This window comes from Leuciscus leuciscus (assembly GCF_965113295.1).
Source record: "Leuciscus leuciscus genome assembly, chromosome: 16".
In the NCBI taxonomy this organism is placed as follows: Eukaryota; Metazoa; Chordata; class Actinopteri; order Cypriniformes; family Leuciscidae; genus Leuciscus; species Leuciscus leuciscus.
This window is the reverse complement of record NC_138740.1, coordinates 2,913,688-2,966,187: the sequence shown is the minus strand read 5'-3', so window position 1 is coordinate 2,966,187 and position 52,500 is coordinate 2,913,688. Positions and strand designations below refer to the sequence as shown.

Here is a 52,500-nt window from a genome sequence, read left to right as displayed (position 1 = left end):
CAATTCCCCACGGACAAAATCAAGCCCCGCCCACATTTGTTCTAGTTCCAGAAGCGTTTCACTCGGAGGACACAATAGAGAAGAAAATACTTTCGCAACCTCGAAATGGCAACTTTAAACATTAGGAAAGTATGCATTTAGTGTATACTTTATGGATATATCACAATAATTATAACATAAACACACTGGTTTGTAGCAGATACAAGATATTTTATTATATGATATGATTAATATCATATTTCTAAATATGATGGTTTCATTTTAAATATGGTGATTATCTCTAAGTTTTGATATGTGATATTTCCCATCTGAATAACCATGTCATGTCAACAAATGGAAAAGTCAGTCATCTGTTTATTATCATGTTAATTATTGCCCCAAACACCATACTTTTACATATTCTTCCATTATTGAAACATTTTGCTGTAATAACCTTGAACAAAACTGAAAATTATTAAGACGACATTTGTCTCAAAATATATTCAATAATTTTAGCCATTCTTATTTGCTACTTAAATATAAAAATAAAAAACACACACATCAAATATTAGATCAGTTTATCTCAGAATCAGCGTTGCGCTGCTGCGCACGATCATGTCAAGGATCAGATTAATTTCCACGTGCATCTTGAAAAGCGGTTGTTTATGAAAGTTTTTGTGCATCTTTGGTTTAGAGGAGAATAAAACCAAAGCCACGTTTTACCCCTGTGTGCCTTTAACCCCTAAAAACATTCGTGCTGGAAACATTAGTTATGTCCCATTACACAAGATAAACTGATCTTATAAAACTCACAGCAAACAATCAGCCTCATATTAGAAGTACATAGATGATTCGAGATGGCGAGTTTTAAGGGATACTTCAGCATTTAGCATTACGCTTCGTATCAGTAGAAACCTGGTAGTATTTTCGAGTGACCGTGCTTTCCTCCCTCATATCCCCCTGAGACAAAATCGTCATTTTGCGTCATCGGAGGAACTTTTGGCCAGAGGCGAGAGACTACAGCCAATAGTAGGAGCTGTTCCGCATGTGTTCAACCCGCCCATAGAGGGATCTCACTCACAGAATGTACACATAGTGTTAGCTATCTTTTTTTGGAAGCTAAGCTAGCAGGCTCTTGTTCTGTGGAGAAAGCTGAGTAGTAGGAGAAAGCTGAGTAGTAGGGGTTACCATCCTCTTTTTCCCGGACACGTCCGGCCGTCGAGATCGTCCAAAATGTCCGGGATTCGGCTTTTGCTTTCTGCAGTCGCCATTCATTGTTTACATGCACACCTTTTGTTTCAATCTAACTGAATTAATTCCGATTGGTGAATCTGAATGTAGTGTTTACATGAACGCTAAACAAGTGATCGGTTGATGTGCGTATTAACATTGCTAAGAAAATTCCCGCTCCTCCGTGAGAGATACGAGACCAGTGCGTCTCAGTAATCACGCCACCGGCCTCTCATCGTTCTCCCGCGCCCCTCAGCCTCGTCCTGCTCGCCACAGTAAACATAATGAATGGCGACTGTAGAACGCATAAGCCAAATCCCGGACATTTTGGGCGATCTCGAAATCCCGGGCAGACTCGTCATCACGGAGACTCACTAGTAGCCTAGCCTTGTTGTTTTCAACTGGTAGGCGTGGTTTGGGAGTGGCCTCCTAGGGCAGCGAAGCAAGTGCATTCTGGGAGTTGTTGTCTTTCATCCACATGAGCCAAAAATAAATTTTCTGGCTTTTCTCAGTCTAGAAAGCTCCAATTTCTAAAATAATTTCACATTTCTACTACATAAATGACCCATTTTAAATACACATTCATCTTTCCAGAGGTGAAGTATCCCTTTAAGGATCCGACTAGTCTATTAATGATCAGTTGTTAGCGTGTGTCAGCATATTCTGTTGGACTGGATCTTCTTCTCTTCCTGATATTTACACTGTAGGTAGCGAGCGAAGGCTTGGCGGTACGTCTTGTTGAAAAGGGTGTAGATCAGGGGATTCACTCCCGAGGACAAGTATCCCACCCAGACAAAGAAGTTAATGAGTTTATAGAGAACCTCACTGCAGTCGTCCCGACAGATCGCGATCAGCACGTTCGTGATGAAGAACGGAGTCCACATGACCAGGAAGAGGAAGAAGACGATCCCCAGGACTTTGGAGGCTCGTTGCTCGTTTTTTATTTTTTGCATCATGCCTTGATTGCTTTGCTTTCGTGGAGCTCTGAACACACGAAATGTGGACTTCTTAGAGGAGGACTCACTGTTGAGCAGACTCGTGTTTGTTATCTTAGCGGAAGAACATGTGGAGTGGCTCTTGCTCTCCAGCGGGAAAGATGAGCTGTGTTTCTGGAGATCCCGGAGAGTCAGGTAATAGCAGACCACCATGATGACCAGAGGAACGAAGAAGGCCACGGATGAGCCCACCAGGACGAAGCGAGGCTCGTTCAACACGCAGGAGCCGTTCACAAACACCTTCTGCTTATCCTGCAAACCTATTACTGGAATGGGCAGCGACAACACTGAAAGAGAAGAGGAAAACAACAACAAGAGTCAAGGATCACTTCAGAAAGCTTGTTTTAAAGGATTAGTTCACTTTCAAAAAAAAAGTTTCCATGTCTTTCTTTCTTCAGTGGAAAAGAAATGAAGGTTTTTGAGGAAAACATTCCAGGATTTTTCTACACAGAATGGACTTCAATGGCAACCAACTACACCAATGTTCAAAGAAGGTTAAAATGTCCGTCTCAATGCAGCTTCAAAGTCTCGACACGATCCCAGTCGAGAAATAAGAGTCTAATCCAGAGAAACGATCGATCATTTTCTAAAAATAAATAAATATATATATATATATATATATACTTTTTAACCACAAATGCTCGTCTTGTACCATCTCTGAGATGCGCCACGCATTGCGTCATCGAGTTGGAAAGGTCAGGTCCCCGTCTGGTTGTATGTGGTTGTGGTTCCTTCGAGTAATTCTCCTGTTTATTGGTTTGATTCTTGAATTAAAGATTTTTGATTATCTTTAATCTTATTTGTATGTTTGATTAGCTGTAAAATGTGCAGGTTGTTCTGTAAATTTGTTAATATTTTTACCACAGCTGCCAGTTTTTATTCTGTAAAAACAACAGATTTAAATTTTTTTTTTTTTTTTTACATTTTATTTTTGTTAATTTTGTAATGGTCTAAATGTTTAATTTATAGTTGCCTGATTTTCACTGTAGTTTCAGTTAAGCAACTGTGACTAAGAATAGATTTTTTTTTTTTTTTTTTTTTTTTTTTTTATTCTTTTAAAAAAGAGAGCATTTTGTTTCATTGGGCGATCCAGGGTGAAATACATATGACCGGCATAAACGATGCACACGGATGGACAACAGCAAATTAAAGTGCTTGAGATTGGGGTGGGATTAGCTATTATTACTATATTATAACAAAACCATAAGAGGAGCTGTGCAGAAATACCGAGCATTATGCGTCAGAAATGCTGAATACGACATGAATATCATTCCTCCTGTCAGCTCCTGTCAGTTCTTGTTAACAACCCCAGGGAGCCCGAAGAAACCGGGTCAGTCTGCTTGCCTGACTGCTTACATTATTGCATATATCCCATAGTGTCGGTCCAGATCCGGCCCACATCTGCTACACATGGACTCCACACATGCCAGATGTGAGCTGACCTTGTTGCTATTGTGCGAAAGGAGGTTTTTCAATGACAAAATGGATAAGTAACAAGTGAGATGTTCTGGCAAAAATCCCAGAGGAACTGGAACTGTTAAAAAGCAATTCCCTTTAAAGGAAAAGTCACACTTGACAAACAAAGCCTCGATTATCTGGAAATGTCTGAATCATTTTTCCAGTTATCCATGAATTACGTGGTGCTGAATCATTAAGGAAATACGCAAACCGTGGGTTACGAAATCACTCAAGATTCTTCTGTCAAAAAGAAATAGGGCTTTTAAAGAGGGGAATACGGTAGAGCATTATAGGCTAAAAAGAGGAATTAAGTGTGAAATTAAGAGGGAAGTCTATAAGGAAGATCTCCAGTTAAAAATGAAAATGGGAAATGTGGGTTCTGTTTGGGAGGGGGTGCATTTAATAACAGGCCAGGATAGTAGGAAAATAAATATTAGAATTAGTTTGAATGGATTCAGTTCAGATGCAGTTTTGTCACAGGATTTTAATCACTTTTATGTGAGATTTGATGCTTATGATTTTAATCAGGAAATTGAGGATGTCGGATAAACGGAGAGAATGATCTGTATATTATATTCAGTATATCTAGCTGTAAATTCTGTTCACAGTAATAGTTATCTGTATATTATATTCATAGGACAAATCTATCTGTAAATTTTTGTTTATAATAGTATTCAACTCTATATTTATTCAGTACATATCCATGTTCTGCACTTATGGAACCACTGTAAATCCTGCACTTGCTGCTATTGCACTTCTGGTTAGACCTAAACTGCATTTCGTTGCCTTGTACCTGTACTTGTGTAATGACAATAAAGTTGAATCTAATCTAATCTAATCTAAAAATGATTGTGTCCCTCTTGATGTGGGGGACAGTTTTTAAACAGTGTAAATTCAGGAAAGCTCCTGGGCCTGATAATACAGGGGGTCGATCACTTAAGGAATGTGCTGAGCCGTTAGGAGGACCGATTTTTTAGGAAATTTTGCGCAATTAAAAAAAGTACCTGTGCGGTGGAAGCAGTCAGCAGTGACTCCAGTGCCAAGAAAGCAGAATGCACAGATATTAGATGATTCTAGACCGGTGGCGCTCACATCTTTAGTTATGAAATGTTTAGAAAAACTAGTTAAGAGAGAAATTATGCAAAGGACTTTCCCCTTCAATTTGCATATAGGGCTAAACTAGAGGATGAAACCCTCTTACATTTAGTAGGGGTGACCGGGGACAGTTGCAACACTTTTCTCTCAGTTACTCAGAGACTATTTGGACTAGACCAACCAAATTTGTATATATTAAACTTGCATCTGTCTGCTAATTACTCATACCATTTAAAGATGATTACATATGACCTATCGTTCACAGTATTTAATTGAATGGAAGAAGCCAGATTGACCTAACTGTGCATGTGCAGTATGAGTGTCATCACTCTAGCTTGTTTCTGATTGGAGGAATAAGACTTGTTGCAACTGTCCCCGATCTCCCCTACTTCAGCATTTAGATAAGCCGAAATCATTTGTTAAATGACTTTTTATTGATTTTTCATCTGCTTTCAACACTATTCAGCCACATATTTTAGTTGAGAAACTCGTTGAAGAATTTGGGTTGGATTTTAATCTTGTAGGATGGATTTTGGATCTCCTTGTGCAGAGACCTCAGAGTGAAAGTAAATGACTGTTTTTCTGAATGGCTGGTGTCATCCACTGGGTCACCTCAAGGATGTGTCCTCTCTTTCTTTCTTTCTTTCTTTCTTTCTTACTTTCTTTCTTTCTTTCTTTCTTGTATTTAGCACAATTCATTGCAACTGCAGTTCCAGACAGTGTTGGCGTATATGCAGATAGTCCAAAATGCGGCCGCTAGGCTATTGAGAGGTACAAGAAAGCGTGAGCACATTACACCCACCAATTGTGCACTCACTCCAATGGTTGCCGATCCATTTCTGTATAGAATATAAACTTTTAATGTTTTTTTTATTTTTTTTTATGGTTTGGCACCTACATATCTTGATTCCTTAGTGATTCCAAATAGATCCCTGTGGTCTTCCGATCAGTCTGATATATTGTCCAAAAGACAGAGTCTTGAAAGTCCATGCACAGTTCTAATCTCCACAATGAATCCATTCGGCTTGCCAGTGTTATAGCAGTAATTTCCATTCGAGGGATAGACACTAGTTTCAAAGAAGCTACTCCAGCTTTCCCCATTACAAAGGCGACGTGCGCTTGTGAGTCAACATTATGCAAAAGCAGATAAGAAACTACTTCATAACCGTCTTCACTTGCGTCAGGAAAAGTGGTGCTCACCTCTCCGAGACCCACTGGTTTGAAGCATCTATCGATTTTGAAGCTTTCCAATTCATGCAATCCATCAAAGAACTTGATCCACTCCTGAGCATTCGAAGCAGGAATAATTCTGTCCCAGCCTAATTCTGCGGTTTAGTAAATATTACAGTAATATTTAACTTTATTAACTTAATAAAATCTCTGAATATCGTTTACTTGATTGTTTGAGTTAAACATACCAAAATAATTGACTAAAAATCCAACAGTTCATTTTGCCTAAAATTTACATTTATATTTAATTTTTTTTCACTAAAAGAATTTAGTATTTGACTAACCAATTATTTATTTATAATATAATACATTTGTGAAATTTATATCAAAATATTTGAGAATGGAGAATTAAACTGATCTGTTTCAAGAAACAAAAATATTACTTGATTCAAATCAATATTATTAATATTTTTAACACACTCTTAAGAAATTGAGTAAGTTTACTCATTAAAACAATGCACCCCTCCCCCGCCCCCTGACGTGACACACAACGGTTGAGTGAACTCTCTCCAGTCTCCAGAACAGTTCTCTCTTCTTTTCTCAGTGTCACAGAATCGTCTCTGCAACACGACTTCACTATCCAGCTAGACTCATCATCAATCACCCCATCAAGGTCGGTCAGAAATCTTGGAGTAACAGTTGATGACCAGCTGACCTTCACAGATCACATTTCAAAGACAGCTCGATCATGCAGGTTTGCACTGCACAACATCAGGAAAATCAGGCCTTTCCTAACTGAGCATGCAACACAACTTCTCGTCTAGGCCCTGGTCATCTCTAGGCTTGACTACTGCAATGCTCTTCTGGCTGGACTTCCATCATGTGCAACTAAACCTCTACAAATGATTCAGAATGCTGCAGCTCGTCTTGTCTTCAACGAGCCCAAGAGGGCCCACGTCACTCCTCTGTTCATCTCTCTGCACTGGCTACCTCTCTCTGCTCGCATCAAGTTCAAGGCACTGACGCTTGCTTACAGAACTATCACAGGCTCAGCTCCCTCCTACTTTCACTCACTCCTACAAGTCTACATCCCTACAAGAAGCCTTCGATCGGTCAACGAGCGACGTCTCGTGGTCCCATCACAGAGAGCCAAAAAATCACTTTCCAGAACATTCTCATTCACAGTTCCATGCTGGTGGAATGATCTCCCCACCGGCATCCGGAATGCAGAATCCATGACAACATTCAAAAAAGAGCTGAAAACTCTTCTCTTCCGTGAGCACTTAACCTCATAAAAAATTTTTTTATATATATATATATATATTCCTGTAAATTCTCGCTTATCGGGCTTATGCTACTCTGAATAATGCCTGAACTTCGTATTTTGAGCACTTCTTGCGTTGTTTTTTGCCTCTTCACGATGACTTGCTTAATTTAGTCCCAATTTGTAAGTCGCTTTGGACAAAAGCGTCTGCTAAATGACTAAATGTAAATGTAAGTAGAAATAAGTTGGTGAAGCAATATACCTGGATAAAGATATTAGATTCTGTTGTGACAGGAGCGAGATTGGATAGGTTATATATAAGTAAATCAGTGTAACTAATACTAATATATTTCAGACCATCATATGGTTACTTTAGATTATAATGTTGTGAAAATTTCAAGACCTAAATTTTTTTGGCATTTTAATGTGTAAAATTATTACAGGATACAGATTTTTTTGAGAAATTCTGTAGTTTTTGGGAAATTTGGAGACAGAGGACTCAATGGTGGGACGTGGGAAAAGCACAGATTAAAGTTTTTTGTCAACAATTTTCTTATAATACTTCTGCTACAGTGAAGAGAAATGTGAACATTTTGGAGATTGAGATTAATGAAATGGAAAAAAGAATGATTGATGTTGATAATGATGGTTCAGTGAATATTTAAAAAAAAGAAAAAATGGAGTTGAAGTCATTGTTGGAACAAAGAGTTAAAGGTGCACTAGTTTGAGCTAGAATTTCTTCAATTAAAGAAATGGATGCTCCAACTGCTTATTTTTTTGGACTTGACCGGAAGGAAGCACAGAAGAAATGTATGCTTCTTCTTAAAAGAAAAAATGGAACTATAGGCCTATGTCACGAAAAGAAGACCGGAAGTACGTCTTTTAGTAGGGATACGGCTCTTCCGGTTAGCTTTTTACAATGGCGGAGCCTGATAGATACCGCTGGACCGAATCTCTCCGCAACCTGCCTGAAGTCACATATGACGATGTAGTTCGGATGGTAAATGAAAACTCTCAAGTGGAAACGTCAAAACTGAGGAAAGGGTACAAGTTCGGGTGTAGCCTGCCATTGTTGTTATAGCTCTAGCCGTTCGCCAGTATAAGGTAAACGTTTCTATGGTAACAGCGAGTTAAGTTGCTGCTACGCTTAGGATTGTGGGTAGTGTAGTTTTTTTTCATAAGATCGCGGATAAAACATGTTTTTCTTAAAACAAGGTTGATTTCATACGAACTTATAGCTTCTACAGGAGCAAAAACCTTCGTTTCACAACCTCATAGCTCGTGGTCAGTCTACCTCGGATGGTTTAGACATTATGGCTGAAAATCTAAATCCTTATTGAGAAATACTGTTGACCGGAAGTTCTGAATCCCTACTCCGCGTTCCGGAAGCAGGAAGTGTGACATATTACTTCAGATCCAACAGAAATGAGAACAATGGGCATTGAATTTTATAAAGAACTGTTTGGTAATATGGGCTGTGATGTTGGATCTATGGACCAGTTCTTGCAGGATCTTCCTAAATTAAGGCCTGAGGATAAAAATGCATTGGACGTAATGATTTCTTTTGATGAACTTTAAAAGGCGGTCAAACCGCTCTCTAAAGGAAAGTCACCAGGAATTGATGGTTTACCAGCGGAGTTTTATAAAGCCTTTTGGGGTGTCTTAGGAGAAGATTTGTATAATGTATTTTGAGAATGTTTTAAAAGAGGTTGTCTACCAAACAGCTGTCAAAAGAGCTGTGTTATTATCACTCCTGCCAAAAAATGGAGAACTAGGCTTGTTGAAGAATTGGCGACCAGTGTCTTTAATGTGTCTAGATTATCAAATATTGTCTAAATGTTTAGCAAACAGACAAAAAAATATTTTGCATGTTGTGGTGGAAAGTGAACAAACTTACTGTATTCCTGGGCGGACAATAATGGACAATTTGTTTCTTATGAGAGATGTGATTGATTTATCTATTAGAAACAATCTTGATGTGGGGTTTTTTATCTATTGACCAAGAGAAAGCCTTTGACCGGGTAGGTCATGAATACCTTTTTACTGTGTTAAAAATGTAAGACTGAAAATACTGGTTGAGGTCTGATTTATGGGACAAAAGGGCCCTGCTGGCTAATTAACATTCGACCTCCCCCATACAACCTCACTTCCTCTCAGAAACTAGGAACTCACACAAGAACATGGTTTAATGTGAATATTTAACATTGACTGTTATGTTTTTGGTGTCATTTGAAATGTCTCAAAGTGAGTGGTACAGATATCTCATATCCAGATAGATAAAATAAAAGGAAATAAGGTTTAGAGAAGTTTAGATAAGGCATTTCATTGAATAGAAGCGATTTGAGGGTGGTCTCCCCCATCCCCCATGTCACCTGGTCAGGAGGATAAAGGGAGGTGTGCTCCCTCTCTCTGGGCTCTTCTTTGCTGGACACGAATTGAATAGGTTATTTCGCTCTCTTTCTCTATCTCTCTGTCTCTCTCTCTCTCTCTTTCTCTTTCTTTCCCTTTCTCTCTCTATCTCAGGTACAAGCTGGGTAAGATTCTTTGGTGTAACCAATGTATAACCATGTTCTAGATATTTGAATTGATTGTGGAATTGATCTCTGATATCTGAAATATTAAATTGTTACATGTCATTATTCTAACTGATTTTGACATTGTTCATTTAATGGTTAAAAGGAATAGTCAAACATTCGCTCACCTTTCGTTGCCTTGTACCTGTACTTGTGTAATGACAATAAAGTTGAATCTAATCTAATCTAATCTTTAGTGAGGCACAGATGTTATTAAAACCTTTCATTTATGGAGTCAACATATGATCAATGTATTACAAATTTAACCAACCAATACTTTGCATGAGTGAGGACAGAACACGTGATACCTTCCCCGTGTATTGGCGAACTGGCAATTGGACCAATATAGCGGGCCTTACAAAAACCTTTGGATTTGTGGAGAATATTATTTCTTGGATAAAAATACTTTATGAAGATGCTTCAGTTATGCTTAAGATAGGAGGCGGCCTGAGTTGTCCAATCCCTGTTAAAAGAGGAATCAGGCAGGGATGTCCTCTATCAGGACAACTTTTTAGTTTAGCCATAGAACCCTTACTGTGTCAGCTAAGAAGTGAGTTACAAGGTTTAATGATACCAGGAGATAATTCAGGGCTAAGGTATTCTGTGTTATGCGGATGATGTAAATATTTTTATTTCTGGTCAAAATGACATTCAGATACTTTGTACAAATTTAAACCTTTATGAAAAGTCGTCTTCAGCCAAGGTAAACTGGGCAAAGTGTGAAGGGTTTGCTGTGGGGTCTTAAGGGGCCACCTCAACTTCCCGAAGGACTGAAATGGGGAAAGGAAGGTTTTAAAGTTTTGGGGGTGTATCTGGGCACTGATAAGTATAAAGAAAAGAACTGGGAGGGTCTGCTTGGAAAGGTTGTTGCTAAGTTGTCTAAGTGGAACTGGCTATTACCCGAACTATCTTATAGAGGCAGAGTCCTAATAACAAAAAAACCTGACTGCCTCTATGTTATGGCACAAACTGAATGTGCTTGAGCCACCAGAGGACAGTATTAAGGAGATTCAGAGGAAACTGGTGGACTTTTTCTGGTCTGGTCAAAAATGGATTCCTCGGCAGGCACTTTATCTACCAGTGATTGAAGGAGGGCAAAGCCTAATAGATGTACGAAGCCACATAAATGCTTTTTCGATTGCAAGCAGCCCAGAGACTGTTGTACGAGGAGAATGTTGGGTGGATTAATGTTGCATGTGCTCTTCTGCGGAAAACATCTGGATTATTGTATGATAAACAGCTTTTTTTTACTGCACAAGTGATGAAGTGGATTTGAAAGAGTTGACACCTTTTTATAAGTCAATGATAACAGCTTGGAGAAAGACATTTATTATTCACAGAGACATTTTACAACCTGAGGACTGGATAATGGGAGATCCGCTGTTCCATAATCCATTAAAGGAGACATATCATGCTTTTAAATCGTTCCTTTTTATATAAATCATACATTTGTGGTCTATATAAAGCGGAACTGCAATGCTTGGGTCTGAATTCCTCATTATTATAGCTCCACAGGCCCCTTTTCTACCCCTTTTCTGATGTGCGCCTGAGAGCAACTCGTTTTGGTGCGGTCTCTTTAAATGCAAATGAGACACTTCATACCCCGCCCCCTCTCCAGGTTGCAGAGGCGACACTCGGTTCAACTCCACCCCGTTCGGCCATTTTTGTAGAAAATGAAGACGACGAACCTGCAGAACAACGTCTTCATATGGATGTATCGCAATGGTGTGTTACTGTATTTACACATGAAACTTTGGTCTTCCGACCTTTTACCACCGTGTCGATTTATTTTGATTAATATGTGCGAGGGAGAGAGAGCAAGACAGCGCCTAGTTTGGAGACGGTGAAGTCTTGTTTACACTTTCGCCTGGCTCCGAAGAGAGAGCGCGCGTGCGACCGGGTCTCTCTCTGCTCGTTCTTTCAGTTAAACATGCGCCCTGTCACAAGCGCAGCAGTTCATCTACATTAGACGGTGTAATGAAGCGTGTGGGTTACTACATCCAACAACCGAACATTTTAACTTACCCTCTCGTAACTTCTGCATCCTTTAGCTTGGACTACAAAATTGCAGCAAGAAATAAAAATGGTGGATTGCTGGAAGTGTTGGGCCGGAAGTCAATGTCCTTATTTGGCAGTTCCGCAGCAAATACTGTGACGTAATAGTTCAAAAAACGTCATAGATGACAGAAAAATCTGAACCGGTTGAAAAATATGACCAAAACAGAATATAAAGATATCAACGAAGCACCTGAAGAGAATAATTTCAACTTTGCTGTACTTCTAAACACTCCAAATATACAACAAAATGCATTTAAGGGCTAAAAAAGTGGATTTAGCATGATATGTCCCCTTTAATAAGAACAAGGATTTTGTCCTCTAAATCTGTGGAAAGCTGTTTTGTGAAGGCTGGGTATGTCAAGTTTGGGGATCTGAGAAGTGGTGATGACTGGAAGACAGCTGAGTCTGTGCAGAGTGTTACGGGGTTGAGATCTCTTGTGAGACGAGTAATGGAGGAGGTGTGGCCAGCTCTACCTGGGGCCTGCAGAGAGGCACTGTCACAGGACAGGAATGGGCACTATACATTTCCACCCATCAAAGTATCTGCTGCTGTGCAAGAGGAGATGGAGGAAACTGGACATTCGATTTGATCATTTGAGTAACCCGAGTTGGGGAGTTTTCAAGATATTAAGAAGAAGAAAGAACTCTATATAACATAACGTGTGTAAAAGTTACTCATCAGACAGTGCTAAGAGGAGTGAAGACTTAGAGGTGGTCAGACGTGTTTGGGACAAATTTTAAGGCATGTTGGAGGTCTCTATATAAGTTGCCTGTTGAGAAGTGCTGCAGACTTGCAGTGGAGACTGATGTTCGGGGCTATAGCTACGAACAGACACGTGTGGCACACCTCAATCCAGCAGTCCGAGTGTTTATTTTGTGGCTTAGAAGAAACGGTTAATCACTTATTTATTGATTGTTTCAGGTTGGAGGGAATGTTTAATTTTTTAACATAAGTTTTTTTTTAAGTTTGGGGAGAATTTTTCTTATCAGAATTTTATAAGTGGTCCAATTTATAATTTTCAAGAAAGGAGGAAAAAATGTTTATTGAATTTTCTGTTGGGATCAGCTAAGTTGTCCATGTGGAAAACTAGAAAAAATTAAATGTAAGGTATAGGTCCAGACAGTTAATGCTGGGATGGGACTAAAAGGGATGATAACTGCTAGAATCGAGATAGAGTTTACATATTATAAATTGGTCAGTGACATTGTAATGTTTTCTGAAATTTGGTCAGTGGGGGGAGTACTTTGTCAAATTGGAGAAAATGAAATGTTGTTTTTAAATGTGTAGAAATAGAAATTTATGAAATGAAATTTTTTGTAAGATAACTGTATTGAGGTAAAAGGACAAATGGTCTAATAAAGATATTGTTAAGCCTCTCTCTCTCTCTCTCTCTCCCTTTACCTCCTCTTTCCTCTTACTCTCTACTCTCTCTCTCTCTCCCTCTCTTTCTCTCTCTCTCTCTCTCTCTCCCTTTACCTCCTCTTTCCTCTTACTCTCTACACTCTCTCTCCCTCTCTCTCTCTCTCTCTCTCTCTACACTCTCTCTCCCTCTCTCTCTCTCTCTCTCTCTCTCTCTCCCTCTCTCTCTCTCTCTCTTTCTCTCCCTCTCTCTCTCTCTGGTAACATTTTACATGCTGGGTAAGATTAATGGTATAAGTTATCATCATCATCATCATCATCTCATACATCTATTTTGTAACTATTTTAAGTGTAACCATAACCATATTTTGTCATTAAACCTTTTCAATTACAAATAATGTGCTAACTAGTTTTGATTTGGTATTGACTTTGAAGTGCTACAAACTGCAATACAATATTGTCACTCTCTATAGCAACGCTCTCCCACATATTAAGCTATTGTAACTGTGTTTATTTCCGTCGCTGGTATAAGTGGCAGTGGGAGGACTTTTTTCTTTATTTCTTTTAACCCTGATGAGTGCTTGTGTGCTGAAATGTGTTTCTGAGACTGTTTTCTGTACAGTATAAACCATCATTAACCACAATCTTTTGAAACTCTGTGACACTGGATGCTTCATTCTCACCTATAGAAATGGTCCACACAGAGATTATTTTGAGCATGGTCTTGCGCAGTAAGTTGGTGCGGCCGTATTTGAACGGGTCACGGATGCCGATGTAGCGGTCCAGAGAGATGGCACACAGGTGCATGATGGAGGCTGTGGAGAACAGCACATCGAGGAAGATCCACATGGGACACAGTAGGTCAGGGAGAGGCCAGGTGTGATCTGCAAACAGACCACAGGAGGAGGATGTTTCACAAGATAAACCTAGCATTTTCATTAACATGTTTCTGCGTGCACTTTTTTTCAGGTGCTCTTCGTCATTTTTGAGCGAAAAATTTTACTTTTTTTTTTATTCAATGAAATGGTATGAAAATTGGTAAAGGTTTTGGCACTTGCTATGTGAACACAAAAATAAATCATGGACCTGATTCGAAAAGGTTAAATGGTCCTGTAAAAAATAGTCACACTTGTGCTCCTCGCGGTCAAAAATGAGCGCATTGGAAATGAATGGGAAACGAATTTCCTCTAGTGGAAGCGTTCGGTACTGCAGCCGAACTCACTCTCACTGAAAGATCATTTTTGGAGATATCATCCTCAAAGTTGGAACAGAACTTGTTTAGATTTATGGCTTTGATTGTCTTGCAGTTTTAGGGTAAAACGTGTTTTTGACAAAATAAAGATTTCATAAAAAAATTGTAAATAGTATTTTTGTGCACTTTTCATAACAATAAACGTAAAATTCTGTAACTTTTTTTTAAGTTCACTTTTTTTAAGTTCACTTTTTCAATTCAGCAATAACTTGCCAAGTGTCATCTCTGAAAAGAGATCAAACTTAAGTCTGTCCTTTAAAGCATTCGAGATTTACGGCAGTTTAAGTTGGAAATTTTCAGGTGTATGCTCAAATTGTGAATAACTGGATTATAACTACTGCGTAAATATAATGTAGTATAAAATCCCCTGAAAACAGAAAATATTACATAAAAAAACATTATCAAACTAAAATATAGTACATTCCTTTCAATGAAAAAAATATAAATAATTTTAGACCGCCATGCGAAGAGCACCAGAGGGTTAAATGTTAACTAATAGGTATCACCATACATGATTAATCACAGTATGTTAAGACACTTGTTTTAAATATGCACTCATTTGCATACTTTTCTGGAACAGAAATCTGAAGATTGGATAAAGCCAGGTCAGATTTTGTTGCCATGTTACAGTCGAAGGTTAAAGGTTTTAAAGAGAAGATTTATCTTCTTATCACTCTATAAATCAGATAAAATAAACTCTTAAATGTGTATTTTGAATGTTTCCTTTTTCAGTAGTGCGAAAGAAGACACGTTATGGAAGAAATAGCTTAAAATCGTCTCGGGTTACGACTGTAACCTTTGTTCGCTGTGTCTCAGGAACTCGAAAGGGAAATAAAAGTCAATACCTGAAAAAACAATGGTTTTGTCTTGCCTAAATATGCTATGACTAAGCATTCCTTAAGTAGATATAACAATAGCTATTATCTATAATACACTGATATTACAATTACTTCAAACTGTAATATTCAGGTGAATCTCACAAAGACATGTCTGGGCTATAATTCACCACAAGAAAAAAAAAAAAGAAGAAAAAGAAGAAAAAGTAAAGAAATTATTGGTAAAACTTTACAATACCGTTTCATTTGTCAACATTTGATGCATACATGAAATAATAAGGAAAAATACTTCGATATCTTCGTTAATAATTCAATCAAACATTTATTAATACATTAATAAAATCAAAAGTTGTATCTGTTAATATTATGTAATTGACCTGAACTCTCAGTGAACAGCTTTATTTTTATGAACTGACGTTAAAAAATGTATAAATACTGTAACAAATGTATTGCTCATTGTTAATGTTAGTTAAAGCATGAACAGGACCTTATTGTAAAGTGTTACCAATATATATCTGGCATAAAAACAATGAAGCCCATTCAAAAAAGGAAAATTAAAAATAATAATTTCATGACAGTAAAAAACTAACAAAAACATGTATTTTTAGAGAGACTCATTTGCTTTAAAAAATATTTTCAGACTATTTATGTTGTTTAAAAAAAGAAAGATAAAAGCGTAGTACTTACTGTAAAGAATACTAATAAGTGAGGCTGGCATAACCAGGAACCCCACCAGCATGTCCGCTACGGCCAGCGAGCACAAGAAGTAGTTGGTGGCATTGTGAAGCTTGCTTTCGATGGACACCGCCATGATCACCAGTATATTCCCCACAACAGTGAAAAATATAATGGCCAGAATGAACAGAGCTGCCCAGTTCTTCCCCATGGGTCGTGTGTCCTCTAATTCGGAGAAGTTGGATTTGAAATATCTGTCGTTGACGTCCAAAGAGACGTTCCAGGCGTTCAACAAAGCCATTGTGGGAAAGGTAGAACTGAAGTCTGATAAGGCTCTCAGCGACTGTCAAGTGTTGATTCTCTATGATATACTGTATGTGTGATCAGTTTCGGGTGTCAAATGTCTTCAGGCCGTCTTCGGTACGACTGCTTACTCTACTGGTTGTGAATCCCACACCTGAACACACAGTAGTACTGTTTAGATTAAGAGATAGACATGATTTCAAATATCATCATTTTCTGTAAAGCAACAATGTGCACTGTGCAAAGTGCTATATAAATAAATGTAACTTTAGATAGATTGATAGTTCCTGTGAAGAGGTTGTGCACATCCTATTCGTTTGAAATCATCATTATCAAATATTGACAGATGCAAATGTCTGTTTAAACTCAAGAGTGAAATGTCTTATCTAAATTCTTGTAGGAAAAAGATCAAAAGTGTTATGAGTTGAATAATTCAGCGCTGACTTCTGTTCTACGTTTTATCTGATAGCAAATAGTTTGATGATATTATCTAGAAGATATCGTCATACCTTGAGAACAACTGATGTGTTATGACTCAAAAATCTGTCAATTTGTTAAGGCTTGCTAAACATGCATAATAAAACAAAATATGGGGGTGGGTGCGGGGGGGTTACATCATATTACCTTGAATTTTTATGGTTAACTAGCATGTGCTAAAATCACTACACACTTGCATAAGTATAGTTGTACAGTTATACACCCCATCGCTGTCGTAATCACAGGCAAAACTGCAACATAACAGAAACTCCCATAAATCCAAACATAACAGAATATTAACCAGTAAACACCAACACATCTCTCACTATATCAATCTTGTGCAAAAACACACAAAATAACACTTAATTTCAGCATTTATTACCCCTAGTGAAAAAAAAGTATATTGTATGTGAAATATATTCCCATTCTCAATAGTACATTGCAAATATACTAACAAAAAATCGTACTATCTTTAAACATGTGAAAAGTGTTTTTACCTATTTTCACAATACAACTTTTAACACAGTTTAAGATAATTGTACTTTAGTATATTTTAGAAAAATATATTTTAGAAAAATATACTTGAAGTGAAAATTCTGTTCATTTTATAAAAGTGTATTTATTTGCACTTTTTATTAAAAAATATATTTTAGGTATATTTTAACTGTGTGCTGGAAATGGTCAATGCATTGAAAGTATACTTTCAAAATACGTTATAGTATACAACATTATTTTGTATAATAATACAAGTATAGCTAAGTGTTATCTGTCTATTAATGTACATTTGTTATTGAAGACAAAGTATGCAATTTAGTACACACAAGTACACTAAATACACTTAAAGTCATGCTTTACTGCAATTTAATTACAACTAAAATATACTTAGTACAAAATTAGTTGTTTTAAAATAGCACACTTCAAGTTAACACACTTGAAGTATCCTGATAATTAGTCTGGCTGCAAGTATACTTAGCATTTTTATTTTACACCAGGGATCCTCGTACACTCTGGTGCAAACCATGCTGCAACTCATTCAGTTTAAGTTCAGCTTAATACAATCAGATTTTGAGTTCACATAACTCTTTTCTATTAAATACAATGAACTTTTAGTAATACTTGAGTGAATATTTCAGTTGTCAGGTTTATGTTCTGTTTCTTTGGACTTTTAGTTGATTTTTCCCTGTTTTTGTGTTTCTGTTTCATTGGCTCCTATGTTCCCACTCTTTATTGGTTGCTATGGTTTTTGATTAGTGCTCTCACCTGTGTCTAGTTAATCATCTTGTTCAGTCTCTGTGTATTTAAACCCTCTGTTCAGTTTAGTTCGGTGTCTGGTGTCTTCAATGTTAAGGTTGGTTTGTGTTGCTCCTTTGTACTTCTCCTGTGCCTTCCTATTCCTTTTGCTTTGTGTATTTAGTTTAATAAAGTTAGACTGCTGCTAATGGATCCTCTACTTGCTTCATTGTTGAACCAACCTGTGACAAAACACCAGTCCTTTAAAAAAAGAATGGATCTTACAGCATTTCTTCCAGACAACCCGCTGTTGTCCCGATCCCAAAAAGGAGGAATATGTAATTAACCCCCTTTGGAGGAATATGTATGGAATTCTATGGACTTTGTACCAATGTTGAGTTTAAAGAAGTGCCGTTAATGGACTGTTTTCACGCTGGTTTGGATGAACCCCTGTATTCTCTGCACCCTGGAGCAATACATCCTCTATGCCCTTCTGCTCAAAAGGTCCATGCTCACCTCGGGCCCCATGCCTACATTTGACCCAGAGCCCAGACAGCCCTCAGACACACCCACTACAGACGATATGCCAAAGCCCACCACCATGAAGCCTGAGCCAGTGCTAATGCCAGAGGCCATCTTTGTCCCAGAGCCCGTGCCGAAACGCAGAGTCTGTCAAGGTGCAAGAGCCGGTACTGATGTCCGTCCCAGAGGGAGTTTTAGTGGAGTTCAAAGGTATGGACTGGAGCCCTGCCCATAATCCCACCACTTAAGGTGTGCTGTGGGAGGAACCCAAGGATTGGTATGACGAGCTGGATGATTTAATTCCTCAAAGCCTCCAATCCCAGTTGATCCCGCCCCTCTTCACATCTCCTTTGTCGTCGCTGGTCCCGCCCAGCCTCAAGTCTCCATCACCAGTGGTCCTGCCCCTGACAACACCATTCTGTTCCTCTGCCCCACCTCCATTGACTCCCTCTTAGCTCTACCTCGGCCCTCTGACCCATTGGCTCCACCTTGGTCCCTTGTCCCTCTGGCTTCACCTTAATCCTCGTCCCTTTGGCTCTACCTTGATCCCTCGTCCCTCTGGCTCCACCTCGGCCCTCTGACCCATTGGCTCCACCTTGGTCCCCTGTCCCTCTGGCTTCACCTTAATCCTTGTTCCTTTGGCGTCACCTTGATCCCTCGTCCCTCTGGCTCCACCTAGGCCCTCTGACCCATTGGCTCCACCTTGGTCCCTTGTCCCTATGGCTCCACCTTAATCCTCGTCCCTTTGGCGTCACCTTGATCCCTCATCCCTCTGGCTCCACCTCGGCCCTCTGACCCATTGGCTACACCTTGGTCCCTTGTCCCTCTGGCTCCACCTTAATCCTCGTCCTTTTGGCTTCACCTTGATACCTCGTCCCTCTGGCTCTACCTTGGTCCCTCGTCTCTCTGGCTTCATCTTGGTTCATCGTCACTCCGGCTACGCCTCGACCCTCCACCCCTCTGGTCCCACCGGGCTCCTCCTTACCTCCGGTTCAACCATTGTCCTCACTCCCACTGGTCTGCACTCCAGGCCTACAGTCGTCTTTAGGTGTGTTGGACATCGGCTGCGGCTGGATGAAACCGATCGGTGAGAGTTGCCGCGTACAGGTGAGGGGAGCTGAAAACTGAGATGTGAAGTCGCCTTCATCTTACGGGCTCTGCTCTGGGTCACTACCTTTGTCATCTTACTTTTTTTTTTTGTTTAATAAATTTAGACCACTGTTAACGGATGCACTACTTGCTTCATTGAGGACGGAACCCATGACATCAGTAATATTTGAGTATTTTTTTAAGTTAGTTTTTAAAGTTTAGTTTTATAGTGTGACCTGAACCTGTCTCTATTTTAACCACCTCAGAATGAGCACTGTAATATCATCATAAAGACAGTGCATGAGATGCATAGATATGGTTGTATTGTTTCAAATTTGGTCTTTTATTCACACAAAACTATCATATATGTTCATGCCGACACTAGTATACAAACAATATATTAATTATTTTTTTAAATCATACCCTCATTGTGGGCTGAGCCCCCCTAATACTGAAATCCTAGAATCGCCCCTGAACATTATCCTCTTTTGTATTTTCTATGAAAGAAATGAGGGTGAGTACACTGAGTAATGACAGCACTTTCATTTTGGGGTAAACAATTTCTGTGCATGTGATACTTTTTATTTTTCACACTTGAATAATGAGGAATGTAAACTTTATTAAACAAAGGCGACTCCACAGCCAATACCCCTCTGTCCTCCTTTTCTTCGCTAACCGAGGAAGAAGTATCTACACTTCTCCTCTCCAGTCACCCTACCACCTGCCCGCTTGACCCCATCCCCTCACACCTTCCCCTCACACCTTCTACAAGCCATCTCTCCCACACTTCTACCATCACTCACACACATCATCAACTCATCCCTCCATACTGGCACCTTCCCTACAGCATTCAAGCAGGCTCGGGTTACTCCACTGCTCAAAAAACCCACGCTAAACACATCATTTGTAGAGAATTACAGACCTATCTCTCTCCTACCATTCATTGCGAAGACACTTGAAAGAGCTGTCTTCAACCAACTAACATCCTTCTTGTCTCTAAACAACCAGCTGGATGTCAACCAATCTGGCTTCAAGAAAGGACATTCAACTGAGACTGCATTACTGTCAGTCACAGAAGCCCTACGGATCGCAAAAGCTGCTTCCAAATCTTCAGTCCTCATTCTCCTGGATCTGTCTGCTGCCTTCGACACGGTGAATCATCAGATCCTTATGTCCACCCTCTCATCACTGGGCATCACAGGAACTTCACTCCACTGGTTTGAGTCCTATCTCACAGGTAGGTCCTTCAAGGTCGCATGGAGAGGTGAGGTATCCAGAGCACATCAGCTGACCACAGGTGTTCCCCAGGGTTCAGTTCTTGGTCCCCTCCTCTTCTCCATCTACACCACATCACTGGGACACATCATACAGGCACACGGTTTTTCCTACCACTGCTATGCTGATGACACGCAGCTCTTCCTCTCCTTTCAACCAGATGATCCCACAGTAGCTGCACGGGTCTCAAGCTGTCTGGCGGACATCTCCACATGGATGAAGGAACATCACCTGCAGCTCAACCTGGCAAAGACTGAGCTTCTCGTCCTCCCTACCAATCCGTCTCTACAGCACGACTTCACCATCCAGCTAGAGTCATCATTAATCACCCCATCAAGATCGGTCAGAAATCTTGGAGTAACGTTTGATGACCAGCTGACCTTCACAGATCACATTTCAAAGACAGCTCGATCATGCAGGTTTGCACTGCACAACATCAGGAAAATCAGGCCTTTCCTAACTGAGCATGCAACACAACTTATCGTCCAGGCCCTGGTCATCTCTAGGCTTGACTACTGCAATGCTCTTCTGGCTGGACTTCCAGCATGTGCAACCAAACCCCTACAGATGATCCAGAATGCTGCAGCTCGTCTTGTCTTCAACGAGCCCAAGAGGGCCCACGTCACTCCTCTGTTCATCTCTCTGCACTGGCTACCTCTCGCTGCTCGCATCAAGTTCAAGGCACTGACGCTTGCTTACAGAACTATCACAGGCTCAGCTCCCTCCTACTTTCACTCACTCTTACGAGTCTACATCCCTACCAGACACCTACGATCGGTCAACGAGCGACGTCTCGTGGTTCCATCACAGAAAGCCACAAAATCACTTTCCAGAACATTCTCATTCACAGTTCCATGCTGGTGGAACGCTCTCCCCACCCTCATCCGGAATGCAGAATCCCTGACAACATTCAAAAGACAGCTGAAAACCAATCTCTTCCGTGAGCACTTAACCTTATATAAAAAAAAAATAAAAAAAAATAAAAAAAAATTTTCCTTTCCCTTTGAAACATCACTTATCAGGCTTATGCTACTCTGAATAATACCTGAACTTCGTATTTTGAGCACTTCTTGCGTTGTTGTTGCTTTTGCCTCTTTATGATGACTCGCTGAATTTTGTCCTAATTTTTAAGTCGCTTTGGACAAAGGCGTCTGCTAAATGACTAAATGTAATGTAAATGTAAAATGTAAACGAGCGTGACTTGACTTGATTTACATTGCTCACAGTAATTTGCATAAGATTACCAAGAAACTGCTGTCTTTCTTGATCTTTTTTGCCTTAGGCAAAAAATTACTCTTTATCATGTGGCGAAAACAGAATGATTGCAAAATGTTATGCTTATAAGAAATAAGGATGTGAAAGCGATTAATCATAGAACAGATTTAAAAGGAAAAATGTTTCATTTTGGGGGGGGGGGGGGGGGGGGGGTATCATACAAATGCATTTTAATTACACTTGTGCAAAAATGAATGATAGCAAGCAGATATTTCACTATATATTGTCCCGATAAAGGCATTATGACAATGCTTGTTTATGCAAATCTTACTAAACTGTTATCCTGCCGGCATTTAAGCATTCTGCCAAGAATGCAACTAGAGCAAGGAACAAGTTCAGCAGCATGTCAGTTCAGCACACAAAACAAAAAAGTTCATTAAACAAATATTTGAAAACAAACTTAAACTCATGATATTTTCCAAGTTAAACGTGGAGGAGGAAGAAAGTTGTATGAATTTATGAACTGACATGTGATGGGGGGAAAAGTAAGTGAAACTCTGTTACGACTCATTGAAGGAGTCAATAAAGGAAAGAGTTTGGAAGTGTGGGATGCAGGTGCATACAAAGCCTGGTTACTGATAAATCTGTTCTTCTTAAGAAAGATTGGTTGGTGTGAATCATACCTCCATCTTAAACGCTTTCACAGGATCTTAAAATTGCACTAGAGAGATGCAGGGCCCTATATTAACAATGTAAGCTCATGGTCTAAAGCGCACGCGGAAAGACTGAACGTTTCTCTAGTTCGGAAACGGATCTGCTCGTGCGCGAGGTTAAAGCAGACCATCTACGGGACAAAGTGTACGCGCGTTGTGGACCCGCCTATAGGCGCACATTACTAACGCGCTCTTTAAATAACAAAAAAAACCAACAACTTTATTTCAGTTCCTCAAAATAGCATCGCTCCAACAATGCGCCTGAACACACACCTGGTTCTGAGCCCAGCAGCCCATGTGTGCAAATGCATTTGCTATTTAAACAACGAGGCGCAGGATGTGAAAATGAAAAGTGCGTTGGGCTGAAACTAGCAAAACACACTTGTGTCGCGCCTGGCGCTGCATTGCACCGGGTATATGCTAGATAGGGTTGCCAACTGTCCTGTATTAGCCGGGACGTCCCGTATTTTGGGCCTAATTTATTTGTCCCGTGCGTGACCTCCCGTGTCCCGTTCTACTACGCTGATCTAACCACTGACTGATACAACAGCAACAGCAGCAGTGCTGATCACGACACTTGAGGATGATCACCGACACCTGTCATCATCCAATCACAGCTTTGTGAACATAATCCTGGCGGATAATAATGCCGGACTCGTCTCGCGCTAACGGTAGGCTAATTCCTTTTCACTGTCCACGTTTTGATCTCGGCAAATCAATTTTGGCGAATGCAAACAACGTGATTATTGTTCACGAGTCCAACATCCAGCCACGCAAGAAAACATGTAATCTACCTGAGGGAATAATACGCTCAAAAAACATTTCTGATTATTATTAATGTTTAAAAAAAAAAAATCCCCCCAGGATTCTTTGATGAATATACGGTTCATAAGAGATTTATCTGAAATAGAAAGCTTTTGTAACATTATAAATGTCTTTACTGTCAATTTGGATTAATGTAATGCATCCTTGCTGAATAAAAGTAGGCAATTACTTTCTTTAATTTCTTTCCACAAAAAATAATCTTACTAACCCCAAACTTTTGAACTGTAGGCCTAGTGTATAATGTTAAAAAAGCTTTCTATTTTAGATAAATGCTGTTATTTTGAACGAAGGCTTGTTTGTAATGTGACATTTTTTTATGTATGACATAAAAATTATTTTAAGAATTAAACTGTACATAAATAGGTTAAGCAATACAAATGTGTTTATGTCCGATAACCTTTTAAACACACACTTAACTGCAGACACTGACATGACGTACACTGTGTGATACAGAACAAATATTTTGAGTGTCCCTCATTTTCCTATAAAGAGCCACGATTGTCCTGCATTTTCTTTTTCTGAAGTTGGCAACCCTAATGCTAGAGCCCGCAAACTGCTGGAAAAGTCTACTAAAGCATCCACAGTATAAGTGTCTACAAATGCAGGAAACTCTGGATTGTTGCTACTCTGCGAGGAGAGGACATCTTTCACAGATCACTCTAAGAAACACAACACAACGGACAATCTGAGAAAGACTTTTACCACTTTATATACAAAAATATATTAATCTCTGACGCACGATCTCACACAAACGTCTGCACTCTCGTCAATACAACACGCATGCGTCGTGCCGCATTAAAGATTGATATTTTGTTAATAAAGTGGTAAATTATGTATTTTTGCCCAAACAAAGTACTCGCATCGCTTCATAAAACTGAGGTTAATCCACTGGAGTCGCATTGATTACTGTAATGATGTCTTTACCTTTCTAGGGCTTGAAAATGGTAGTTGCGTAGCCTGTCAACTAACCCTTTAAGCCAACTGAGATGATGTTGCATAACCTAAAGAGGACTGTGCTATCAAGAAAACACTTTTCCCCCGGGAATAGTCCATATTGGTCAAAATATGCTACGTAAAAAAAAAAATACTGTATATGGTAACAATAATGGTATTTTTTTGTAGTTTTTAAGGCTTGATTTCTTTAATGGAATCTACATATCATGTCAAATCTCCTCAAATATTTAGTCTATGACACAATGAATTTATTATTTTTAGTGAAATGTGCTTTTTTATTTGAACTTGACTCTCAAAAGTGTGAATGGAAAGACCTGTTTATATTTGACTTTGAGTTATGTTGCGCAATTAAAAGGCTGTGTGCTGCACAAGTCACAACATGCTTCATATTATTAGAACAAACATGCAGTTATTCATAACCTAACCATAAGAATTATGAAACATAAAATTAAGTATTCGTAATATTTTCTATACAACACTGAACCACAATTTTATTAATAAAATATACACACTATTTTTAATTATCACTTTTTTTTTAATTACAAGACCCATAATTATTTTTTTACAGTGGAGGTTTTGCTGCTGAAGGAGGATCTACAAATTACTAAATTCAAGGGTTCACTTACTTTCTTCACTCTGAATGATCAATGATTCAATAAAGATGTGAAAAGTACAATTGTTTATGTGTGTTATTATTTTAGTCCAACCCATTTTATATTTAGTGTCTTTAGTACTAAAATTTAAATAAACAATTTGATGCACTTATTATGTACATATACATGTTTTTACATTGTGCTTATATTTAAAAAAAATGTTTTTATGTAATTACAGGTATAATTAATTTCTGTAATCCATAAACACACTGTTGACCTTCACACACACACAACTCACCCTTAAACCTAAACCTGTCCCTAACTTGACCATATCTCACCTCAATAACAGCACAAGTGTTTCACAAAACAACATCAACACAATAATTACATTGTACAGAACTTATGATCTTCTATATAAAGTGCAGTCAGATCGCGTTTTCTGTAATTGTGACTTTTATGAGTAGCCTAATCAATACAGATATCTTATTTGTTTTGCCACTTTACAGTATTTTGTGTTTAATCTTGTGCTATAGAGCACCTTATTCACTTATTCAGTAGCACTCTTGACTTTACCTCAGGAACATCTCTAATCTTAGTTTCTGACTAACTCTCCATCCCATGTCTCTCCTGTTTTAAAAATCATTCTTAAGACTCCAGACTACTAATTCACCATAATCAAACGAATAGCCACTCAGGATCTTACCCTTGTATTGCTGCCCTGTGGTCATAGTGTGTGTGTGTGTGTGTGTGTGTGTGTGTGTGTTCGCTCCTCGCGCTGTTGCAGTGAAGTGCGCGTGCGTCCGCGAGTCTCATTTATCAGCGCAGGAAAGTGTTTCTGAATGAGGGCTGGACATTATATTACAAACAAGCTTTCAGTTTCATCTTGCAATAAGTGCAATAAGACGAGTGTTAGTGTGCATCACTATTAACTACTTTAGATGAGTGTATCATAATCATAATAGGGAAGCCCGTTGTGTTTTACGCTCTTAAACTTTAATATATTTTTTTCCCATATGAACAGTATACAAATTAAAGTTTTTCAAATCTACAAAAATGTGTAGGCTAAATTCATTTTAAGTAGTGCCTAAAATGACTTATTGTTATGTGTGTGTGTGTGTGTGTGTGTGTGTGTGTGAGAGAGAGAGAGAGAGAGAGTGAGTGAGTGAGAGTGAGAGTGTGTGTGTGTGTGTGTGTGTGTGTGAACTGATAAACCCTACGTTATGACGACAAAATGTCCCCACAAAGATGGCAGTATCTGAAATCCTTGTCTTGGGGACATTTTTTCATCCCCATGAGGAAAACAGGTTATAAATCACACTAAGCAATTATTATTATTTAGAAAATGTAAAAAAGGGGTTTGAATCTTCACTGGAAGGTTTGCCATTTTCCGAAGCATTTATCTTGAGCCCCTTTCCTTTTTTTCATATGTGTAGCTTGCAGTTTAAGGTTTTATTTTATTATTCATACCACAATAGTAAACAAGTGTCTTTATGGACATTTTATAATGTGTATATTATCTTGAAAAAGACAATTTAACAAATTGGCTGCAGGGCGGAGTTTCCACTAAACTGGTTTGACGTATTTGGACATGGGCGTGGCTTCTGACGTCACACTTGGATGCGGGCCTTGGAAGATTCCTTATAAAAACAAAAACATACAAATGCATTTTAATTACACTTGTGCAAGAATGAATGACAGCAAGCAGATATTTCACTATATTGTCTCTGAGCTCGTTAGAGTATTGGTCTATCATAACTACATAGAGAGAAGTTCATTCATATTATTTAGGCTGCTTGGATAATATGTAAATCACACGTTTTAGCGCATCAAGTTTAAAAGCAACCAAAACTTTCGAATGTGCACATAGCAACCATGTAGCAACCACCTAGCAACACTTGAGCAACAACCCATAACACCTGACTTCGTACCTGACCTAAGTCTACCTGGGTCTCGTCTACAATCGACGTTAGTTTCTCTGGGTCTGCTAACTCTAGCTCGCTGCGCAGCTCAATAATAATAGACAGACTTCAGCAAATGTCCTTTACATGCTTTAATCACGGCTGGGAGAGTTCTCCAGCATTTCTCAGCATCCCCCCCCCCCCCCCCCCCCCCTATAGGATAAAGACAGACACAACAATAAGATCATCATTACTAACTCATGACTTAACATGTCACCTTTATGGAAGTAGTAAAATAATGCCAAATGTTTTTGAAACGAAAAAACCTGTTGAATAAATAAAGGCATTGCATGCTTGCATTTTAATGCATTGTATTTTTAGGGCTTGCATTTTTCCCACTGATGCCTATTTGGAGAAATCCATTTAAAATCACTGCTAGTAAAAGTTGATGTAAGCTATGATTAGCGATGCTAGCGTTTAATAGGCGTTCCCTCTCGGGAGCAGGTAGAGTGTTGCGCATGTGCATTTTTTTAAAAAGTGGAGAGGGAGGTTCTTTTCTAAAATTGGGGAAAATCCTACGCTATACCTTTAAAGGGGTGATAAACTGAGAAATCAAAATTTCCTTGAGCTTTTGACATATAAGAGATCATCATACTATAATAATATCCTGTAAGTTTCAGAACTGAAAACGACCTTGTTAGTCCAATAAAAGCTTTTATAGACATCAGGCTCAGCAAACAACTCGTTTTTCAAAGTGGGGAACTATGACGTCAAAGAGGATAAAACACCGCCTCCACAAAAGAAGATCAACGCCTACTTCAACACGGCCTGTTTAGCCCCGCCCACCGATTCGCCCAAACATGCTAAATAACATAGGACGACATGATAATTGCTAAATCGGATCGAGCTACTTCCAAGCAATAAACATGCTGTTTACTAAATATTGTGCAGTGCCTGTTTGTGGAAGAAGACAGTCTGCATAAGCTTCCTTCGGATTCCAGCATGGTTAAACTTTATTAAATCAGTCAATCACAATTTCCCGACACGGATCTGCCAGCAACATGTAAGTAACCATGTGTATTCTAATGCCTGATCTGCGATCAGTGATTTCTGTGTAATTATTCAAGTTCAGATATTTCTCTTAAAATCGTTCAATACTGTTTATGCATCAGTGACTAAACGATCAACTTCACATAATTTCTCGTAGAATTATGAAAATAATATTTTTTAAACTGAAAGCGATCAAAGAACGATCCCTTTCCAATCGCCCAAGCTGTCAATCAAACAGCACAGCGCGAGCTGCGAGAGCTTATCTGGACACTTACCAAACTCGTGATGAAATAATGACACTGTTACACTACACAACGAAGCTCTTACTGTTCACATCGTGTTTGCATTGTGATTTGTTGTAAGCATTTGTGAGAGTGCAAAAATTGCGTTGCAATGATAAGATCTTTATTCACGCGATCAACAGACTGTCTGTCATCTGCTCATCAGTGCTCATCATGCTGCAACCTTTCATGTGATGGAATAGATTTAAATATAATGCTTTAAACGATACTTTTCACTATTTGTTAATCTCGATAGCTGTAATAGTAAAAACGTAGTAAAAGTTTTCAAGAGAGTTCATATAATACTAGCTATTTCATATGCAAGCATGTCAGCCAATCACAGCAGTGGGCGTTTGCACTGCAGTAACACAGCAGACACGCCCCTTAAAACAGAGCGTTCAAATCTGAGGCTGAAATCAGGCTTGGAAAAATGGCTTTTATTTATAAATTATGACAATTTTTGATGTAAAAATCATACTAACATTATAAGGGCACCCCAGGCAACATTATAAAATAATAAAACAATCCAGTTCATGACCCCTTTAAGTTCATATTCTGAGTCCATCTGCTTGCCTGCGAGTTTGGTGTTTTATATCACTGTATTAGTCCATTAAGCTACGGTAAGCGTTTATATGTCCAGCAGGGGAATCCTGAAGTATTGAGGGAAACCCTATAGCCTACTGCATGCAGCACATTGCCGCAATATAAAGTTAAGGCAACTAAACAACCAAGAGAAATATACAGTATGTCAACCTCAAATGTAACATTGGATCTGTCCATCCGCATCGGGGGAATAACATTATAATCTCGTTCACGGTAGAGAAAGATGCTTGTAGGCTACACAGAAAAAGTAACTAACTGAAGAATGTGAAGACACTGAATTTAACATAAACAGCTGTCATTATAAACACAAATACACTTATATTGCTGACATGAGTTTTTATGAATGAATGGCTTTGGTCTTCATCTACAACACGCGCTTTTGCACCTCCTGCTGGTGAGGTCGACTAACAGCAGATGGAGAGTATGCTCGTATTTTTGTTTACGAAAGGTGAATATGGATTATGGAATTTTTAATAATGAAAATGTGTTTGAAATATTTTGAATTGAAATTTTCACAGCTTAAATATTCAATCATGCTGAATTTCAGCCCATAAAAATGCAAGCCCTAAAAATACAATGCATTAAAATGCAAGCAGAATCAATGCAATACATATTTGCAGTGCAATTCAACAGGCTTTTTTTGTTTCAAAAACATTTCGCATTATTTTACTTCCATGCACCTTCTTTCAATATGATTGGTTCAATTTGTAAAAGCAAGCACAGCACCCAAGAAAAGATGGATCAAGCAAATCTAATAAGATCTGAAGAACCAGCGGCCTGACCCACAGCAGGCACGAGTAGTCGCCACAGACCGAAAAGCATGGAGACAAGTGATCGAACGAGTTGGAAATCCTGCGGCACCCACAGCAACACTGGCTGCGAGGTCGTCCTCCCCCAGATGACAGCTAAGGATCAAAGAAGAAGAAGACTGGCATTAGCAAAATTATCTCGAATCATCAGAAAAAACTAAGAAAAGGGTTAAGAGTTCAATTGATTACTCAATATGTCATGAGACATTTCTTGACAGTTTATTTTTGATATTGTCATGGTCAGCACTTCAGAATTTTCCATGGACACAATATTCAAAGAACAGAACATTTCAGTACATTTTGTTCAAAGTGTTGGGCCTAAAAGGGAAGTAAGGTTTAAAGGGATAGTTCACTTTGAAATTAATTTTTGGTATGTTTTAGCTTACCTCAAGGGCATCCAAGATGTAGGTGTCTTTTTTTCCGCAGTAGTTTCAATTTTTATATTTTTAGGTCAAACCGTTCTTGTCTGTCAGTCATATAATGCAGGTCTATGGTCACGGTCTCAAAACACATGCAAAGAGTCCAAATTAAAACAATTCCCCGTCGTCCAAATTAAACAATTCCCCATCGTAAGTACACATTGATGGCCTAAGACACGAAACGAGCGATTTGTGTGAGAAAACGAACAGTATTTATATCGTTTTTACCACTTATACGCAGACATGTCCGAATGATCTGATCTGACGTGTACGCAGACTGGTGCATAGATATATACACTAGATGTCGCCTTAAAGACATTCGTTCAATGAACTGCCGTAGACAAGGCGACATCTATTGTGTATATGTCTATGCACCAGTCTGCACACACGTCAGATCAGATCACTCGGACATGTCTGCGTATAAGTGGTAAAAACGATATAAATACTGTTCGTTTTCTCACACAAACCGCTCGTTTCGTGTCTTAGGCCATCAATGTGTACTTACGATGGGGAATTGTTTCATTTGGACGACGGGGAATTGTTTTAATTTGGACTCTTTGCATGTGTTTTGAGACCGTGACCATAGACCTGCATTATATGACTGACAGACAAGAACGGTTTGACCTAAAAATATAAAAATTTAAACTACTGCGGAAAAAAAGACACCTACATCTTGGATGTCCTTGAGGTAAGCTAAAACATACCAAAAATTTATTTCAAAGTGAACTATCCCTTTAAATGTTAACTAATAATTGTTGCAAACTGGTTCTACCAACAAAATATTAGTGCATTCCTGGAACTGGGCGTTGTTACACTACATCCTTATGCATTGCTTTCTGCCAGGACTTTTACGTGCTACAATACTTCGAACGTCAACAAGAAGTGACGTCACCCAACATCGCTAAGAGCACCTTTAAGTAACTTCAGTGATGGTTCATTTTTGATGTAAAAAAGTTTTTAATTTAGTTAGTCCATTTATATATATAGCCACTCTGGAAAAAACAGTGATGTCGGTGTAACGATCACCAGCTGGAGTGCCCTTGAGAGCCACCAGAGGGCACTCCACATAAGACTATTATCACTCACAAACTACATTTCCCATAACTCACTGCCCGGACTCATGATCACTGATCACATTCACCTGTACCTCATTCACTGATTGTATTCACCTGTGTCTCATCATCCTGTTAGTCTCAGTCTATTTATACCATGTTCATTCATTCACTCACCGCGAAGTCTTGTTTAAGTGTTACACTGCAATTCTGAGCGGTTTCCCTGGTTTCTTGTCTTTTGGTTTATTTGGATTTCTTGCCCTGTTCCCTGGATTACTCTTTTGCCTCTGGTCCCTGCCTGTTTTGTTTGTTTGTTTCTTTGTTGGTTTGTTTGGACTGCCTACCTGTGTTTTGACCTTTTGCCTGTACACTGGATTACGCCTCTGGATTACCCACAATAAAGCTGCGTTTGGATCTTAACCCTCGTGTCTCGGAGCAGTACGTGACAGAAGACTTCGCCATACCCAGATCCAGCGGCTTTTATGAGCATTTCCAATCTAACCATGGACCCAGTTGACCAACTACTACATTTCCAGCAAAGAGACTTACCTATTGAAGACTATGTTCACCAGTTTTGTTTGTTATCTTCTCAAGTTCCATTTGATGAAGTGGCTTTAAAGGACATTTTCTGTTTTGGACTAAATGAGCCCATAAGATCTTGGTTTCCTGAAGGGAAGTTTAATTGTAGTCTAAGAGACTTTCTGGACTATGCCCTAATTTTATGTGGTTCCTCCTTCACTGTTGGGGAGGTTGAAGAGGACATGTCCCCTAAACCTTTTTTGGGAAGGGGCATCACACTCCAAGAGGCAATGGCCACGGAGCTTGGCCCACCACATTCATCAGCATTCCCAGGTCAGCCTCTTCACGTCAGTCCTGCCGAGCCAGAGCCGACGCTTCACGTCAGTCCTGCCGAGCCCGAGCCAGAGCCGGCGCTTCACGTCAGTCCTGCCGAGCCAGAGCCGGCGCTTCACGTCAGTCCTGCCGAGCCAGAGCCGGCGCTTCACGTCAGTCCTGCCGAGCCAGAGCCGGCGCTTCACGTCAGTCCTGCCGAGCCAGAGCCAGAGCTTCACGTCAGTCCTGCCGAGCCAGAGACTGAGCTTCACGTCGTCACGTCTGCCGATCCAGTGTCTCAGGACGAGACGGCCTCCGCCACGTCACCTGAGCCGGTCACGCCGACACTGTGTCTGTTCCTGAGCCGGTGTCTGTTCCTGTTCCTGAACCGGTGTCTGTTCCTGTTCCTGAGCCTATGTCTGTTCCTTTTCCTGAGCCGGTTTCTGTTCCTGAGCTGGCGTCTGTTCCTGTGCCCTGGCCTCCTGAAGGGCCGCCTCCTCCCTGGCCTCCTGAAGGGCCGCCTCCTCCCTGGCCTCCTGAAGGGCCGCCTCCTCCCTGGCCTCCTGAAGGGCCGCCTCCTCCCTGGCCTCCTGAAGGGCCGCCTCCTCCCTGGCCTCCTGAAGGGCCGCCTCCTCCCTGGCCGCCTGAAGGGCCGTCTCCTCCCTGGTCGGCTGCACTGCCTGCACAGCCTGATCCGCCCGGGTCGCCTGCACAGCCTGAACCGCCCTGGTCGCCTGCACAGCCTGAACCGCCCTGGTCGCCTGCACAGCCTGAACCGCCCTGGTCGCCTGCACAGCCTGAACCGCCCTGGTCGCCTGCACAGCCTGAACCGCCCTGGTCGCCTGCACAGCCTGATCCGCCCTGGTCGCCTGCACAGCCTGATCCGCCCTGGTCGCCTGCACAGCCTGATCCGCCCTGGTCGCCTGCACAGCCTGATCCGCCCTGGTCGCCTGCACAGCCTGATCCGCCCTGGTCGCCTGCACAGCCTGATCCGCCCTGGTCGCCTGCACAGCCTGATCCGCCCTGGTCGCCTGCACATTTTTTATTTAAACGCTTCGGGACCATTTGGTCCGAAGGACACCAGAGGGTTAAGTGTTACACTGCAATTCCGAGCGTTTTCCCTGGTTTCTTGTCTTTTGGTTTATTTGGATTTCTTGCCTTGTTCCCTGGATTACTCTTTTGCCTCTGGTCCCTGCCTGTTTTGTTTGTTTCTTTGTTGGTTTGTTTGGACTGCCTACCTGTGTTTTGACCTTTTGCCTGTACACTGGATTACGCCTCTGGATTACCCACAATAAAGCTGCGTTTGGATCTTAACCCTCATGTCTCGGAGCAGTACGTGACAGTCGGCGTCCAGCTCACTTCAGTTCTTGTATAATAGTGTCAATGCAGGCAGATCAATAATATTGTTGAATATTAAAGGAACACTCCACCGTTTTTTGAAATAGGGCTCATTCACCGTCTTTCCTACATTTAGATAGGTGGGCAAACGCATTTTTGTATCAGTGCATGCATTGTTTTAGTTTGGCAGCGCCGCCGCTAGCTTAGCATAATGAATGGAATCCTTTGTTGCCAACTAGCATGTCGTGAGTAAAAGTGATCAAAACATAATTAATTTTTTTAAACGAATCACTTCTTGTGGCCTGCATATTCACAATGAGTACAAATAGCAATGCAGATTAAGACTAGGCGATTTCCTAGGCAGATATTGACTTGGGACTATATTGGGGAGAAGCAAAGGAAAAGCACTGCTACTTGGGCGCAGAGATATCACGCAACACCTAAAAATCCCCCCACGTTGAGCCTGGTCATCGATGGCAGTACCTTGTCCCACTCGCCACAGCACAGACACTCTATTTCAGTCGGGATAGATTGGCATATTCCCCCACATTCACACCACCAGTTAGTGTTGGCTCTCATCCTCACGTCCTCAGGCTGTTGAGCGATCGCAACCTCCTCCTGTTGGTCTATTTCCAAAGCACGCAGCTCATCTTCTGAAAACTCTGTTTAGAGGTATGGTTCTGGATCTTGACTATCTGAGAAGTCACCCTCTTCGTCTCTCACAAAATCCGCCATGTTAATCGCCATTCACTATGTCTACTGTAGGAAAAATAGCCAGCTACTATTTACGCCGGTATGTTGACGGAAGTTGGGGGATTTCAGGTGTTGAGTGATATCTCTGCGCCCAAGTAGCAGTGCTTCGCCTGTGCTTCACCCCAATATAGTCCCATGTCAATATCTGCCGAGGAAATCAACTAGTGTTAATCTGCATTGCTATTTGTACTCGTTTTAAATACGCAGGCCACAAGAAGTAATTAGTTTTTTTTTATTCGTTTTTTTTATCAGTTTTACTCACAACATGCTAGCTGGCAACAAAGGATTCCATTCATTATGCTAAGCTAAGCTAGCGGCAGCGCTGCCAAACTAGAACAATGAATGCACTGAGACAAAAATGCGTTAAAATGTAGGAAAGACGGTGAATAAGCCCTATTTCAAAAAACTGTGGAGTGTTCCTTTAAATGTCCCCAACTAAACAAGACAAAAGCCAGAGTGAACCAAAACTGACAAAAAAAACTCAAAAGAAACGAAACCAGACTAACCAGACCAACTCAGTTCTCCTCTGGCCAACGAGCGAACAGTGTATGATTATGATTCAGGAAGCATTACAGGTCAGAGGTCAGATTGGATTGGAACATTCAGAATATTATCCAGTTCCATCTGGTTGATGATCGGAGTCACGCGCAAGAGGAGTTCAAGTGCAAGAAGATGGGAAAAAGCATTTGCGCAAATATTAAGTTCTTCAAGTCTTGAGCTTGAAAGAATAAATTCACACTAGGGGTGTGCGATATGACGATTTTTTATCGTGGACGATTAAAATGTCTCCACGATCTGCTTTTGAAGAAATATCGTAGTATCGCGCATTCTCAGTTGCTGTTCTGGCGCCTCTGTCCCAACATACTGAACAACGCGACGTATATTCACATAAAATGTTAACGCAGCGGAACGGGACACTACAGTTCACAAAAGTTCATAATTTGCATGTGCTTTAATGCCTTGTCGGTTAAACATTTAATTCGCGTGCTGATGCGCTGTTCTAACGTGTGCGTTTCTCAGCGCGTACATGCGAAGCTCACATGCACTAAAAGCCTGTCTACCAGCGCCTTGATACTGGACTAAGTTATCTTTCGAGTCTTATTGTGCTAATACTGTCAAATACACACAAGGTTTACATAAACAAAGTCGGTGAAGTCTAAAGTGAAAGCAAACTTGAGAAAATTGAGAGAAAATCTGCTTGTCAAATGCGTGTATAAAAGACGCGTCGAGTGCAGCTCTTAAAGAGACAGTAGTAATAGTAAACAAGCTGCCGTTTGTCCTTAAAGGGATAGTTCACCCAAAAATAAAAGTCATTATTTACGCACTATAATGTTGTTCCAAGCCTGTACTAATTTCCTTCTAATATTTTCTAATATTAATATTTTGAAGAATGTGGCTATACAAACAGTACCTGGTCCCCATTGACTTCCATAGGAGAAAAATATACTATGGAAGTCACATTCTTCCAAATAACTTTTATTTTCAACAGAAGAAAAACTTATTCGAGTTTAAAACAACTTGAGAGAGTAAATTATGACAATTTGAATTTTTAGGAGAACTATCCCTTTATTGTTAATAAAACAACAAAATGCAAAAAGAAAATCACTCACTGATCTTGACTGACAACTTTAATAGTAGCTTTAATAAGTATCAATTTATAATTTATACAGTGAAGTCTATGTTTTGTTTTATTTTCATATTTGTTCATTTAATTACTTTCTTCAATGCTACCGTTAAATACATCTACTGTAGCTGAAAACAAAGCACTGTTTATTTAATTTGTATATTAAGTTGTGTGTGTATTGTAATGTGTATCTTTGATCTTAATATTTAATAACAAAGAAAATAATGACAAATATTTTATATCTTCGCCCCGTCTGCCATTCTTTTTTATTTTATATTTTGTTACCTAAGGCTTTGTTTTTAAAATATGGACATTAGTTTGGCTGTAATGCTGTCACAAAATAGTAAAACCTACATAAAAAAGAATCGTGATAAAATCGTTAATCGTGATTTTCCTGAAAAAAACCGTGATATGATATTTTTACCATATCGCCCACCCCTAATTCACACAAAAATTATGTCAACATGCCAGTCTTGGCGAGTATCCTAGTAAACACAGAAGGTTGTGTCTTAAGTTAACGTAAACAGTCAAGAAAGACAACACATGTGAATCTGTGAATCTGTGCATTAGTCTTAAAGTGACAGCAGCCTAATGTTCCTGATGCTGTCTGTGTTTTTAATGTTAATCAAACATTACAACAAAGAAATCACTCTTTGTTCTTGACTGAATAGCTTTCGTAACTTTTCTTTAACAATAATGATTAATCTTTTTTCTATACAGTGAAGATTATATGCAATGTTATTTGACACTTTATTACTTTATTAAATTTCTGTACCTGAAAACTACTGTTAGATAGGCTACATAAATAACCTGAAAAGCACTGTTTATTTTATTTGTATCTTTGCTCTATTGTATTTATTTGTGCTGTTGCTTGTAGTTTGATTATTTGGTTATTTTCTTTATGTTTATTTGACAGTAGTCCTTTTTCCCTGAACATAGCACATACCGAACCGCACTGAAACTGTGACCTTAAAACTGTGATAAAAACTGAGCCGTGAGTAATTTGAACCGGTAGACCCCTAATTCATATTCATAATTCATCAGCTTTATTGCTAAATTTACCTGATTTTTAATATCAACAGGAAAATATTCCGGGATAACCTGGCTTGACGGGATTGACGGCGCGTTACATGCCATGCAGAGTTAGACAGACGTCAGTCACAGAGCACCGCAAACGAAACAGCAGCCGCCTTTTATAGTTCCTCCTCAACCCAAACGGCCAGCTTATGCTGCGTTCACACCAAACTACTGTCATTTGGAAGAGATGGAAACCTGTGACCGTATACTCAGAGTGGTTTGTGACTCAAATTTATGCGTAACACTATCAATGGCGAAATGCAGCTGCAGCAGTCAGGTGCTACAGGTCACTGAAGGAAAATTGTTTATGTTAATAATTAGGGGTGCACGATTCAGAAAATTTCACGATTCGATTCGATACCGATTTTTAGTCTCAAGATTCGATTCAAAATCGATTTTCGATTCAAAAACGATTCTCGATTCAAAAAACGATTCACAGTATGTAAATGTAGTTGACTTTTTCCTGCGTGATTGCAGTAGACATACAATTTAAAAGAAAATAAATAACAAATTAAATGAAGTTTGATATTACTTTGTCTTCATAAAAACTTTTGCAACTAAACAGTGCAAAGTGCCAAGCTTTGGCCAGCTTTCGAATACATTTAATTCAAGTTTAAATTAAAACTTAAATACTTTTTTCTTTTCTTTTTTTTTTTACATTTAGCTTTAAAGTGCTGTAGTCAGATCAAACAAACAATACTGCTAAATGTAGTTTAAGGAGTAGGCTATTGACGGCAAAATAGGCTACAGAATATTTCGTTCTGTATTGACAGGTGCAATTTTTGAAAATCGATTAAAAAAAAATACAATAAGCCTACATTATATCTGCATTTATGTCAAAACCTAGACTTTCAAACATCAAAATGTCATTTATTAATATGAATATTCGTGTCAAAATGACATATAAACATTCTATTTTGCCTGGAAACGCTTCCAACACGGAGAAAAATAGGCGTCGGTTCTATTTCTAGCATGCACACGTTTTCCGCACGACTCGGGCCACACCTGAGACACGCGTCACGCAGGCTGTGTGCAAGCTCTAACCTGTTAACATGGGAGCCGAAATAAAAACAGACACGCCACAAAGCCAGCCAGCCAGCCTTCCTTCTGCTCCGCTTCGCTTCTGCTGCACTTCTTCTTTTGGCTATGACAAGAGTGTGCAGGCGTAAGTGTGAATTCGATGCAGCGCCATCTATGGGAATGGCAAGCTAAACTCATTTCAGGACAATACCAAAAAATGTATATTTCAAAAAAAAAAAAAAAAAAAAACAAGAATCGATTTTTGGAATTCTATGAATCGATTTTGAATAGGTAACGTTTGAATCGCGATTCATATGTGAATCGATTTTTTTGCCCACCCCTATTAATAATTATTGTAATGTTGTGCTTTGAGACGTGAGGTAGTTGAACGCTGTCTCGTGAAGCTTTGCTAGCTCTTTTTTTTGTGTGTGTTTTGAAGAAGGCATGGCTTTTGATAGCGCTCTGAGCTTTCAAAGCTAACTTGCTATTGCTAGCCGCTCCGAAAATTGCCTAACCTACCTTTAAGGAGAAAATACTTAGCAATGGTGTTAACTTGTGAATTTGTACATGGTTTCTCTTAAAGCATATTAAAAACACCACATAGACATATACACAACATTAAAAGCTGGATTTCACCACTGGTGTTTCTTGAATGAAGTTGATAGCCGTGCAGCACATGTTTTCTTGGCAATCTTCTTTTATGTTATCACATTAAAGCACAGCAGCGAAAATGTGGTAAACACTGCTTAGATTTATATTTTATACAGGGATAAATATGGGGTCAATGCTTTTTCTTAGTCTGCGTCTACGGCTACATCTACATTAATCCAGATACATTTGAAAACGGCGTTTTCGTTTATAAACGCTCTCCGTCCACAGTAGCGTTTTCAGACGTTTCAGTGTGGATGAGAAACTTTTGAAAAACGCCTGAAAACTCACCTTACAGCGCATGTGTAAACCCTCATGAAAGCTCACAGACGGAACAGACATAATCAAGTTATCGTGCAATTCTTCTGACAGGATTATTTTATTTAGCTAAATATCTCAGCGTTCACTGAAGCGTCCAGGTCGCTCTCACTCACCATTATATGTTTGGTCTAAAACGCTAAAACTGCTCTCATGTTTCACTGCAGGACAGCAAATGCGAGTGAGTTTTCTGTCAACTTTGCAGGACTGTGATATGAGGAGTGTGTGAAGTAACATATTTGAGCAACTGTGTGAAAGTGAATAGCACATAACAGGCACAATACCGACATAAACATGAATATCTATATGGGTTCAATATACGTCACATGACTAAATGTACGTCATCGTTTTCAAATACCTCTGTTTTCACAGTCCACAATACAAAACGCCGTCTTAGTGTGGACAGAAGGCCAAAACAGAGAGAAAAAGATGTGTTTTCAAACCAAAACTGTGGACAAGGCCTCTTTTTTTCACATTTGAGCTCATTCCTCAGTCTGAGGATCTCTCTGTACGTCCCTATGGCACATTAAAACAAGTGAACACCCATCAAACTAGTCGTGGCTAAAATCGTTTGTGCGCTTAGGCGTATTTAATTATCACTGTACTGCAGGCGTCTGAAAAGAATTGTCATTCATTCTTGAGCTGATCAGCGAGTTTTCTGTATAACTGCTAAACAGTCACACAACACCAACCACATTTGCTTCTAAGGAAAGAAAATAAGATGTTCATAAGAAACCATTTGAGAACTTCTTAAGTATTTTTCAAGAATGGATTATGAACCTCTTGGAATGTATATCTTAAAATATGTTTTAACATGTTCGTGATTCTGGTCCTCACCAGATTATTATCCCCGGTATACTGTATATACAGGTGTGTATGATTAGGTGTGGGGTTAGGATTAGGCAGTCAGGTATAGCGACCTCAACGAGGTCCAAACCCAAATTCAGGTTCAGATTCTTAGATAATCACTGTGTCATAACCATTAGATTTTTACTTGAATATACGTTTTTACGTTTACATAACCAAATTAACTTTTTTTCGCAAGGTCTCAGTGTATCACAGTTTGAGAATTACTGTTCCAAAAGATTTACTAAAAGACAACATTTCTGGGATTCAGAAGGAAAATAATATAGGTTTAGAGTAAATAATGGCAGAATTTTTCAGCTCCTTTAAGATTAAATGAACTGAACAACGACAATGCATTTAACTATGCATCATAACACTAGTTACAAAGATGCATGATTTAAATTCTTAACATTTTTAAGTGACAGCTTACATGGGAAAAACAAATGTTAACCACTTGCTTCACTAGAACTTTTAACTCGTTATAAAGCTAAATATTTTGATCCTCAAACTTGGCAGAAATAAGCTGGAAGACAGGTACGATCTGTGATCATTGCCAAGGTTCAGCTCAAAATGTAGAATTATATTGATAGCGAAAGCTGATCTGGAAGCACCGATCACTCCACAAAAGAAGCTCTTCTGGATCCAGGGATCACTTCAGGAGTGAGCCATTTAACACCAGAAATGGAAGAGTTTTTTCCTTCCCTCGGGTCATTGAGGACTTTTGTTGCACTTGAACCACGAATACACACACACACACAAATATGGATTCGAAGGAGTTTTGTGGTTGCAATTTAAAAAAGTAACAAATCCTTCCCTTGCGGGTCAATTTGACCCCCTTAGGAATGAATGAATTTGAGGAATGCTTCAGTACACATAGAAAAACCTAAAAATGCTAAAACTTTACCAAAAAAATATTTTATAATGTCTATGTGTATCTGAATACATACTGAAGAAAAAACTGACTTTAGGATCCAACAGAAACAGCTCATTTGCTCCATATAGAGCTATAAGGCCATCTAGTGGCGAGAGTCATGAAATATCATGTTATATTATTTAATTTTTTCCACAAGAGGTCGGCAAAGAATCAGAATCAGAATCAGAAAGAGCTTTATTGCCAAGTGTGCTTGCACCCACAAGGAATTTTTCTTGGTACTGAAGCTTCCAGTGCACATATACAAATACAAATACAACAAGAAACATAGTAATACAAATTCTAAGAATAAAATATATAAAAAAAATAAAATAAAATAAAATAGTATAAAAAGTAAAAAAAAGGGGTCACAGTTGGGTTTAGTCTGAATAAACATTTACAGATTATGAACATATTTACAGTATTTTGAGAAGTATGAATAATATAAATATAAATATCACCTGAGTTAGAGAATATTACACTAGACAGTGGGAGTCTAGTGCATGTTACAGATTATGAACATATTTACAGTATTTTGAGTAGTATGAATAATATAAATATAAATATCACCTGAGTTCTCTTACGAGAGGTACTCTCGTACTGCGTAAATCTTACGCTAGGGGAAAATCTCTTTTCCGCGAGATACTGAAGCCAAAAAATTATCCTTAATTTTGAAATAATGTAAAACGCGTTGCGGCAGCATGCAGACACAGGCGAGACGGCTTGTGCGCCTATTGGCTGCCCTGCGGCAACTGCAGCAGCCTATCGATAAGGCCCACTCGTGACGTCAGCTCCAATGGGGGCGCTTCGCGCCCAATACGTCACGTCCCGCCAGAATGGGCGTGGTCTAGGGCTATAAACATAGCTTCGAGAGGCTAGCTCACTGATTTTTCATCTCTTCAGCGAAGCTCTCGCATCGCTGGATCCGGAGAGAAGCCGCGCCGTCTGAAAAAGCCTTTCAGCGGGACGAGTCGACACTCTGAAGCCGCTGGCCGCGCCGCCTTCAGTCGCCTTCCTGCTGCGCTATCCGGCGTTATATCCTTTCTCTACTACTGTGTTTTGTGTATGTGTGTGTGCTCGCCGCCGCGACACACACTCTCATTGCACTAAAAGAGCCGGGCGTCTTTTTCAAGACGCCCCTTTCCTGAGGATCACGCAGCTCTCGCGCTCGCGCTCGCTGACGGCGACCGCCCTCACTGCGAGCCAGTTACTGCCTGGTGACTCTGAGGACTCACCTGGCATCCTTCTCCGAGACTGCTCCTCCGCCCCCCCCAACCCGCAAAGCTCGCCGGTGCGCCCGCTTGCCTTGCCTGCTTGGGGGATGATACCTGCTCTCCCTCTGTTCGAGCCGCGCAAACCGCGCCGTTCACAGGGGATGTCAGGAGCGGACGGTCACGGGGCTAGCTTTCTCTCTCCCTCTGTTCGAGCCGCGCAAACTGCGCCGTTCACAAGGGAGGCTGGAAGCGGACGATCGGGGTTAGTTTTTCTTTACGTTACAAGAAAGCTACCCTGCCCTTGCGCCCCATTCACGCGTCACTCACCGGCGAAAAGACAACTCAGTTCCCTGATTAGGCGACTGGAAATATCAATATTGCAGCAAACGAGCCTGTTGTAACACGCACGCTTGCAAGCAAACGCCGAAGAAAACATGTTGACGCTCTCTTATATGCTCATGCATCTATACACCTTTGTGTTCCCCCCCTGTGGCTCAGTGGCGGAATCTTAGGTTTTTCGCACGAGGGACCGGGGTTCGAATCCCGGTCTAACGGCAGATATATTATGCCGCAAATGCTTCGCTCTGTCAGTTCCCTGAAAGGCGACTGCAGATGTGCATTTTGCAGCCAACGAGCGCGCTGTACAACCCGCTCGCCTGCACCCAAACACCGTTTCTATGGTTCCCGTACGTCACTGGCGAAAGGAGAAAAGGGTGTTTTTAGCCCCGCTGCGGCCGGGCCGACCTCCACTCCTGACACATTTCTCATTCCCCTCTTAAGTTCAGGTGACTGGAAATGTCAATATTGCAGTGAGCGAGCCTGTTGTTTTGCACGCACGCCTGCAAACAAACGCCAGCATGTTGACGCTCTTTGATAATACTCGCGCTACTGAATGTCTATTTGTCTTCCTCTGTGGTCCAGTGGTAGATCGTCAGATTTTCACGCGAGAGACCCGCGATCGAATCCCGGGTCTACCGGCAAAACACACTTTTTGCCGTCAATTCTCGCTCTGGCAGTTCCCTGAAAAGGCGACTGCAGATGTGTATTTTGCAGCCAACGAGCGCGTGGTACAACCCGTTCGCCTGCACCCAAACTCTGTTTCTATGGTTTCCGCCTCTGAAGTTCAGACGACTGGAAATGTCAATATTGCAGTGAACAAGCCTGCTGTAATACACGCACGCCTGCAAACAAACGCCAGCATGTTGACGCTTTCAGTTTCTATGGCAACTTCTCGCTCGTTCAGTTCCAGTAAATGCGACTGTTCCAGTGTATTCTGCAGTAAACAAGTCGGCGAAATAGCCCGCTTGCCTGCACACAAACGCCGCTTTTACGGCTACCCAGATAAATCCCATAAGAGTGTATTTTCTGGTGTCCCGGCCACGGCCGATGGTGTTATGAATGTAGACGAAATTCCTACACACAAACACAGCCCGTCACACAGGGCTCGCGCACATGAAATCGACCCAGGTCGATTGCGCATTAAACGTGGTAAATGTGCCCACTGCCCAGTGCCCACAAACACTACGTTCCGCATATCTCAAGGTTTCTGTAAAAACAAAACCAACGTGCATTCGCTCTGCTCAGGCGGACAATGCTCTCAGTGTTGTAAATGTGCCCGCTATCCCGCGCCCACATTCACACATAGACATGACAGGTCCTACGGGACTCGCCCAGCCCTCCCCTCTCGGTTGACCACCGCAAAGGAGTCGAGCGCGGGCAATCTGCCCGCTGTTATCAGCGCGCCCCCTGCCTCGAAGCGCGACGCTTATGTTACAGCACACCGAAGCCCCTCTGTCGCTGAGCGACCAGAGCGCGCTCCGCATTCAGCCCCTAGCCATTCGTGCAGATGCATGGGCAAGGCTACCCGGGGGTTTTGAAGTGGGTGCTAGACATTATAGAAAGAGGCTATTCGCTACAGTTTCGCCGACGCCCTCGCCGCTATGTGACGCGCGTCGAATCTACGGTAAAAACAGAAGTAGCACCACCTACTTCGAGCCGAAATTTTGAAACTGTTGAGCAAAGGGGCCATAGAGCCTTTATCTCAAGCTCAGAGTGAAGGAGGGCTATACAGCAGATACTTCCTGGTACTGAAAAAAGACGGGGGTCTCAGACCCATACTAGATCTAAGGCAACTGAACAGAGTGCTTGCGAAGCAACAGTTCGGAATGCTCACGACCAGAAAAACCCTCACGCACATTCGCCGAGGAGATTGGTTTGTGTCAATAGATCTGAAAGACGCATATTTTCAAATACAAATAGCGTCACGTCACAGGCGACGTTTGAGATTCGCCTTCGAGGGCCAGGCATATCAGTGCTCAGTCCTACCGTTCGGCTTGTCTCTAGCCGCTCGCACCCCTCAGACTACAGGGCATGCGAGTATTGAACTACTTGGACGATTGGCTTATTCTAGCTCAATCTCACTCGGTGCTCATAGAGCACAGGACCATTTTGCTCGATCACCTCGAGAATCTGGGTCAATTGGGCGAAGAGTTCTCTGTCTCCCAGACAGATAATATCTTTTCTGGGCACAGAACTGGACTCGCTGTCTATGATAGCGCGACTGTCACCAGAGCGCGTACTAGACATTCAGCGCGCAGCGAGCTCTTTCCGCTGCGGCGCATCTGTCCCGCTCAAGAAATTTCAGAGGATGCTAGGTCTCATGGCCTCAGCATCATCAGTACTTCAGTTGGGCTTGCTTCGCATGCGCCCGCTACAGTTCTGGCTGAAAGCGCGAGTACCGCGCCGAGCGTGGGCTTCCGGTCTGCTTCGTCTCAAGGTCAATCGGAAATGCATCGCAGCTCTGAAACCTGGGAAAGCAAACGACTTGTACCAATCAGGTGTTAGCCTGGGGACTTCCTCGAGTGTGAAGGTAGTGTCTACGGACGCCTCCACCTTGGGATGGGGAGCACTGCTCAAGGGCAGACCGTTCTTCGGCCAATGGTCAGAACGGGAGAAGCTTCTACACATAAACTGCCTCGAAATGTTGGCAGTAGACAACGCACTGACGCGTTTTTGTCCCTAAATTCGAGGACACCACGTCCTGGTCCGCTCGGACAACATGTCAGTGGTGTCCTACATAAATCGCCAGGGCGGCCTCAGGTCCCGAAACCTGCACAGGCTGACAGAACGCCTCCTGGTGTGGGCTCAGCGCAACCTGCTCTCGCCGAGAGCAGCGCATGTGCCAGGGCTCCTGAACGTAGGACCGGACAGACTGTCCAGAAACAATGTTCCGACAGGCGAATGGCCTCTACACCCACAGACAGTCCAGCTGCTGTGGAAGAAATTCGGCAGAGCGGAAGTAGACCTGTTCGCGTCTCAAGAAAACGCTCACTGTCTGGAATTTTTCTCCAAGAGCAGGGACGCGCTGGCTCACGTATGGCCCCGCCGCCCGCTCTATGCCTTTCCTCCCGTCTTTCTCCTGCCTCAGGTGATAGAACGGATCAGAGAAGGATGCTCAGTGCTACTCGTAGCGCCGTTCTGGAAAAACCAACCCTGGTTCCCAGTTCTGATGCAGCTAGCAAGCACTGCCCCATGGCCAGTGCCAGTGAGGAGGGACCTCCTCTCTCAGGCCAAGGGCTCGTTTTGGCATCCGCGCCCAGAGCTGTGGTCCCTTCATGTTTGGGCCATCAACGGGTACCCGCTGACCTCCCCAAGCGGAGTGTTAAACACGATCACGCAGGCTAGAGCTCCGTCTATGCGACGTCTCTATTCCTCGAAATGGTCAGTGTTCTCCAGCTGATGCACAGCTCGTGGCGTGTCGCCCCTAGACTGTGGGGTGACGGAGGTTCTCTCCTTCCTACAAGAGCTGTTGGACAAGGGCAGGACCCCTTCCACGCTCAAAGTGTATGTGGCGGCCATAGCAGCGTTCTCAAAAACAACGCTGGGTCAGTCAGTAGGAAGGAACGATTTAGTCATCGTCTTCCTTAGAGGAGCTAAGAGACTGAATCCTCCCAGGCCTCCCTCAGTCCCTGTATGGAACCTTTCTACAGTGCTGGAAGCCATGAAAGGTGACCGATTCGAGCCTTTACAGACGATTGATCTTAAACACCTGTCTTTCAAGACAGTGTTTCTTCTGGCTCTCGCTTCAGTGAAGCGCACAGGGGACTTACACGCGCTCTCAGTAAGCGCGACGTGTATGGAGTTTGGGCCTAATGACTCAAGAGTTATACTCAAACCTAAGCACGGTTATGTTCCAAAATCCCTCAACACACCGTTTAGGGCGCAGGTCATTCCCTGTCAGCCTTACCGGTCTCTGACGAGGAAGGAGACGCAAGCTTCCTTTGCCCAGTCAGAGCATTAAGAGCTTATGTGTCTCGCACGTCTGTTTTCAGACAGACAGAGCAGCTCTTTGTTTTCACTCTACGGACGTTCTAAGGGACTTGCCGTGTCGAAACAGAGCCTATCCAGTTGGATAGTTGATGCTATAGCGCTGGCTTATACCTCTAAGGGCTTACAGTGCCCATTTGGAGTCAGAGCACACTCCACGAGAGGCGTGGCCTCGTCGTGGGCTTGGTCTAGTGGGATTGCCTTGCAAGATATCTGTATGGCGGCAGGCTGGGCCTCCCCGTCTACATTTATAAGGTTTTATAACCTAGAGGTTCCCGCCTTGCAGGCTAAGCTGCTTTCGGTCTAAAATCGGTACTGTCTGCCCTGATATGTTCGGGCCAGAATACTGAAACTGCTTGAGCAAATGCTCGCTGTTGGATCGCGCAGCTCTATGGGCAGTGTGTAAGACCCACTATATTCGTCAGTCCAGGCCGGGGGTCGCCCTGACTGTACGACACATCATCAGTATAACTGCTCCTTATAAGATGTTATATTATTACAGGAATGATGCTATTCTAGCCACTCTTTCCTGGGCTCTCTGTGAGTCCATTATGATCATGTACTATATGAGCCCGGGCACTTGCCCTTGGGACTTTGGTGCTGGATCTTAGCATGCACGGCGTTTTACACTGTTTCCCCTAGCGTAAGATTTACGCAGTACGAGAGTACCTCTCGTAAGAGAACGTACTCGGTTACTAACGTAACCTCGGTTCTCTCTAGAGAGGAAACGAGTACTGCGTATCTTGCCGTGCCTGCACACGCTCTGGTTCGCTTCGGCGATGAAAAACCAGTGAGCTAGCCTCTCGAAGCTATGTTTATAGCCCTAGACCACGCCCATTCTGGCGGGACGTGACGTATTGGGCGCGAAGCGCCCCCATTGGAGCTGACGTCACGAGTGGGCCTTATCGATAGGCTGCTGCAGTTGCCGCAGGGCAGCCAATAGGCGCACAAGCCGTCTCGCCTGTGTCTGCATGCTGCCGCAACGCGTTTTACATTATTTCAAAATTAAGGATAATTTTTTGGCTTCAGTATCTCGCGGAAAAGAGATTTTCCCCTAGCGTAAGATTTACGCAGTACTCGTTTCCTCTCTAGAGAGAACCGAGGTTACGTTAGTAACCGAGTACGTTAAGAGAATATTGCACTAGACAGTGGGAGTATTGCACTTGCAGGCATATGCCTTGGGGGGCATGTTAAGTGTTCAGAAGGGAAATGGCCTGTGGAAAGAAACTGTTCCTGTGCCTGGATGTTCTTGTGGCCAGTGATCTGTGTCGCCGTCCTGACGGTAACAGTTCAAACAGGGGGTGTCCAGGGTGAGTGGAGTCTGTGATGATTTTACCTGCTCTCTTCCTCACTCTGGAAGAGTACAGGTCCTGGAGGGTTGGCAGGGGGGCACCAATAATCCTCTCTGCTGTCCGGACTGTCCGTTGTAGTCTCCTGATGTCCGATTTGGTAGCTGAACCAAACCAGACAGTGATGGAAGTGCTTAAAACAGACTCAATGACGGCTGAGTAGAACTGGATCAGCAGCTCCTGTGGCAGATTGAACTTCTTCAGCTGGCGAAGGAAGTACAGTCTCTGCTGGGCCTTTTTCACAATGGAGTCAATGTGATTTGCCCACTTCAGGTCCTGAGAGATGGTAGAGCCCAGGAACCTGAATGACTCCACTGCTTCCACAGTGCTGTTCATGATGGTGAGAGGGGGGAGTGCTGGGGATTTTCTCCTGAAATCCACAATCATCTCCACTGTTTTGAGCGTGTTCAGCTCAAGGTTGTTATAGCTGCACCAGACAGCCAGCTGTTCAACCCCCAGTCTGTAAGCAGACTCGTCACCATTTTGGATGAGACCGATGACGGTGGTGTCGTCTGCAAATTTCAGGAGCTTGACAGAGGGGTCTTTAGAAGTGCAGTCATTAGTGTACAGGGAGAAGAGCAGTGGGGAGAGAACGCACCCTTGGGGGGCGCCAGTGCTGATGGTAAGGGTCCTGGATGTGAGCTTCCCCAGTCTCACTCGCTGCTGCCGGTCTGTCAGGAAGCTGGAGATCCACTGACAGATTGAGGATGGCATGGAGAGCTGAGTCAGTTTGGCTGTGAGAAGATCAGGGATGATGGTATTGAAGGCCGAACTGAAGTCCACAAATAAGATCCGTGCATAAGTCCCAGGTCTGTCAAGATGTTGCAGGATATAGTGCAGTCCCATGTTGACTGCATCATCCACAGACCTGTTTGCTCTGTAAGCAAACTGAAAGGGATCCAGAAGGGGTCCAGTGATGTCCTTCAGATAGGCCAACACCAGTCTTTCAAACGACTTCATGACCACAGACGTGAGAGCGACAGGTCTGTAGTCATTAAGTCCAGTGATTTTAGGTTTTTTGGGAACCGGAATGATAGTGGAGCGTTTGAAGCAGCAGGGAACTTCACACTGCTCCAATGATCTGTTGAAGATCTGCGTGAAGACTGGGGCCAGTTGGTCAGCGCAGGCTTTTAGACAAGCAGATGAGATGCCGTCTGGGCCTGAAGCTTTCCTAGTCTTCTGTTTTTTGAAGACTCGGCTCACGTCCTCCACACAGACCTTAAGCTCAGGTTGGATGGCAGAAGGGGGGAGGAGAGGGGTTGCAGGAGGTGATGGTGGATGTGTGAAGTGCACATCAGAGCGGGTGTGAGGTGTGAGTCTGGGCTTCTCAAACCTGCAATAGAATGCATTGAGAGTGTCAGCCAGTTGTTGATTCTCCACAGATCGGGGGGATGGTGATTTTTTAGTTGGTGATGTTCCTCAGGCCTCTCCAGACTGATGCCGGGTCGTTGGCTGAAAACTGTTTTTTCAGCTTTTCAGAGTAGCTTCTTTTAGCAACTCTGATCTCCTTTGTCAGTCTGTTTCTGGCCTGGTTATACAAGATTTTATCCCCACTTCTGTAAGCATCCTCTTTGGCATGACGAAGCTGTTTGAGTTTCCCAGTAAACCATGGTTTATCATTAGTGAATGATAAGAATGTCCTGGTAGGAATGCATGTATCCTCACAGAAACTGATATATGATGTTACAGTATCTGTTAGCTCATCCAGATCGGTGGCTGCAGCTTCAAAAACAGTCCAATCAGTGCAATCGAAGCAGGCCTGTAGATCCTGCTCTGCTTCGTTGGTCCATCTTTTTACAGTCCTTATTACAGGTTTAGCTGATTTCAGTTTCTGCCTGTAGGTCGGTATAAGATGAACCAAACAGTGATCAGAGAGCCCCAAAGCTGCCCGTGGGACGGAGTGATACGCATTCTTTATCGTGGTGTAACAGTGGTCCAATATATTACTGTCTCTGGTAGGACATGTAACATGTAACAAGACACCCAATGTAAGATATTTTGAGCTGAATTAAAAGGGTTATGACGGAAAGTGTGAGTTATTTTTAATTTAAGTTGAAAGCATGTGAGGAATGAGCTGGAATTACTGTTCATTTATTATTTATTGATCAAATCTAGTAATTTAAAGGTAAATCATTTTTTATATATATATTTTTTATATATTATCACAATGAAATTAAATAAGCTTTCTGAACAAAAGAAAAAGTATCATTTTAGGTCATTTTGACCCGCGAATGACAGATGTGTTAAAGTGCGAGTGAAGGATGAGGATCTATCACAAGATTCACTGCGAGGTGAAGCACAGGGTGATCTTCACTATTAAAGTCCCACTATTAAAGGGTTAGTTCACCCAAAAATGAAAATTCTGTCAGTAATTACTCACCCTCATGTTGTTCCAACCCCGTAAGACCTTCGTTCATCTTCGGAACACAAATTAAGATAATTTTGATTAAATCTGAGAGCTGTCTCACTCCTCCATAGGCTTCTAAGACATTATAACTTGCTTGCCCAGAAAATGCATTAAAGACATCGTTAATATAGTCCAAGTGACTCCAGTGGCTCAATCTTAAGTTTATAAAGCGACGAGAATACTTTTTGTGCGCAAAAACAAACAAAAATAACGACTTTATTCCACTTTTCATTTCCTTCTCTCTGGACCTCGAGTTTTTTCACGTAGTGTTTAAGCGCAGCGCGTCTGTGTTGTACGTCACACCTAGGCTTACTATTGGGTGACGCTGGTCATGTGTGTGATGCGTGGTGACGTACAACACAGACCCGCTGCGCTTAAACACTACGTGAAAAACTCGAGGCCCAGAGAGAAGGAAATGAAAAGTGGAATAAAGTCGTTATTTTTGCATGTGAGAAGAGCATGTGAGAAGAGCAGAGCGCTTATATTTATATATATAAAAAAGATATATATATATATATAAATACACACACATCCATATATATATTTAAGAATTTTTTTTATTTATATATAAAATATTTATATATAATATAAATTATATATAATATAAATATATATACACAGTACATGCAAATATTTCTTAAATATATACATGCATGTGTGTGTATATATATAGAAAATAATTATATAACGTACACACACATATATTATGTAAAAACAAACTTTTATTTTGGATGCGATTAATCACGATTAATCGTTTGACAGCCCTAATATATATATATATATATATAAATATATATATATATATATATATATATATATATATATATATATATATATATATATATATATATATATATATATGTGTGGTAATGTGAGCGCAGTCTTTCACTGCAGAGTCTTCTTGCTCAACGCCGCTCACTCAACCCAGAATCTCTTTGTGATATTATAGTGATTTGAGAATCAGTGAACAATGTGAAAAAGCAACACATCTTTCCAAACATGAGAAGCATTTATGAACCTCTTGTCCAACAAAAAGACACCATTTAATAACATGTTTTTACTCCAGACTCACTTCATAATGAGAGCGCCGTCTGGCGTTCAGATGGAGCAGCATTTACATTAAACACACACACACACACACACACACACACACACACACACACACACACACACACACACACACACACACACACACACACACACACACCCCAATCTGAGATTTAGCATTAAAAATAACCACAGCCTTTGATGAATCTGGCAGCCCTACTCATGAGCATTGTAATGTTTAAAGCGGATGCCATAATAAATGTCAGTAGACTGGGAATATTTTTAAATGATTATAGGTTCATTCATAAATCTGTATGATCTTGTCTTCATGCTGTGGAAATACTGGAAGACAGAACACAAGTGCAATAACCTTGTCTAATTCTAATGTTGTGTAATGTGATATGTTGTGGATTCCATTCGTGCATTTCTTTAATAAAAAGGTGGACTCTGAAGTATTGTGCATACACGTTTAGGATTGTGCGAACTTCTTTAAATAGGATAATGAAATAAATATACAACATTTTCCTAATTTTAAACTGTGGTGTTCTCAAGTGGGGTCCGGGGACCCCTAAACATATTATCCAGACTAAGTCACGTTTCTATCATCAGAAACCTGCTGCGATTTATATTCCAAAGTCACAGTAGCTTATAATGTATTTAATACACACGTAAAAGTTAAATGAGAAGTATATTTCTCACATCTGTGCTACAAGTAGGCTATCACAGCCTATTCATGCAGTCAAACAAATATAGAAAATGTACTCGGCTCAATTTAAATAGTCTGTTGTACAAGTTATGTGTGTTTACAATGGAATAACAATAATGTTTTTTTCGTAGTAAAACCATGGTTAATTTTCGTAACAGTATAGGGTCCTTGGAACATTTTCTACCTTATAAGGAGTCAAAAAGTTTGCGAAAGTTTGTATATGAAGTATCCGTGATGAACATTAAATCTGTACGATCTCGTGCCATCAATACAGGCAGCGGAAGGTGTTTTATGCTAATATTTGCTTCCGCTTCTCGAACGCGAAAGTGTGAATGATCTGATCAATGCTATATAAATTCTCTATTATCAACCGATAAAGGCATCGTACGCGTAACGTACAAAATATATCGTTTTAACGACATAACATCTCGTTATTACGACATAATTGAGTAGAAAAATTATCTATAGGCTACTGTATGTGTCAGCCAGGTTGTGCCAAAATAAAAAGAAAGAAAGAAATAAACCAGATCAACTACGTCATTTATATTTATGATATATATATTTTCATTCAATTCATTTCTTATTCAAACAAATACATCTCCTGCCTTCCTCTTTCAGCCTCATACTTTTCACCCAAAATATTATTTTAGGTGGCCAGATCAATAGCCTACAAAGGACATAAAACCCCCGCGTTTGGCGGGTGTTAATTTCCAGCCACGTTGGCTGAACTTATTTATAATATTTATTAGGTTATGATAAAGTTGCTCGGGAAGCTCCTCCAATGGGGCAGCTCTGATCATGAATATAGAGAAGGAAACCCTTCGCCATAGTAG

General features: G+C 41.1%; 1 protein-coding gene and 1 long non-coding RNA gene across 2 annotated transcripts; both read right to left on the bottom strand.

The window, feature by feature from the left end:
• Positions 1-336: 336 nt before the first annotated feature.
• LOC309477897 (5-hydroxytryptamine receptor 2A) lies at positions 337-25,955 on the bottom strand. Its single transcript, XM_082141398.1, has 4 exons — positions 25,845-25,955; positions 15,958-16,402; positions 13,866-14,066; positions 337-2,491 (listed from the first exon to the last, which is right to left on the bottom strand). Exons 2-4 carry the CDS (start codon positions 16,244-16,246, stop codon positions 1,863-1,865), a joined length of 1,119 nt encoding a protein of 372 aa, XP_081997524.1. The 5' UTR covers positions 16,247-16,402; positions 25,845-25,955; the 3' UTR covers positions 337-1,862.
• A 600-nt stretch (positions 25,956-26,555) lies between these two features.
• On the bottom strand, positions 26,556-38,898 carry LOC309478475. The gene is made up of 3 exons (XR_014199004.1): positions 38,836-38,898; positions 29,786-29,878; positions 26,556-26,778 (listed from the first exon to the last, which is right to left on the bottom strand). It is a non-coding gene; the product is annotated as an uncharacterized lncRNA (long non-coding RNA).
• Positions 38,899-52,500: the final 13,602 nt, after the last annotated feature.

What these genes read in the sequence shown, in the direction of transcription:
- LOC309477897 (XM_082141398.1), bottom strand. Translation starts at nt 16,246, where the DNA reads ATGGCTTTGTTGAACGCCTGGAACGTCTCTTTGGACGTCAACGACAGA. An exon ending in ACTTATTAGTATTCTTTACA is followed by an intron (nt 14,067 to 15,957) that starts GTAAGTACTACG and finishes GTCTGTTTGCAG; the next exon opens with ATCACACCTGGCCTCTCCCT. An exon ending in TGTGTGGACCATTTCTATAG is followed by an intron (nt 2,492 to 13,865) that starts GTGAGAATGAAG and finishes CTTCTCTTTCAG; the next exon opens with TGTTGTCGCTGCCCATTCCA.